Source organism: Hyperolius riggenbachi, chromosome 6 (assembly GCF_040937935.1).
Source record: "Hyperolius riggenbachi isolate aHypRig1 chromosome 6, aHypRig1.pri, whole genome shotgun sequence".
NCBI lineage: Eukaryota > Metazoa > Chordata > Amphibia > Anura > Hyperoliidae > Hyperolius > Hyperolius riggenbachi.
In genome coordinates this window covers 280,944,163-281,016,251 of record NC_090651.1, presented here as the reverse complement: position 1 = coordinate 281,016,251, position 72,089 = coordinate 280,944,163, and positions in this window count along the sequence as shown.

The following is a 72,089-nucleotide window of genomic DNA, read 5'->3' as shown; positions in this document are numbered from 1 at the left end:
ATTGCAGCATGTGTTTAGGGATGCACAGCCTTTCCCCCACCTTTCCTTAACTTTGTAACTATGTAACTGTCAGGTTAGCTGCTCCCAGCCCCTCCTCCTGAGTTTCCTGTTTGCATGATAAGTAGTAGCAGATTTGCATATGATTTGCATCTGAATTGAATGCAAAGTGTGTAGAAAGTCTATATAGGTGCTACACACTGAGCTGGTGGTCATTTCAGATGCAGCCTTAGTGGTATGCGCTGGCGTTCTCCTCGCTGTTCTACCAAATGTAAGTTACACATTTTTTTCTGCTTAGCTGCTCCCGAGGTTTTAAATTTAGGTTAGGTCACTTGCCCGGAGGTCTGCCTCACCGTGGCGCAAGTGTCTAGTATAATATACTTTGCATGCAAACCATATTGGAAGCTAAAGTACCTCCTAGTTTAATAAATGTTAGCACTTGTCTTGGATGCAGGGCATGCATTTTTCAGTCTGGCAGAGGCGGTGTATGCCTATGCGATTAACCATTCAATTGCAGCATGTGTTTAGGGATGCGCAGCCTTTCCCCCCACCTTTCCTTAACTTTGTAACTATGTAACTGTCAGGTTAGCTGCTCCCAGCCCCTCCTCCTGAGTTTCCTGTTTGCATGATAAGTAGTAGCAGATTTGCATATGATTTGCATCTGAATTGAATGCGAAGTGTGTAGAAAGTCTATATAGGTGCTACACACTGAGCTGGTGGTCATTTCAGATGCAGCCTTAGCGGTATGCGCTGGCGTTCTCCTCGCTGTTCTACCAAATGTAAGTTACACATTTTTTTCTGCTTAGCTGCTCCCGAGGTTTTAAATTTAGGTTAGGTCACTTGCCCGGAGGTCTGCCTCACCGTGGCGCAAGTGTCTAGTATAATATACTTTGCATGCAAACCATATTGGAAGCTAAAGTACCTCCTAGTTTAATAAATGTTAGCACTTGTCTTGGATGCAGGGCATGCATTTTTCAGTCTGGCAGAGGCGGTGTATGCCTATGCGATTAACCATTCAATTGCAGCATGTGTTTAGGGATGCGCAGCCTTTCCCCCCACCTTTCCTTAACTTTGTAACTATGTAACTGTCAGGTTAGCTGCTCCCAGCCCCTCCTCCTGAGTTTCCTGTTTGCATGATAAGTAGTAGCAGATTTGCATATGATTTGCATCTGAATTGAATGCGAAGTGTGTAGAAAGTCTATATAGGTGCTACACACTGAGCTGGTGGTCATTTCAGATGCAGCCTTAGTGGTATGCGCTGGCGTTCTCCTCGCTGTTCTACCAAATGTAAGTTACACATTTTTTTCTGCTTAGCTGCTCCCGAGGTTTTAAATTTAGGTTAGGTCACTTGCCCGGAGGTCTGCCTCACCGTGGCGCAAGTGTCTAGTATAATATACTTTGCATGCAAACCATATTGGTAGCTAAAGTACCTCCTAGTTTAATAAATGTTAGCACTTGTCTTGGATGCAGGGCATGCATTTTTCAGTCTGGCAGAGGCGGTGTATGCCTATGCGATTAACCATTCAATTGCAGCATGTGTTGAGGGATGCGCAGCCTTTCCCCCCACCTTTCCTTAACTTTGTAACTATGTAACTGTCAGGTTAGCTGCTCCCAGCCCCTCCTCCTGAGTTTCCTGTTTGCATGATAAGTAGTAGCAGATTTGCATATGATTTGCATCTGAATTGAATGCGAAGTGTGTAGAACGTCTATATAGGTGCTACACACTGAGCTGGTGGTCATTTCAGATGCAGCCTTAGTGGTATGCGCTGGCGTTCTCCTCGCTCCTCCCAGCACATTTAGTGACTACCTGTGTGTGTGACAGCTGCACATTTGTAATACCAATCACTGCATACCCACCTGTTCAGTGCACCTACCTACCTATGTGAGCACACGCAGTGTCACTGCACCTGTTGATGGCACCTGTGTGTGTGATAGCTGCACATTTGTAATACCAATCACTGCATACCCACCTGTTCAGTGCACCTACCTACCTACGTGAGCGCACGCAGTGTCACTGCACCTGTTGACAGTATCTGTGTGTGTAACAGCTGCACATTTGTAATACCAATCACTGCATGCCCATCTGTTCAGTGCACCTACCTACCTATGTGAGCGCACGCAGTGTCACTGCACCTGTTGACGGTACCTGCGTGTGTGACAGCTGCACATTTGTAATACCAATCACTGCATACCCACCTGTTCAGTGCACCTACCTACCTACGTGAGCGCACGCAGTGTCACTGCACCTGTTGATGGTACCTGTGTGTGTGACAGCTGTACATTTGTAATACCAATCACTACATACCCACCTGTCCAGTGCACCTACCTACCTACGTGACCACAAGCAGTGTTATATACGCAGTGTCACTGCACCTGTTGATGGTACCTGTGTGTGTGACAGCTGCACATTTGTAATACCAATCACTGCATACCCACCTGTTCAGTGCACCTACCTAACTATGTGAGCACACGCAGTGTTACATATCAGTCAGTCGCTGCACCTGTTCACGGTACCTGTGTGTGTGTGTGACAGCTGCACATTTGTAATACCAATCACTGCATCCCCACCTATTCAGTGCACCTACCTACCTATGTGACTGCAAACAGTGTTATATACGCAGTGTAATTCCACCTGTTGATGGTACCTGTGTGTGTGACAGCTGCACATTTGTAATACCAATCACTGCATACCTGTTCAGTGCACCTACCTACATGACCGCACGCAGTGTTATACACCAGTCACTGCACCTGTTCATGGTACCTGTGTGTGTGTGACAGCTGCAAATTTGTAATACTAGTCATTGCAAAAATGTTCACAGTGCCTGTGTGACCGCACGCTGTGTAATATCCCAGACCACACATACCTGTTAACTGCACCTGTGTGACAGCTGCACATTGTATTGTAATACCAGTCACTGCACACCTTTCACTGCACCTATGTGACTGCACATTGTATTAGTCAAATCAGTGCATACCTTTCACCTCACCCCCCCCCCATATGGACAAAACAGGCGGAGGCAGAGGCCGGCCACCTGGCAGGTCTGTTCGAGGTCATGCTGACGTGATTTTGTGCGGCCCTGGCCCAAAGTATAGTGCTCAGAAGGCACGTCCCAATAACTCCCAAGATTGTCAGGACGTGGTTGACTATTTAACACAGAACACCTCATCTTCCGCAGCCACCAGTGATACTACAAGCACCACATCCACTGCATTTGACACTTCGCAGGAGTTATTTGGTGGGGAATTAACTGATTCACAGACATTATTGTTACAACAAGATGAAGGCGCTAAGCAAGTTACACCACCTCGTATGTCTGAGTTTAGCGACACTATGGATGCAACATGTGAGAATTAAGATGATGAAGAACCTGCTGCTGGTGCAGTTTATGAGGTGTCTGAGGCAAGCAAAGCTGGGGAGGATGATTATGATGATTGTGATGATGATACGGATGCCACGTGGGATCCTAAGAGACAAGATGACCAAAGGGACAGTTCAGAGGGGGAGTCAGAGAGGAGTAGGAGGAGATGAGTTGCTGAAAGAAGCAGGGGGAGCTCGTCTTCAGAAACAGCTGGTGGCAGTGTCCAGCGCCATGTATCGCCACCTATGGACAGCCAGCCAACCTGCCCTTCAATGTCAGCTGCTGATGCCACTAAAGTGCCATCACCCCCGGGGCGCTTAGCAGTTTGGACATGTTTTTGTGTGTCTGCCTTGGATCAGAGCAATGCCATCTGTTCTCTCTGCCACCAAAAATTGAGCCGTAGAAAGGCCAACAGCTACTTAGGGACAACTGCCTTATGATGGCACATGGAGAAAAGGCACAAACTGCAATGGGAAGAGCACCTGAGGAAAAGCAGCACACAAAAGCAAAGCCACCCTCCTTCTCCTCTTCCTCCTTCAGGTGCATCATCTTCAGCCGCTTTCTCCCTTGCACCTTCACAATAACAGCCACCCTCCTCCACTCCGCCTCTCACCTTGAGTGGTTCCTGCTCCTCTGCACACAGCAGCAGCCAGGTGTGCATGAGATCTTTAAGCGGAAGAAGCCAATGTCTGCCAGTCACCCCCTTGCCTGACGTCAGACAGCTGGCTTGGTGGAACGGTTAGCTCGCCAGCTGTTACCATGCCAGCTGGTGGACTCTGAGGCCTTCCGAAAATTTGTGGCCATTGGGATACCGCAGTGGAAGATACCAGGCCACAATTATTTATTTAAAAAGGCGATATCAAAACTGTACCATGAAGTTGAAAGGCAAGTGGTGTCATCTCTGGCACACAGCGTTGGGTCAAGGGTCCATCTGACCACGGATGCCTGGTCTGCCAAGCGCGGTCATGGCGGATACATTACGTACACAGCCCATTGGGTCAACCTGGCAAGCAGGGAGTACGTGGCTGTGCAGCGGGCCTACTTGTGACACCTCCACGGCTTGCAGGCAGGCCTGCTGCCACCTCCTCTTCGCTGTTGTCCTCCTCCTCCTCCTTGGCTGAGTAGCAGTTCAACTCTACTGGTGCTGCAATCTCCTCTCCAGCTACACAGCCCCTGCTCCCCAGGGCCTATGCTGCATGCCAGGTACGATGGTGTCACGCCATCTTAGACATGTCTTACCTCAAAGCGGAGAGTCACACTGGAGCAGCTCTCCTGGCTGCTCTTAACAAACAGGTGGATCAGTGGCTGACCGATACCAACTGGAGATCGGCAACGTGATGTGCGACAACGGCAGCAATCTCATTTCGGCTTTGAATTTGGGAAAGTTGATACATGTACCCTGCATGGCACATGTGCTGATTCTAATAATTCAGAGATTTGTGTCCAAGTACCCAGGCTTACAGGACATCCTGAAGCAGTCCAGGAAGGTGTGTGGGCATTTCAGGCGGTCTTACACGGCCATGGCACACTTTGCCGATATTCAGTGGAGAAACAAATTGCTGGTGAGATGCTTGATTTGCGATAGCCCGACTCACTGGAATTCAATGCTTCTGATGTTCAACCGCTACAACAGGAGAAAGTTGTCAAACAGTATCTCTACAACTACAGTCAAAGGACATGCTCTGGGGAGATGGAGATGTTCTGGCCGAAGTACTGTACACTCATGTGAAATGCCTGCAGGCTCATGCGGCTGTTTGATGAGGTGACAAACATGGTGAGTCGCAGTGAAGGCGCCATCACCAACTTGATCCCATACGCTTTCTTCCTGGAGCGTGCCGTGCGTAGAGTGGTGGATCAAGCTGTGGAGGAACAGGAACAGGAACAGGAACAGGAGGATGATTGTGGGATCAATTCTCAGCAGAAACAGATGATTCCTCAACACCTGAGGCAGCACAGAGGGGGGAGGAGGAAGAATCATGTGAGGAAGAGGAGTCAGATGATGAGGAAAGTGGGGTTTTTTGGAGGAGGAGGAGGTGGAAGAACAACCGCAGAAGGTGTCGCAAGGGGCTTGTGCTGCTCAACTTTCCTGTGGTATTGTTCGTGGCTGGGGAGGAGAAGAACTTAGCTGACATCACTGAGGAAGAGCAAGAGGAGATAAATAGTACGTCTGCATCCATTTTTGTGCAGGTGGCGTCTTTCATGCTGTCCAGCCTGTTGAGGGACACCCGTATAAAAAAAAACTCAAGGGGAATGAGCTGTACTGGGTGGCCATGCTACTAGACCCTCGGAATAGGCACAAAGTGGCGGAGATGTTTTCAAATCACCAGAAGGCAGAAAGGATGCAGCACTTGCAGAACAAGCTGGCAACTATGCTTTACAGTGCGTTTAAGGGTGATGTCACAGCACAACGCAATAAAGGTGCCACTGCCAGTAATCCTCCTCCTCCCTTGTCCACGCAGGCAAGGACAGGACGCTCTAGTGATCTCATGGTGATATCGGACATGCAGACATTCTTTAGTCCACCGTCTCACCCTCCACCAATGCCTGGACCGGCAGGTAGCTGACTACCTGGCCTTAAGTGTGGATGTAGACACTGTGAGCAGCGATGAACCCCTGGACTACTGGGTGCGCAGGCTTGACCTGTGGCCAGAGCTGTCACAATTTGCTACCCAACTTCTGTCTTTCCCTGCCTCAAGTGTCTTGTCAGAAAGGACCTTCAGCGCAGCTGGAGGCATTGTCACTGAGAAGAGATGTCACCTAGGTCACAAAAGTGTTCATTACCTCACCTTTATCAAAAAGAATGAGACATGGATCCCGGAGAGCTACTGCCTGCCCAAAGACTAAGTCAGTTCCCACACACAGCATCACTGCCTGCAGGCCGCTTAACTGCCTTCTCCGCCACCACCAACAGGGTCCAGGACTCCAGGCGGATTCCTGAATTTTTAAGGCCGCTGCTAGCAGCGCCCGCTATAATAATTTTTCTAGTGCCTGTACATGCCTGCCAAATTTTTCTGGCTGCACTGCAGCTGCAACAACAAAACAAATGTACATGTGTCAATTCCCCTTCATGATCGTTGCCTTGCCTCGGTGAAGGGGCTTGCGTATCACAATGAAGCAATGACCGCCAGCTATATGAGTGTCTCAGAGGGGGGAGGCACACCCAAGATAACAAGGTCGTTGCTTCATTGTGGACAGACCAAATTCGAGCTGGACAGTCACTGTTCTGTCATTGAGCTACCTCAGCCCGGCGACCATATGAGCTGCAAAGCCGCCATCACCTGCACTCTCGTCATGGTGTGCACCAGTCCAGCATGGCCATCTCTATACAAACAGCTGTGTGCGGTGCATTACACAGTGAGTTCGGTCTGTTAGTGTGAAGCAGTTCACTAATTACAATACCTGATTGGTGTATACACATGCAAGATGTTTAAAGCACTTTAGGCCTCAAATTTAGCATGCAATGTGATTTCTGCCCTTAAAATGCTGCTGTGTGTCAAATCCAGATTTTTCCCGGGGACTTTTGGTGTGTTTTCCACTCCCCCATGCAAAAACTCAGATGTTAGACCTTTTGAAACATCATTTCCATCACTTTTGTGGCCAGCATAAATGTTTCTAATTTTCGAAGTTCGCCTCCCCATTGAAGTCTGTTGCGGTTTGCAGGAGTTCGCGCGAACCAAACTTTTGCTGAGGTTTGCGTTTGAGGTTTGCGAACCAAAAATCGGAGGTTCCAACCATCTCTACATGTCTATGATAGAATAGAACAGATGAACATCGCATTAACTGCAGTAACCTTGGTCGTACCCTCAACACATCCATAATAAAATCAGAGATGCACACTGATGGTTTCAAAGCATCAGAGCCCATCATGTAGGTCAAGACGCCAGACTAGATGCAAATATCAGGAGGCAATATGCCCACATAAGAAGGGGGAAAACCAGCCCCCCACCCAAAAAAAAGCAAAAGGGGACAAAAAGGGGGGGGGGGTCACACTCCAAGGTCTCATGTAATTCAGGAGAGAAGAGACCAAAAGGGGCAAAAAGTATAACAATTAGGGAGAAATAGCAGTTCATCCAAAACCGGGTTGCATCTGAATGACTTAAGAGCAAGAAGGTGTGCAGAACCTCTTAAATGGCACCTGCAACAGGTGCTAAAACTTACACTAGTGGAGGATGTTAGCTTCCAAAATAGTTTTGATGCAAAAAATGTTGTCCCATGCTGCACGTCTTCTTCTACTTAATGGGTAGCTGGAGCCAGGTCATACAAATGTTTAGAAGTCATTTTGTAGTAGTTTAAAATGGAGGTTAGGGTCCCTTCCAATAGGATGACCTCACTGCAGTGGGAGGGTCTATCATGACATTTTTTGAATGCAAACTCTTTTGGAAGCTTACATCCTCCATTAGTGTAAACTGTAGCACCTGTTTAAAAAGTAACTGTTAAGCATGAAAACCAAATAAAATTCTGTATTTCTATCTGTTGAACATATAAAATGAATGTTGAAAAAGCAATGCCTAATTTCAAAATCAAACTTACTTTTTTGTTGCAGCTATTAATCCCCATGTCCCCAGCTCTTCTAGTATGCAGAATTCAGCCACAAAACACAAGTAGCAGTGCAGGCTGGGGCAGGGGTGGGGAGTTCTCCTATATTTTCCTCTCCTTCTCCACAGACACAGCTAGTTCAGCCTGATTGGCTGCAGCCTGTGTCACTCTCCCGCCTACTCCTCTCATTGGCTGTCTCTCAGTCTGCCACCGTCTGCCCCCCTCCCCGAACTCCAGCTGACAGGCATGATCTCCGCCGCATTATGTGGGCACCTCCTTATACAAGGGGACCCCCCGGCCCTGCTACCATTTTCACAGGGATTCCCTGCATTGAAACTCAACCCTATAGCATCCCCGCTTGGCGCTGTCTGGCAGCATTGTAGAGCTTAGCGGGGAAGAATATATGCAGCGCGCACACAGACTCTCCTCAACCTGGTTCCAGGCAATGGAGCTGAATTTATTCTTCCCCACTAAGCGCTGTAATGCTGCGGGACGAGCGGGGATGTGCAGGGTTGAGAGTCAATGCAGGGGGAATACCTATGGATATTTTAGCAGGGCTGGGGGGTTCCAATGCATGCAAATGCTATTGCTGTGTGGGAGGAGGGGGGAGTAAGGGAGGAAGTGACCTCAGCATTGGCATCAGCTGGAGGGACTAAAGATGGCCCCTGCCAGCAAACAGCATTCTCTCAATTTACCTTTTTCTATTTTATAAAATACACTGAAATCAACATGTGGACAGTGCAATACATCTATTATGCAAGTAGAGCCTGTATTTATCTACTTGTATATGTAGTTTTTTTTTTTATCTGGCATAGTATGGCTGACAGCTGCTCTTTAAGTTGCCATTGTGTGCATGTATGCCTTTAAGAGGCTCTGCACGCCTTCCTGCTGTTAAGTTATTTAAATGCAACCTGTTTTGGATGCACTGCCATTTCTCCCTACTTGTTATACTTTTTGCCCCTTTTGATCTCTTCTTTCCTGAACTACATGAGACCTTGGAGTGTCCCTCCCTCCTGCCTCTTCAGATTAACTCTCTCTATGCCCCACAAAAAGTAAAAACACTGTTCAGCAATATTTAAATTCTTTTGCTTTTACGCAAATGGTTAATGTTTGAGTCAAATATATACATTACCTAAAGCTGAACACTGAGCCTAAAGCACAACCTTTGTCTGAAAAGTTAATTATGGCAGAGGACTGTAATACATAAATTGCAAAATACACATGTAGAGGGAGGAAGGATAGACATCTACAGAATATTACACCTTTAGAAGTGACAAGACAATATATATATATTACTGTACAGCGCTGTGTAATGTATGTCAGGGCTAAATAAATACTAAATAATAATAATAATTAGAATGATGCAAACACAAACCCCAGAAGAACCAATATGGCTGATGGTATCATATTTTCTTTATCCATCTGCAGACCTCATCACTTGTTTGTTATTTAGTATTTTACAAAGAGCCATGTGTTATTTTACATGGATTGTTTTAACAAGTTTACAATACATTTGTTTAATATTCTAATGATCTAATTAACTGATGCACAAAAATACTAGCCTTATGGCCAACAAGACTACTGCTCATAACACTGTACTGTATAGTACTTTTTAAATGCATACTGTTATTATCATTAATTTATAAAACCAACATATTCTGTGGCCCTGTACAGAGTAAGAAACAAACATGGGGTATATAATAATGCAGACGATGGTACACACCAATATACAAAATACAGAATTGGCACAAAATACAACATTGGTAATGATGATATAATATTAATGACTAAAGTTCATTGTAGGTTAAGTTAAATAATATCCCCAGTGTTTTCTGGGAATCAATAAAGTAAACACTACATATTTCTGACACCTATTCCTTTGGCGATGTTTCAAGGGCTAATCTCACAACACCATGGGTCTTCAACTACTGTTCACCTTCCACTCATACTTACACAGAAGTCAGCCCCTCACAGAAGACAAAGAGAGAAAGGGCATATGGTAAGTGTCCTCTGTATTTTGAAAAATGTAGAACATAAGTAGAATTGAGAGTCAAGTCCCAGTGGAGCAAAATCACAAGCAGAGAAAGATTTTAAGGACAAGGAAGGCCAAGGCACCTATTAACCCAGCTCAAAACGAAGCAGTGGTCTCTGGTATTTGCTGTTGCTGAATGTTATTTACTCAGTAAAGGATGACACCTTGCACTGAAACATATTGTTTTGTCATATATTCGTAGGTGAACAGAGGCGCCAGAAGGATAAAAGTACATAAAATTTTAAAAAAATTGCTGGGAGGAAGTGGTGGACTCGCCTCCGTTAAAGCAGACACCAAGGACTGGAAATGTATAGATATACACATTTATTGAAAATACCCCAAAGATGCAACGCGTTTCGCGGGCACAGCCCACTTCTTCACGCAATAAGCAGGGGATAAACAACTGTAAACAAAAGACAGAGGCATAGCTATAAATGTTGCCATAAAAAGATACAAATGGATTATTATTTAGTGTAATAAGAATAGTATTTCAAACATAGTGTTTAGTGATATGTTATAGTAGGGGGGTGATTGCAAGGAATGGGTCAGTGTAAACTACATAATGTGCTTTTGCTTTTATCTTGGTCACTCTCTTTTATCCCCCCCCCCCCCCCCCAAAGGAAAAAAAATAAATCTTTTTTATGTATATGTGTGTGTATATGTGTATGTATGTGTATATATATATATATATATATATATATATATATGTATGTGTATATATATATGTATATATATGTATATATATATATCTTATCTTCTATTACTGATGTTTATTATTATCTTCATTATGACTATTATTATCATCCTTCTAAAACAATGATAATTATTACAGCTGCAAATATTCGTCTACGATATCAAAACCGTAGACGGGATTATACACTATATATTACCAGGCCTGGACAATTTTTGCCAATGGCCTCCTCATATTTTGGATATATTACAATTGTTTTTATGTTTTTTATGTGACCTTCGATTTTATGCTTATATCTTCATGTCATATTCACATTATTTTTTATTATAATTTTTTTTTTTATAATCTTTATTATATTTTTATATTTTATTATTATTATTATTATTATTATTATTATTATTATTATTATTATTATTATTATTGTTATTATTATTATTATTATTTCAGAAGTATACACTATTTTATTTACCAATTGTAAAAAGTCGGACATTGTTCATGCTTTTATCTTCATTATCTTTCAGCATGTATAATGACATTTGAAGTCTCTTCACTGTACTTGTTCTTTTGAACCACTAGATGGCAGCAAACACACCACTGTGCTCCATGTTCCCTTTCTAAACACTGCCCTGTGCATGCAGAGAAAGCATGCATGTTATGTACAGCTGGCAGCAGCTGATTGGAGGACTCTCTGTCCCCATGGCCACTGACTCCACCCACTGACAACACCGCCCTGTGCATGCAGAGAAAGCATGCATGTTATGTAAGACCACATGCACACCAATCTACTCCTTAAAGCTGGCAGCAGCTGATTGGAGGATTCTCTGTCACCATGGCCACTTACTCCACCCACTGACAACACCGCCCTGTGCATGCAGAGAAAGCATGCATATTATGTAAGACCACATGCACACCAATCTACTCCTTACAGCTGGCAGCAGCTGATTGGAGGACTCTCTGTCACCATGGCCACTGACTCCACCCACCCACACTGGAGCAGCTTCTGGATAGGCCAGAGCTGCCAGCATTAACACATTTAAAGCAGAAAGCGACCTCACAACAGTACAGAGGTGCTCTGCTTGCTATAACTGAATTGCTGGTAAGTCTTTATCTTTATTTTTAACCACTACACATGCCTTTTTTTCTCTCTTGCCAGCTACAACTTATTCCATTCCCTACCTTCTACTGAAATATACCTAAAGCGGTCAATTTGATACCAACTTAATCTGATTTACTAACTACCTTTTACCACTGTTATCTAGTCCATTCCTCTATACACATTATGTAGTTTACACTGACCCATTCCTTGCAATCACCCCCCTACTATAACATATCACTAAACACTATGGGCTTGATTCACAAAAGAGTGCTAACTGTTAGCACGGCCGTTTTCGCGCGAATTTTCGTATTGCGCGCGATCACGAATTTTCGTGCGAAACGATAACGTTATCGTGCGCAAACGCGAATTTTACAGCGAAATCGATAACGTTTTCGCGCGAAAATTCGCGTTTGCGCGCGAAAACGTTATAGTATATATGATGCAGTGTTTTTTGTAGTGTTTTTTATCCACGAAATTGATTGGTGGTCTATGCACAGTTGTCACTTTAATTCCAATAGGGAGCGGCCTAATCCATACCAAGCTCTCTTTAAGCACTAGCACCTTATTCTTCAGCAGGATGGATGTGATAGTAGTAGTCATTTTATTTATTTGTGTGTTCCTTCTGGGATAGCTATCTGTGAAACAGAAGTCCTTATTACCAATATTATTTAAATCAATAGGACTCTGTTACAATTATCACAGGAGCAACCAGAAGAAACCACATTATTGATACTTCTCATCAGACTCATGTGATTATTGATAATTTAGGACTTATGTACCAGGTCTGGCTGTTTGTTTTTAATTGGTTTTAAATTTATTAGCTGGTATCAATAAAGACTTTCTCATTATTCTTGGTGTTTTGAGTTATACCTGTTTGAATGCCTATTATTATTAGATTATAAAGGAGGGGGCTATTTTTCTCTTTTTTGTTTCAAATATCAGTTTTTGAGGTCGATGACCTCTCCCCCCCCCTATTACTGATACCTACATAGGTTATTGAGATTGTACAATGATAATTTTTGCTTGCTCGTCCCTTTTTGAGTTTAAATTATGGTTAATTTGAGGCTGTCTTTTGTCTCTTTTCAGAGCAGCATTCTTTTAATTATGGCATACAGTTTTATTGATGCTTTTGAGCAAGATTGGAGTAGCAGACTTGATGAAGTATTCCAGAATGATCAATTAGTGGTAGATAGATCTCTGCCTGAAGACTTTAAGCTTTTATGCAAAACAATCAAGGACAATCATGTCCATTACGTCAAGGTGTGGTGGAACATCAGAAGTTTGCAACATTATGATGAGGAGGGCTTTTATCCCAGGGGTCTGAGGGTCCAGATCTTTCCCTCATGGCAATTGGAAGACAGAAATAAAAAAACTTGGGAGAATGGCCTCAATAAGTGTGCAAGCATAATTGTCCAGATGTTGATTAACTTGGACAAAGAACTTTTGCTTAGTTTGAAGATTAAAAATACGGATTTACTGAAACAACTGACTAAATTTGACCAAAGAACCTTAGTAGAACCATTTTTAGAACAGCTTAAAAATGATATTAAAAAACTAGAGAGTGAAGTGATAGAGAATAAGAAGAAGAAACTTCAGAGAGACAGACAGGACTATGCAAACTCCAGGGCATATCTTTGGAGGCATAAGAATAACATGCGAGGAAAAAACTTTCCAAGGAAACCCAACAAACCCCGCAAACCGAGACGACCTATACCCACACCTCAGGCACCCCAAGGGAGACGGGGAGAACCAGCACCTAGTGACTATGTGTCGGATTCTAGTGAGTGGACAGAGTCTGATATTGAGAGTAGTGCACTCCAACACCTGGGAAGACTTGAAGAGATAAGACTGGATCCCCGCCAGGTGGGAAAGAAACATAAAGGAGACGGAGTAACAGGTGATTTGAGAACAGATGCTGAAGTATTAAATGTGATTAATTTATCCGCCATATCACTAACCGATATTGAACTTGGACTCTTGAAAAAGGGTTTGACGTTCTCGCCAATGAATAGATATGACCCATTTGACATACTCAAAGATCTCTATTTTTTCTGTAGGAAACTAGTCCTCAAAAAACTATATCACAACCAAGAATCTCAAGTGCCCTCTATGGAAGAAATGACCCTTGATGAACAAGACAAAACTATATTTTCAGACCTAATGTCGTTACTGGAAGAACAAATTGAATCCACTAGGGTAAGTCAACATACCCATTTTAGGCCTGCTTCTAGGTTTCTACCTGCTTTCAATTCTTGCCCCCAGGTCCAGGTCTTCTTTGATTTGGTATCAAGGGACTTGCAACAGATTACCTGTAACCATAGAGTGAGGGACAATCTAACTAGGGAGGAGAGAGAAGCACTTAGAGAACTAGGCAATAGACCTGACATCATTATTAGGGAAGCTGACAAAGGGGGAAATATTGTAGTGTGGCCGAGAGTTCTTTATGAGAAAGAAGCTTACAGGCAATTGAGAGATACCAGATTTTATAGAAAACTCTCTGGCAACCCAACTAAAGCTTTTCAAGGAGAACTTAAAGCGCTACTTCAACTGGGCTTTGAAGAAAAGATCATAACTAAAAAGGAGTTTGACTACTTGTGGGTTGAGAAACCGGTAACCCCTACTTTTTATATCTTGCCCAAAGTACACAAAGATCAACAGAACCCACCAGGGAGACCCATAATTGCAGGCATAGGGGGCCTTAATGAAAAATGTTGCTCATATATAGACTTTTTTCTGCAGCCCCATGTCACGTCTCTCGGATCTTATATCCGTGATTCTGCGGATATTATCACAAAACTGAGTGACATACAACTAGATGGTAGAGATTATTTAGTGACATGTGATGTAGAAAGTCTTTATACCAACATCTCACACCAACATGGTTTACAAGCAGTTAAATATTTTTTGAGTATGGAATCAAATGAGAACCAGCAGAGAAATCGGTGGCTACTTGAATTGTTGGAGTTTGTATTGACACATAACTTCTTTCTCTTTGATGGTGTCTACTACCTACAGATAAGGGGTGTGGCCATGGGGGCCAAATGTGCGCCCTCTGTGGCCAACCTCTTTCTGGGTTGGTGGGAGAGAGAATTTTTGTGGACGTCGTCGTTGGAACGATTCCACCCCGCCATCGCGGGGTGGCATCGTTTCATTGATGACGTCTTCATCTTGTGGCAGGACAGCATTGATCTATTACAGGAATTTATTGCCACTCTCAATGATAATGATTTGAACATCTTCCTTACTTTCAATGTTTCCCAGAGTGAAGTTTCCTTTTTGGACATAAAGATCTACAAAGGGTCTGAGGGGCAACTGAATACGACGTTATATCGGAAAGCCACGGCTGTCAACAGCCTCTTACACTATTCCTCATTTCACACCATGGCAACTAAACGCGGAATACCTACAGGACAGTTTTTGAGGATTAAACGCAACTGTACTAATAATGAAGATTTTGAACGAGAAGCTGAGAAATTGGCAGAAAGATTTAGGCATAGAGGATACCCCAACAAGTATATCAGAAAGGCGTGGCGAAGGGCGAGATTTACCCCGAGGGAACAATTACTTCAATCCAAAAGAAAGAACATAGCAACCAACGAAACGTTATAGTGTCGCGTGAAAATTCGCGATCGCGCGCAATGTGAAAATTCGCGCGAAAACGGCCGTGCTAACAGTTAGCACTCTTTTGTGAATCAAGCCCCATGTTTGAAATACTATTCTTATTACACTAAATAATAATCCATTTGTATCTTTTTATGGCAACATTTATAGCTATGCCTCTGTCTTTTGTTTACAGTTGTTTATCCCCTGCTTATTGCCTGAAGAAGTGGGCTGTGCCCGCGAAACGCGTTGCATCTTTGGGGTATTTTCAATAAATGTGTATATCTATACGTTTACAGTCCTTGGTGTCTGCTTTAACGGAGGCGAGTCCACCACTTCCTCCCAGCAATTTTTAAAAAATGTTATGTACTTTTATCCTTCTGGCGCCTCTGTTCACCTACGAATATATTTGAGTCCACCCCAGGTGGAGGGGTGATCTACCCCCTTTCTTCCTATCTACAGAGAGCGACTTCTTAATCCTGAGTGAGGACAGGTCTAATCTCCTCACCTGCCTAATGAGTGGTTACCTAGGTGGTAACCCGTGTTTGTGAGTATTACCATCTCACTGTTTCATTTATCCAATCAATTTTGACATACTACACCATATTGGGCTCTCGATTTCTCTTCAACGTTATATTGTTTTGTCACTATCTGGGCATCACATGCCATACATTTGCATTTGATTCATCTTGTGGTATTTGTGCAGCAAATTTGCACTGTGATTTATACTGTTGAATTCTTAGCAGACCTTTTTTAAGAATGTTTCTTTCTGGCTTCATTATTCTGAGGGACAACATTAGGTCAACAACTGTGGTGCATACTTGCAGATACAGTAAAAAAATAATAATCCAGGTTATTGAAGACTACTTAAAGTGAACCTCCAGACAAAAAAAAAATCTGCTCAGCAGCACTGAAAAGGCTTGGTGTTTCTTTAACAGTTTCACAGCATCAGAACTTTGTTTTTATTACCTAAGCCTAATTATTAGCTGCACAGAAGCTTAGCTCCGCCCCATCAAAGCAAACTGCCCGGGCATTTTTCCCTTGATACTGTGCAAAGCATGATGGGATTTCCTATGTTGTTGTTGTTTTTGTTGCCTGGCAACTGAGAGAGGTGATCAGGACATAGGACAGTTGGAACTGTGTCTCATGCTCCCTGTCACCTCCTTTCAACCAAAAAGATGGCTGCCCTCATGAAATCAAACATTTGCCTGTTATTTTAAAACAGGGTGAGTAAGAGATTATATTACCTATCTATTTTTTTTTTATATTTAAATTTTTATTGAGTTTTCTTTTCTTAACAGCAAGTACATATGACATCTGACCATTAGGTCATCATGCATATTATTATAAAGGGTAGGAGTGTTATGTCATAAGTACAGCACATGAAACAAACAGCATATAATATATCATAAGCCTAAACAGTACACAGTAAACAGTAAGCTGTAGGCATTAGATAGAAAACAATACAACAGTAAAACAATAGAACAATAAAACAATAAGCTGTAGCTATAAATGATATTCTAAAGCCTGAGGGCCTAGAGGGTTATATAGAAGACCGGGTAGGTGAATTGTATATAGACAGATAGTGGTGTACCAAGGGGTATCATAAGGTAAAACCATGGTGTAGTTGGATAAGATATATTGTGGGGGGAGGGAGGTTTAGGCAGGTATGTTAGGATTTATGACCAATTATTGGGCTCATATCACTGGGGGTGGCTTTCTTATTTTTGGGATGGCCGTTGGGGACAAGAGTTAGGCCATTCAATGTTTAGTAGGAATGGTGGGTCCTTGTTGTTGTTATTAAGTCTGGTGGAGCGTTCCATTCTGAGATTAAAATCTACTTGATTTCGTAGCTGATAGATAGTGGGAATTTCTTCTGAGTTCCAATTTATAGTGATGAGACTTCTGGCTACACATAGTATTTGAGAGACTAATAGTCTATATTTTAGGGGAAAGGACCTTATGCCAATATGTAAGAGTGCTAATTGAGGCGTAATCACAATCGGGGATTGCACAATGTCACAAAGCTCCTTGGTGATTGAATCCCAGAAGGGTCGGATTTTAGGACATTCCCATAGTGTGTGTAGCAGTGTACCGGTGCTATGACAGTGCCTCCAACATTCTGGAGATATATTAGAGGAGAAATTTGCCATTCTCTTGGGGGTAAGATACCATTTTTGTAGGATTTTATGGAAAGATTCCCTATGATTAATACAGGAAGAGAATTGTGATATAGCTTTGGTAGAGGCAATTATATCTGAATGTTTTATGGGAGTTTGGAGATCATTTGACCAGGAGTTTATGTATTTGTGTAATTGTTTGTGACTGTTCCTCAGAAGTTCTTTATACCACATTGAAATACCTCCTTTAATTTCTATAGGTGAGGTTAGGTAGGAAGTGATGTGCTTAGATACTATAGGTAGAGTGCCTTTAGATTCTGTTAGGAAGTGTTTGATACGTAAGAAGGTAAAGACTTCTCTAGGTGGAAGTTGGGACCTGTTTCTTAATGTTGGAAAGTCAAGTAGGGTGAAGTCATCTTGTGAGAATAGATCCGCTATTAGGGAAATACCAGCCTCCATCCATCTTCTTATTCCTAAATTTGGTGTGAAGAGGGAGAGAGCTTCAATGGGTAGTTTAAGTATGGACCTTTCTGGTTGAGGTGTAGAGAGTTTGATATAGTGGGCCCACGCGTTAAAGGTAGCTTGGATAGGTGGATATGGTGATTTATTAATTTGGGCTTTTAGCAATTGGAGTGTTAGGAGATGTAGGGGGTTACTAGGCGAGATGGCTCTTTCAATATTAACCCATTTTTTGGGGGATTCTTCTTTCCACCAGTCTTTAGAAGTTTCCAGGAGACAAGCGTAGTAGTAGAACTTTAGACAAGGAACCCCTATTCCTCCTGCTGCTTTCGGAATTGTTAGGTTAGTGAGCGCTATTCTGTGCTTCTTTTTCCCCCAGAGGAAATTGGCAATTATTTTATTAAGTCTAGTGAAATAGTTATTAGGCAGAGAGATATGTATTGTTCTGAATAAGTATAGGATCCTTGAGAGGACTTTCATTTGGAAGGCTGCTATTTTGCCACACCAAGATAGCTCAAATTTAGCAATGGTTTCTAGTTCTTTGGGTAAGGAGAGTAGAAGAGGGAGGAAGTTGTCCTCATATAATTTATTTACTGAATTGGATATCTTTATGCCTAGGTAGGGGACTGGTTTATTTGCCCAGTGGAAGGAGCAGATAGAGGAGATTTGTTGTTTTAAAGAATGTGGTATATTGATTCCTAGCATTAAAGATTTGGTTTCATTTACTTTGTAATATGAAATTGCAGAATATGCATCTAGGGTGCTAATAATATGAGGTAGGGATTTAAGAGGATCAGTTATATAGACAATGATATCGTCGGCAAAGAGTCCAATCTTGTGGGATTGGTCTTGCAGTTCTATTCCTAAGATATTGCTATTGGTCCTTATTGCCTCTGCTAGAGTTTCTATTGTGAGTACAAATATTAATGGTGACAAGAGGCATCCTTGGCGGGTGCCGTTGGATATGCTAAACTTTTTAGAATAAAAGCCTGCTACATTAACCATGGCTGAGGGTGAGGAGTACAATGCCATAATGGCTGAGAGGAAGGAGCCACTGATACCAAATTTAGCCAATGTCGCCTCTATAAATCCCCAATGTACCCGGTCAAAGGCCTTCTCTGCATCTAGAGTAAGAAACAGAGAAGGCCTTCGACTCAACTCCGAGAACTTGATCAGGTTGATAGTCCTCCTAGTAGCATCCGTCGATTGGTGCCCCTTAGTGATTACCTATCTATTTTAATTAACATAACTAATGTAACTTAATGACAGTATGTTTGTTTAGGCTGAAGTTCCTTTTTAAGGACATTGTCTTTGTGTCACTTTCTATGTAGCCTTCTCCTTCAAACCAAAAATCTATAACATCTCTTTGCCCTGCCATCTCCACAACCCTTCTTAGCTTAAATAACCACCAAACTTCTACTTCATGCCTTTATAATTTCTTTCATTGACTATTTCATTATCCTTGCATCCTTGTGTTCCACTAACCAGATGTTACATCTGAAGATTTCCCCAGTGGGAAATCCCCAGTGGGAAATAAGGAGTAAGGAGAGTAGAAGAGGGAGGAAGTTGTCCTCATATAATTTATTTACTGAATTGGATATCTTTATGCCTAGGTAGGGGACTGGTTTATTTGCCCAGTGGAAGGAGCAGATAGAGGAGATTTGTTGTTTTAAAGAATGTGGTATATTGATTCCTAGCATTAAAGATTTGGTTTCATTTACTTTGTAATATGAAATTGCAGAATATGCATCTAGGGTGCTAATAATATGAGGTAGGGATTTAAGAGGATCAGTTATATAGACAATGATATCGTCGGCAAAGAGTCCAATCTTGTGGGATTGGTCTTGCAGTTCTATTCCTAAGATATTGCTATTGGTCCTTATTGCCTCTGCTGGAGTTTCTATTGTGAGTACAAATATTAATGGTGACAAGAGGCATCCTTGGCGGGTGCCGTTGGATATGCTAAACTTTTTAGAATAAAAGCCTGCTACATTAACCATGGCTGAGGGTGAGGAGTACAATGCCATAATGGCTGAGAGGAAGGAGCCACTGATACCAAATTTAGCCAATGTCGCCTCTATAAATCCCCAATGTACCCGGTCAAAGGCCTTCTCTGCATCTAGAGTAAGAAACAGAGAAGGCCTTCGACTCAACTCCGAGAACTTGATCAGGTTGATAGTCCTCCTAGTAGCATCCGTCGATTGGTGCCCCTTAGTGATTACCTATCTATTTTAATTAACATAACTAATGTAACTTAATGACAGTATGTTTGTTTAGGCTGAAGTTCCTTTTTAAGGACATTGTCTTTGTGTCACTTTCTATGTAGCCTTCTCCTTCAAACCAAAAATCTATAACATCTCTTTGCCCTGCCATCTCCACAACCCTTCTTAGCTTAAATAACCACCAAACTTCTACTTCATGCCTTTATAATTTCTTTCATTGACTATTTCATTATCCTTGCATCCTTGTGTTCCACTAACCAGATGTTACATCTGAAGATTTCCCCAGTGGCTGACCATAATCCAAAGCAGGGGCATAACTAGGGGGGTGCAGCCCCTGCAGAGGAGCCCTGAGGTGTGAGGGGGGCCCCAACTACTAACCTTCCCTTTCTCGGGCACTCCAGACCAGGTGTTTTTGTGGATACACATGTTATGGGTGTATCCTGATGGCCACACTTTTATGAGCCTTGTAAGATGGGCCCCCAGGCTGTGAGGCAAAGAAAAGGCAAAGGATAGGCTGCAAACATTAACCTCCCTGGAGTTATGATTATTTCCAGACTTAGGGTGTAATAGCTATGCAATTTTTCACAAGCTTTTAGACCCTGAAAACAAGGGGAAAAAACATACCACAGAGAGATCTGAAGCACCTCTTGCATATAACTCACTCACGACGGGATTGCTGATCAGAGCTGCGGATTTGCATTACGAGCCTGACTCTGGATTACCGCAAAGGAAGTTAGGAGGCACCATCAAAGTTTTTCCAGGGGCCCCATGATTATAGCTACACCCCTGATCCAAAGCATAGAACATACGTACTGTAATAACAGAATAGACTGTGATGGATTACATTTGATCCATCAGTTTTTGCCATATGTTGTTCTGTAGTCCAAGTTGGAATAGGGCAGTTGTGCAGTTTTGGTAGGACTGGTATCTAAGAAGATTGCTCTTGGCTTTCTTTGCTTTTGCATTCTGACTTAATTTACACTTTCAATTTTGTAAACCTCTATTTCTTCCATTTTCTGCATTTATTCCGGCTTCTTACAATCAGCAAGCTATATTTTTTTTTTGAATTTCAATAAAAGGTTTAACTTTATGTGAGCAAAGAAAATAAAGAATGTTTAAAAAAAGAAACAAAGGTAGGAAGTTTACATGTAACAGCTTGTTCTCCAGGCAACAGAGCATGCAGTGTATGTTATTTAAAGAGTAACTGTCAGGCTGCAGAAGCTAATTTAAACCTCTATTCTCCTGTGTTAAACAGTTTAGAAGGAAGCCCAAAAGCCATTAGTGAAGATAAAAATCTCAGTTACCTTTGATGTGTGCTTATCTTAAAGGCTGTTATAGACCCATAAGGACGCAAGCTGCATACTAAACTGCAAAGCATTCTGGGGCCCTCCCCTCGGCTGCTAATGAGACGTTACAGCAGCTTCTAATCAGTCCAGCGCGTAGCACTGATAAATCTCCGGGCAGAGTACACTGCAGGAGTCAGCTATTGTTCCTAGCCACATGGCTCATTAATATTCACTGCACACTGTGTTGTTCAAGTACCAGCTTTTCTGTGATCAGGAAGCAGGCAGGACATGACGACACATTTGACAGAAAAACATGGAGCCTGCCATGAGCTGTCAGGAGCATCTATCTCTGCATATACTATATACAAATTCTGTGAAATCCAAACGTGGACAGTGAAATGCATATGTAATGTAAGTACAGCCAATCTTTAGCTACTGATATATGTGTTTATTTTCTCTGAGACCTTATACCTAACAGCTCCTCTTTATTTAAGCAGATATCAATGAGCTTAGTTTAATTGCAAAACATTTCCAAATTATACATTGCTTATGCATTATGTGTGAGACCTAATGATTGCAATGCCCTGATAAAGGTGCAATATGAATGTGATCCATGAACATTTTATGAGATCTTATGTGTATAACTGTTGTTATGTTTATTTGTCCTTTTTCTTTTGTTTAATTTTTTTTCAATGCATCCATAAAAAGCAAATAATACAACTATTTTACTGCTTTAGTAAAGTTTTATTTTAACCACTTTAGCCCGCAGGTGTTTTCACCTTCAGGACGGAAGCAATTTTCCCCTGTCAGCGCCCCTCCCCAATTCACCAATAACTTTATCACTACTGATCACACGTAAATGATCTATATCTTGTTTTTTTTTGCCACAAATTAAGCTTTTTGAGAGCAATACTTGTTTTCAGTAATTACTTTATTTTCAATGCATTTTGAAGGTAAATACACACACAAAAAAAGAAAATCTATATATATATATATAATAGAGTAAGCGCCTCAACCTTCAAGCAAGAAGAAGAAGTAGCGCCCTGCCCCCAGGGCCGGTCCAAGCAAGAAGAAGGGGCTGGTCCAAGCAAGAAGAAGAAGTAGTGTCATATTAAACCAAGGTCAAAGAGGGATAATTTGCATATTCAGTAGCAGTGCATTGTGGGTAACCACAAATGTTCACTTATAGCTGAATTATTGCAGATTTCCTTCTGGTTTAAGAAGGAAAATTACACCAAGCTCATTTATCCTCCTATACATTCTTAGTAGTTTGAGTCACTCTGAGCTGCTTGGTTACGCTGTTGTACTGGTCTAAGCCCTATCTCATACAGCCTTATCAATCCCTGCCATGTACTGATGAAGACCAAATGTCTGAAATAGGCTGTCACATGTGGGTTTGATATAGCTGTGTAAAACTTAAAGCTATAGGCTTGCTTGAGTTACCAAGGGTGAAAAAGAGTAATTTGCATATTCAGTAGCGGTGCTTTGTGGGTAATCACAAATATTCACTTATAGCTGATTTATTGCAGATTTTCTTCTGTTTTAGGAAGGCAAATTACACCAAGCTTTGATTTTTTTTTAGTAGAAGGTCTTTTTGGTCCATTTATCCACCTATACATTCCGAGTGGTTTGGGTCACCCTGAGCTGCTTGGTTATGCTTCATACACACTTGAAATAAAAGTCTTTGGAAAAGGCAAGATCACAGACCAATCTTACCACCCTTCATGTAGTATGAGAGCCATACTCTACACAGTCTATTCTATTGAGCTGAATTCCCCATCAGATAAAATCTTTGCAAGATGCTGCACACAAAGATGCCCGCACACACTCAAAAGATCATTATCTGCAAAAGATCTGTTCCTGCAAAATATCCATTCCTGCAAAATGCATTCATAGTCTATGAGATCTGCAGATCATCATACACACTTGGTTTAACAGACTTCATCTGCATATCTGGCAATCATCTGCAGATCTGAAAATCCATCCTGGTGGATCTGATCTGCAGATGATCTGCAGATGATTGCCTGTTAAACCAGTGGCGGACATATGGCCGTGCAGGCCGTGCCGCCGCACGAGGGCCCCTGAAGTTCCGCTGCTTCAGGGGCCCATTAAGTATTGCAGGTTTTTTTATTTTTTTTTTTTTTTTAACCTGGGGGGCCCCGACTCCTGTCCTCCCCCCTCACCTCGGGCCCCCCATCCCCCCTCACCTCGGGCCCCCCCCCCCTCATGCGGAGGGAGAACGGAAAATACAGGAAGTCTCCGGCCGGGGCTGCAGCAGACGCTAGAGGGCGGCAGCTGCCGCTTGGTCTCTAACTTGGAGACATATCGGAAACTAAGCAGCAGCTGCCTCTAGCGTCTGCTGCAGCCCTGGCCGGAGACTTCCTGTATTTTCTGCTCTCCCGCCGGCCGCCGCGCATACCGGGAGGGGGGCCCCGAGGTGAGTGAGTGAGGATAGAAGTCGGGCCCCCCACCCGGATAGCTACCCACACGGCTACCTACCCCGCTACCTAACCACCCACCTGGCTACCTACCCGGCTACCTAACCACCCTGCCGGCTACCTACCCACCCACCCGGCTACCTAACCACCCTGCCGGCTACCTACCCGGCTACCTACCCACCCACCCGGCTACCTACCCACCCGGCTACCTAGCTACCCACCCGGCTACCTAACCACCCACCCGGCTACCTACCCCACTACCTAACCACCCACCCGGCTACCTAACCACCCTGCCGGCTACCTACCCACCCACCCACCCGGCTACCTAACCACCCTGCCGGCTACCTACCCGGCTACCTACCCACCCACCCGGCTACCTACCCACCCGGCTACCTAGCTACCCACCCGGCTACCTAACCACCCACCCGGCTACCTACCTCACTACCTAACCACCCACCCGGCTACCTAACCACCCTGCCGGCTACCTACCCACCCACCCGGCTACCTACCCACCCGGCTACCTAGCTACCCACCCGGCTACCTAACCACCCTGCCGGCTACCTACCCGGCTACCTACCCACCCACCCGGCTACCTACCCACCTGGCTACCTAGCTACCCACCCAGCTACCTAACCACCCTGCCGGCTACCTACCTACCCACCCGGCTACCTACCCACCCGGCTACCTAGCTACCCAACCGGCTACCTAACCACCCTGCCGGCTACCTACCCGGCTACCTACCCACCCATCCGGCTACCTACCCACCCGGCTACCTAGCTACCCACCCGGCTACCTAACCACCCTGCCGGCTACCTACCCACCCACCCGGCTACCTACCCACCCACCCGGCTACCTACCCACCCAACCGGCTACCTACCCACCCACCCGGCTACCTACCCACCCACCCGGCTACCTACCCACCCACCCGGCTACCTAACCACCCTGCCGGCTACCTAACCACCCTGCCGGCTACCTACCCACCAACCCGGCTACCTACCCACCCGGCTACCTACCCACCCGGCTACCTAACCACCCACCCGGCTACCTAACCACCCACCCGGCTACCTAACCACCCACCCGGCTACCTAGCTACCCACCCGGCTACCTAGCTACCCACCCGGGTACCTAGCTACCCACCCGGCTACCTAACCACCCTGCCGGTTACCTACCTACCCGGCTACCTACCCACCCGGATACCTACACACCCACCCGGCTACCTACCTGGCTACCTACCCACCCACCCGGCTACCTACCCACCCGGATACCTAACCACCCACCCGGCTACCTACCCGGCTACCTAACCATCCACCCGGCTACCTACCCGGCTACCTACCCACCAGGCTACCTACCTACCTACTCACCCGGCTACCTAGCAGGTGTATGTTCTGGGCAGGTCTGCCACATGATTGCGTGTATGTTCTGGGCAGGTCTGCCACATGATTGCATGTATGTTCTGGGCAAATTTGCTACATGATTGCATGTGTTTTCTGGGCAAATCTGCCGACATGATTGCACGTATTTTCTGGGCATATCTGCCGACATGATTGCAGGTATTTTCTGGGCATATCTGCCGACATGATTGCAGGTATTTTCTGGGCATATCTGCCGACATGATTGCAGGTATTTTCTGGGCATATCTGCCGACATCATTGCACGTATTTTCTGGGCATATCTGCCGACATCATTGCACGTATTTTCTGGGCATATCTGCCGACATCATTGCACGTATTTTCTGGGCATATCTGCCGACATCATTGCACGTATTTTCTGGGCATATCTGCCGACATCATTGCACGTATTTTCTGGGCAAATCTGCCGACATGATTGCACGTATTTTCTGGGCAAATCTGCCGACATGATTGAATGTATTTTCTGGGAAAATCTGCTCACATTATGTGTATTTTCTTGAGAAAACCTGCACAATTTTGTGAATTTTCTGGGGAAAGGGTCACCAAAACTTGGGCCCACTGTCTTTGCGTTGCACTTTTCAAGGGAACCTGAGGTGAGAATAATATTGAGGCTGCCATATTTCTCTCCTTTTAAGCAATACCAGTTGCCTGGTTGCCGTTCTGGTCCTCTGCCTCTTATTCTTTCAACCATAGACCCTGAACAAGCATGCAGCAGGTCAGGGGTTTCTGACAATATTGTCAGAACTGAGAAGATTAAGCTGCATGCTTGTTGCTGGTGTAATTCAGTTTATTACTGCAGCCAAATAGATCAGCAGGGCCGCCAGGCAACTAGTATTGTTTAAAAGGAAATAAATATGGCAGCCTCCATATCACTCTCACCCCGGGATCACTTTAAATTACAGTTAGCTCCGCCCTTATCCGGTCATTGCCACACCCATTTTTTGCCGCGACGCTACGCGCCGCAGGTTCTAACCACGCCCATTTTTTGCCGCGGCGCGCGAAGGTCAGGGGGGCCCACAATTGATATTTTGCACAGGGGCCCACTGCTGCCTGTGTCCGCCACTGTTAAACCAAGTGTGTATGATGATCTGCAGATCTCATAGACTATGAATGCATTTTGCAGGAATGGATATTTTGCAGGAACAGATCTTTTGCAGATAATGATCTTTTGAGTGTGTACGGGCATCTTTGTGTGCAGCATCTTGCAAAGATTTTATCTGATGGGGAGTGCAGCTCCATAGAATAGACTGTGTAGAGTATGGCTCTCATACTACATGAAGGGTGGTAAGATTGGTCTGTGATCTTGCCTTTTCCAAAGACTTTTATCTCAAGTGTGTATGAAGCATAACTCTGTTGTACTGGTCCAAGCCCTATCTCATACAGCTGGATCAATCCCTGCCATGTACTGATGAGGACCAAAAGTCTGAAACAGGCAGTCTACATGTGGGTTTGATATGACTGTGTAAAATTTAAAGCTATATGCTTACTATACCCCAGCGGCTCTGGATGCTTGCTTGGCTTACCAAAGGGGGAAAAGGGGTATTTTGCATATTTAATAGCAGTGCATTGTGGGTAACCACAAATGTTCACTTATAGCTGAATTATTGCAGCTTTCCTTCTGTTTTAAAAAGGCAAATTACACCAATACATGGTGAGGCATTGCAGGGAGTGACGACAGTGGAACGCACGATGGAACATGGAAGAGGTGAGTCATCCCCGCCTGCTGCCTCTTACTAATAGTGGCGGCTGCTACTGTGCTTAAGCAGAAGGGGGAGCGCACATGGGGGACCCAGGTGAGGGGGGGGTTCCTGCTGTGCTTAAGCTGGAGGTAGAGCGCACATGGGGGACCCAGGTGAGGGGGGGTTCCTGCTGAGCTTAAGCTGGAGGTAGCGCGCACATGGGGGACACAGTTGAGGGGGGGTCCAACCCCCCTCCCCGCCGCTGTGCCCAATACCCCCATCCTGCCCTCTACCCTCTTATGCGGCGTATGCTACGCCGCAGGGCGGCTAGTATACACTATTTCTCCAATTCGACCTAGTGTTGGGCGAACAGTGTTCGCCACTGTTCGGGTTCTGCAAAACATCACCCTGTTCGGGTGATGTTCGAGTTCGGCCGAACACCTGATGGTGTTCGGCCAAACCGTTTGGCCACATGGCCCGAACTAAGAGCACATGGCCGAACATTCCCCGAACGTTCGGCTAGCGCTGTGATTGGCCGAACGGGTCACGTGGTTCGGACCCGAACGCGCTCTGATTGGCCGAACTGTCACGTGGTTCGGGTAAATAAATACCCGAACCACGTCATATCTCCGCCATTTATCTGTGGGTTTAGCTTTGGGTAGGCAGGCAGGGTAGTTCGCGCTCCAGCCACGCTAGCCAGGGTCCCCCCAGTCATTGTGTCGCTGCTGGGAATAGTAGTACACCGCTCGCTCAGCCACACTATATAGCATTCTGTTTACTGCCACTCTGTGTACCTCGCTCAGCCACACTATATAGCATTCTGTTTACTGCCACTCTGTGTCTGCTGGGAATAGTAGTACACTGTTCGCTCAGCCACACTATATAGCATTCTGTTTACTGCCACTCTGTGTACCTCGCTCAGCCACACTATATAGCATTCTGTTTACTGCCACTCTGTGTCTGCTGGGAATAGTAGTACACCGCTCACCCGCCATTGTATAGCATTGTGCTCTGTGTCGCTGCTGGGAATAGTGGTACACCGCTCACCCGCCACTGTATAGCATTGTGCTCTGTGTCGCTGCTGGGAATAGTGGTACACCGCTCACCCACCACTGTATAGCATTGTGCTCTGTGTCGCTGCTGGGAATAGTGATACACCGCTCAGCCACACTATATAGCATTCTGTTAACTGTTCTGTGTCTGCTGGGAATAGTAGTACACCGCTCGCTCAGCCACACTATATAGCATTCTGTTTACTGCCACTCTGTGTACCTCGCTCAGCCACACTATATAGCATTCTGTTTACTGCCACTCTGTGTCTGCTGGGAATAGTAGTACACCGCTCACCCACCACTGTATAGCATTGTGCTCTGTGTCGCTGCTGGGAATAGTGGTACACCGATCACCCGCCACTGTATAGCATTGTGCTCTGTGTCGCTGCTGGGAATCGTGGTACACCGCTCACCCGCCACTGTATAGCATTGTGCTCTGTGCCGCTGCTGGGAATAGTGGTACACCGCTCAGCCACACTATATAGCATTCTGTTTACTGTTCTGTGTCTGCTGGGAATAGTAGTACACCGCTCGCTCAGCCACACTATATAGCATTCTGTTTACTGCCACTCTGTGTACCTCGCTCAACCACACTATATAGTATTCTGTTTACTGCCACTCTGTGTCTGCTGGGAATAGTAGTACACCGCTCACCCGCCACTGTATAGCATTGTGCTCTGTGTCGCTGCTGGGAATAGTGGTACACCGCTCACCCGCCACTGTATAGCATTGTGCTCTGTGTCGCTGCTGGGAATAGTGATACACCGCTCACCCACCACTGTATAGCATTTCTGTACTGCCACTGTACTGCTGCCAGTCAGCGTGTACTTTAAGGATAAGTGAAATGAGGAAGAAATCCGGTGAAAGAGGGAGGGGCAAGGGAAGAGGTGTTTCCCCTGACGGTTCACGTACAGGCCACAGGGGAGCACCCAAGAAAACCCACTCAATACCGCCCATGTTGTCCAGGACAACAACCCTCACAAATCCAAAAGAACAGGACCAGATAATTACTTGGATGACCTTTTTAAGCGTCCAGCAGTGGGTTAAGCAGCACCAGCACATCACGCACGAGGTCCGAGTCCTCAGCCAGTTACAAGGAGCCAGTGGGCACAAAGCTGACACAACCGGCAGCAACACCACGCACACAACTGCCAGATAACCAGTCCGATGAATTACCTCAGGACACAATGGGGTATTCGCAGGAGCTATTCCCAGCCCAACAAACTTCCACCTTTCAAAGGTCAATGCAGGAACAGCCAGAAATGTTGTGCCCGGATTCACAACCATTAACTGTGGGAAATGCACTGAAATACAAGGCGAGTCCAAGGAGGACTCGGAAACCCAAATCCCAGAGCAAGTTGGGCAGGAGGGGTTGCAATTGCAGGAGGTCGGCCGACAAGATCTGGAAGACGACTTTGGAGTGAGCTGCGCAGAGGTTGTTCTGGGGAGCTCTACTCCACGGCGGCGGCCCCCCACAATGACATATGACGAGTTTCAGGAGATGGAAGAGGAGGGTATGGACAATGTGGACAGAGACCCAGATTTTGTTTGTGAACGAGAACATCGCCGTCGTAGTAGCAGCACAGATGAGTCTGTTGAAGAACCCACTGCTGCACGAGTTCGCCTTGTGCCACAAGGTAGGCGGCGCGCAATTTCAGGCACCACAAGCGTGGAAGTTCAAGTGAGAGGCAAAAGAGGCGCAAACAGAAATCACCAGCAAGGCAGGTGCTCCAAAGTCTGGGCTTTCTTTGAAGACTGCACTGAGGATGGTACTATGGCGATTTGCAAGGTGTGCAAGACCCGCCTGAGCAGGGGGAAAAGTATTAACAACCTCTCCACCACCAGCATGAGCCGCCACATGCTATCCAAACATCCCACTCTGTGGGCAAACGCGGCAGGACAGGGTACCAGCAACACCGCCTCCCTTGGGGTCACCAGACTCACCACCAGACCCGCCTCAGCAGCAGCAGTAGCCCAGCCATTGCGTGGTTCACAACATTCACAAACATCAGACGCTGACACTGTCACTTTCCGGAGTAGTGCTCTTAAAGTCTCCCAGTGTTCATCAAACACAACAACCAACAGCTCTTCAGTGTGCAGCCCTACGATTCAGTTGTCTGTCTCGGAGATGTTTGATCGCAAGAGGAAATTGCCAGCAAATGACCCCCGGGCTGTGGCAGTAACAGCCAGCATAGCCAAGCTTCTGGCCTGCGAAATGCTGCCATATCGAGTGGTGGAGACAAACAGCTTCAAGGGCATGATGTCAGTGGCCATCCCACGTTACGTGGTTCCCAGCCGCTACCACTTTGCGCGCTCTGCAGTGCCTGAGTTGCATGAGCACGTGGTCAGCAAAATAACCCGAAGCTTGAAGAATGCCGTTGCCTGCAAGGTTCACCTCACCACTGACACCTGGACGAGTGCGTTCGGCCAGGGTCGATACATCTCCCTTACCGCGCACTGGGTGAACCTTGTGGAGCCTGGCAGCGATTCCTCACCTGCTACGGCGCGGGTGTTGCCCATGCCCGCAAACAGCTGCACCGCCGTCCCTACCACTGGATAACAACAGCAGCACCTACCTCTCTGACTCCTTCTCCTCCAACGCATCTCAAAGCTGTACCTCATCCGGAAACGCTAACCCAGCAGCAGTAGGATCGTGGAAGTAGTGCAGCACAGCTGTTGGCATGCGTCAGCAAGCGTTGCTGAAGCTGATCTGCCTTGGGGATAAGCAGCACACAGGGGAGGAAATTTGGAGGGGAATAAAGGAACAGACGGATTTGTGGCTGGCACCGCTGGACCTGAAACCGGGCATGGTTGTGTGTGATAATGGGAGTAATCTCATTCGTGCTTTAAGGTTGGCTAAGCTGACACACATCCCTTGCCTGGCGCACGTGATGAACCTAGTAGTTCAGCGGTTCCTGAGGACATACCCAGGCGTGGCCGATCTTCTGTTGAAGGTGCGACGAGTGGCCAAACATTGCAGAAATTCCAGTACTGCTTTGGGGGCACTCGCCAAGATGCAGGAGCGCTTCAATCTCCCCCACCATCGCTTGCTGTGTGATGTCCCTATGCGCTGGAATTCTACGCTGCACATGCTAGCCCGCTTTTGCGAGCAGAAGAGTGCAGTGGTCCAGTACATGACGGCGCAGTACCGAGGCGCATCCGGACAGCTGCCAAGCTTCTGTGGATCCGATTGGGCCAACATGTTGGACCTCTGCCAAGACCTCCAAAATTTTGAGCAATCCACGTTGCTTGTGAGCAGTGACAACTCTTCAGTCAGCATTACCATACCACTGCTGTGTTTACTGAAGAGGTCAATGTTGAAAATCAAGGAAACAGCTGTCATGATGCAACTGGGGGAATCTGAAGGAGAAAACGATCAGCGTGATGGTACCAACATCAGGCCATCCGCATCAGGAAACGCTGGCCCCAGCAGCTATGACGAAGAAGAGGAGGAGGAACAGCTGGAGTTGGAGCAGGAATTTCATGGCACCACTGACGAGGGCCAGAGCGGTGCACGTTGGACTTCCACAATTCAGCGCGAATGGTCAGCAGAAGCAGACCAGGAAGAAGGTGACGACTATGATGCATCACAACAATTATCACAACGCTCACAAGAGGATGATGAGGATTCTGGCAGGACTCTGGCACACATGGCTCAATTCATGCTAGACTGCATTGAACGCGACCCACGCATTGTGCGCATTCTGGACAACACCAATTACTGGGTTTATACCCTTCTGGATCCACGGTACAAACACAATGTTCCAGAACTGCTTGAAGAAAGAGTCAGACAGGTCAAAATGGAAGAATACCAGCAGGCCCTTGTGGAGACTTTAGAGAGGAGATTGACATCCTCCCCCTCCTCTAGCCAGTTGTACGCCGACAGACTGACTTCCGCAAACCCAGGACGACCAGGAGGGCAGCAAACAACACAAGCCGCAGCTAGTGCCCAAAAGGGAATGGTATCGGCAGTGTCCTTGGAGTGGGAAAATTTTGTGACACCCATGCAGCAGCAGCCCACAGAACAGCAAGCGTGCAGATCCACCTCCAACACCGATCGCCTGGAGAAGATGGTCAAGGACTACATGTCAGATGGCGTAGCTGTGTTGAACAATCCATCTGCACCCTTCAACTATTGGGTATCGAAGCTAGACACCTGGCACGAACTGGCAATGTACGCAATAGAGGTGGTGGCTTGCCCGGCAGCCAGCATTATGTCGGAACGCTGTTTCAGTGCTGCCGGAGGCATCGTCACAGATCGGCGTATCCGCCTCTCCACAGAAAATGCAGACCGTCTGTCTCAAATTAAAATGAATCAATCCTGGATTGGAAACGACTACGCAACACTCCTGGACCCCAACCAAGTAACATGAACAATGACCATCTGTGATGGGTTAGCGTTTCCGGTTCCTGTTTATTGAACCTCTCATCTTTATTACATTTATGACTGCATGGCGGCAAAAAGCATTGCTATATCCGCACGCTATTTGTCCTCATGCAAGGCCTGGGATGTTGTGTCTCAAAAAGCGTGGCCTTCTCCTCCTGTGGCTCCTCCTGTTCCCTCACGTGTGCTGCTGCTGCTGGGTTAGCATTTCCGGTCCCTGTTTATTGAACCTCTCATCTTTATTACATTTATAACTGCATGGCGGCAAAAAGCATTGCTATATCCGCACGCTATTTGTCCTCATGCAAGGCCTGGGATGTTGTGTCTCAAAAAGCGTGGCCTTCTCCTCCTGCACCTCCTCCTGTTCCATCACGTGTTCTGTTGCTTGTGCTGGGTTAGCGTTACCGGTCCCTTTTCCTGGAACCTCTTCTCTGTATTACATTTATGACTGCATGGCGACAAAAAGCATGTTACCTGTGCAAAGAAACATGACATTTTCCACATTTAAAAGACAGTTTTTCCTTTGAAACTTTACAATCAATTTTCTCAAAAACTATAAGCTCTTTTTCAAATATTTTTTTTCCTCTTGTACCCACTCGCAAGGTGCACATACCCTGCAAATTTGGGGTATGTAGCATGTAAGGAAGCTTTACAAAGCACGAAAGTTCGGGTCCCCATTGACTTCCATTATGTTCGGAGTTCGGCGCGAACACCCGAACATCGCGGCGATGTTCGGCGAACGTTCGCGAACCCGAACATCTAGGTGTTCGCCCAACACTAATTTGACCCCCTATAGATTTAAAATAAGCAATGCTACTAAAAATAAAAACACAATTGTATTTGCCCATTACTCTTGGCTATCACAACAATTACATTATGTTCTTAGTACAATGTATGGCGACAATATACCGTATTATTTGGAAATAAATGTGTATTTTTTCTGTGTGTGTTTTATTTTTGCGTGTCCCATCAATTGTAAGCCCTTATCTACTAGAACAAATATAATTAAATCACTTCCAAAGCCCCCTTGCCTCTCCTCCAGTTACCAAGCAAACAATTAAAAAAAATAAAAATCCATTAATAGCTGCACAGGGACTTATCTTTTTTTAATATATATCATGAGAATATTTACTGTTCTTTTTTTTTTTTTAATACAAAATCTGTGCAGGGCAATTTCACTTCACACTCCTTGGATTACAAGGAAGTGATTTAACGTTTTATGAAGTAAATAAAAAATGTTACATTGGTATGAATGGGCACGGCCTCTGATCAGGGTCATGTCATTTCATCACAGGCATTGCGATTGGTTCAGAGAAGCTTTCTTTCTCTTCCGTGCCGGTTTTCCGGCACGGAAAACCGCCGGTTCTGCTGTTTTCAAACTGGACGAGAATTCTCTTCCAGTTTGCCTTTAGCTGCACCTATCTGGACAAAAATACTCATCCAGATAGGCTTAAGTGGTTAAGTTAAGTTAAAGTAGACCTCCAGTCACACATTATGATTTTATTTTAACTAAAGCCAGGTACAGGCCTTAGATTACACTTCAAGGTCATCTTGAACAAGAATCTAGCATGTGTGCAAGTGACTAGTGTTGGGCGAACAGTGTTCGCCACTGTTCGGGTTCTGCAGAACATCACCCTGTTCGGGTGATGTTCGAGTTCGGCCGAACACCTGACGGTGCTCGGCCAAACCGTTCGGCCATATGGCCGAACTAAGAGCGCATGGCCGAACGTTCCCCGAACGTTCGGCTAGCGCTGTGATTGGCCGAACGGGTCACGTGGTTCGGACCCGAACGCGCTCTGATTGGCCGAACTGTCACGTGGTTCGGGTAAATAAATACCCGAACCACGTCATATCTCCGCCATTTGTCTGTGGGTTTAGCTTTGGGTAGGCAGGCAGGGTAGTTCGCGCTCCAGCCACGCTAGCCAGGGTCCCCCCCAGTCATTGTGTGTCGCTGCTGGGAACAGTAGTACACCGCTCGTTCAGCCACACTATATAGCATTCTGTGTACTGTTCTGTGTCTGCTGGGAACAGTAGTACACCGCTCGTTCAGCCACACTATATAGCATTCTGTGTACTGTTCTGTGTCTGCTGGGAACAGTAGTACACCGCTCGTTCAGCCACACTATATAGCATTCTGTGTACTGTTCTGTGTCTGCTGGGAACAGTAGTACACCGCTCGTTCAGCCACACTATATAGCATTCTGTGTACTGTTCTGTGTCTGCTGGGAACAGTAGTACACCGCTCGTTCAGCCACACTATATAGCATTCTGTGTACTGTTCTGTGTCTGATGGGAACAGTAGTACACCGCTCGTTCAGCCACACTATATAGCATTCTGTGTACTGTTCTGTGTCTGCTGGGAATAGTGGTACACCGCTCGTTCAGCCACACTATATAGCATTCTGTGTACTGTTCTGTGTCTGCTGGGAATAGTGGTACACCACTCGTTCAGCCACACTATATAGCATTCTGTGTACTGTTCTGTGTCTGCTGGGAACAGTAGTACACCGCTCGTTCAGCCACACTATATAGCATTCTGTGTACTGTTCTGTGTCTGCTGGGAATAGTGGTACACCGCTCGTTCAGCCACACTATATAGCATTCTGTGTACTGTTCTGTGTCTGCTGGGAACAGTAGTACACCGCTCGTTCAGCCACACTATATAGCATTCTGTGTACTGTTCTGTGTCTGCTGGGAACAGTGGTACACCGCTCGTTCAGCCACACTATATAGCATTCTGTGTACTGTTCTGTGTCTGCTGGGAACAGTAGTACACCGCTCGTTCAGCCACACTATATAGCATTCTGTGTACTGTTCTGTGTCTGCTGGGAACAGTGGTACACCGCTCGTTCAGCCACACTATATAGCATTCTGTGTACTGTTCTGTGTCTGCTGGGAACAGTAGTACACCGCTCGTTCAGCCACACTATATAGCATTCTGTGTACTGTTCTGTGTCTGCTGGGAATAGTGGTACACCGCTCGTTCAGCCACACTATATAGCATTCTGTGTACTGTTCTGTGTCTGATGGGAACAGTAGTACACCGCTCGTTCAGCCACACTATATAGCATTCTGTGTACTGTTCTGTGTCTGCTGGGAATAGTGGTACACCGCTCGTTCAGCCACACTATATAGCATTCTGTGTACTGTTCTGTGTCTGCTGGGAATAGTGGTACACCGCTCACCCGTCACTGTATAGCATTGTGCTCTGTGTCGCTGCTGGGAATAGTGGTACTGTATAGCATTTCTGTACTGCCACTGTACTGCTGCCAGTCAGCGTGTACTGTAAGGATAAGTGAAATGAGGAAGAAATCCGGTGAAAGAGGGAGGGGCAAGGGAAGAGGTGTTTCCCCTGACGGTTCACGTACAGGCCACAGGGGAGCACCCAAGAAAACCCACTCAATACCGCCCATGTTGTCCAGGACAACAACCCTCACAAATCCAAAAGAACAGGACCAGATAATTACTTGGATGACCTCTCAAGCGTCCAGCAGTGGGTTAAGCAGCACCAGCACATCACGCACGAGGTCCGAGTCCTCAGCCAGTTACAAGGAGCCAGTGGGCACAAAGCTGACACAACCGGCAGCGACACCACGCACACAACTGCCAGATAACCAGTCCGATGAATTACCTCAGGACACAATGGGGTATTCGCAGGAGCTATTCCCAGCCCAACAAACTTCCACCTTTCAAAGGTCAATGGAGGAACAGCCAGAAATGTTGTGCCTGGATTCACAACCGTTAACTGTGGGAAATGCACCGCGCACTGAAATACAAGGCGAGTCCGAAGAGGACTCGGAAACCCAAATCCCAGAGCAATTTGGGCAGGAGGGGTTGCAATTGCAGGAGGTCGGCCGACAAGATCTGGAAGACGACGTCGGAGTGTGCTGCGCAGAGGTTGTTGTGGGGAGCTCTACTCCACGGCGGTGGCCCACAATGACATATGACGAGTTTGAGGAGATGGAAGAGGAGGGTATGGACAATGTGGACAGAGACCCAGATTTTGTTTGTGAACGAGAACATCGCCGTCGTAGCAGCAGCACAGATGAGTCTGTTGAAGAACACACTGCTGCACGAGTTCGCCTTGTGCCACAAGGTAGGCGGCGCGCAATTTCAGGCACCACAAGCGTGGAAGTTCAAGTGAGAGGCAAAAGAGGAGCAAACAGAAATCGCCAGCAAGGAGGCAGGTGCTCCAAAGTCTGGGCTTTCTTTGAAGACTGCACTGAGGATGTTACCATGGCGATTTGCAAGGTGTGCAAGACCCGCCTGAGCAGGGGGAAAAATATTAACAACCTCTCCACCACCAGCATGAGCCGTCACATGCTATCCAAACATCCCACTCTTTGGGCAAACGCGTCAGGACAGGGTACCAGAAACAACACTGCCTCCCTTGGGTTCACCAGACCCGCCTCAGCAGCAGCAGTAGCCCAGCCATTGCGTGGTTCACAACATTCACAAACATCAGACGACGCTGACACTGTCACTTTCCGGAGTAGTGCTCTTGAGGTCTCCCAGTGTTCATCAAACACAACAACCAACAGCCCTTCCGTGTGCAGCGCTACGGTTCAGTTGTCTGTGTCGGAGATGTTTGAGCGCAAGAGGAAATTGCCAGCAAATGACCCCCGGGCCGTGGCAGTAACAGCCAGCATAGCCAAGCTTCTGGCCTGCGAAATGCTGCCATATCGATTGGTGGAGACAAACAGCTTCAAGGGCATGATGTCAGTGGCCATCCCACGTTACGTGGTTCCCAGCCGCTACCACTTTGCACGCTCTGCAGTGCCTGAGTTGCATGAGCACGTGGTCAGCAAAATAACCCGAAGCTTGAAGAATGCCGTTGCCTGCAAGGTTCACCTCACCACTGACACCTGGACGAGTGCGTTCGGCCAGGGTCGATACATCTCCCTTACCGCGCACTGGGTGAACCTTGTGGAGCCTGGCAGCGATTCCTCACCTGCTACGGCACGGGTGTTGCCCACGCCACAAACAGCTGCACCGCCGTCCCTCCCACTGGATAACAGCAGCACCTACCTCTCTGACTCCTTCTCCTCCAACGCATCTCAAAGCTGTACCTCATCCGGAAACGCTAACCCAGCAGCAGTAGGATCGTGGAAGCAGTACAGCACAGCTGTTGGCATGCGTCAGCAAGCGTTGCTGAAGCTAATCTGCCTTGGGGATAAGCAGCACACAGGGGAGGAAATTTGGAGGGGAATAAAGGAACAGACGGATTTGTGGCTGGCACCGCTGGACCTGAAACCGGGCATGGTTGTGTGTGATAATGGGAGTAATCTCATTCGCGCTTTAAGGTTGGCTAAGCTGACACACATCCCTTGCCTGGCGCACGTGATGAACCTAGTAGTTCAGCGGTTCCTGAGGACATACCCAGGCGTGCCCGATCTGCTGTTGAAGGTGCGTCGAGTGTCCAAACATTGTAGAAATTCCAGTACTGCTTCGGGGGCACTCGCCAAGATGCAGGAGCGCTTCAATCTCCCCCACCATCGCTTGCTGAGTGATGTCCCTACGCGCTGGAATTCTACGCTGCACATGCTAGCCCGCTTTTGCGAGCAGAAGAGTGCAGTGGTCCAGTACATGACGGCGCAGTACCGAGGCGCATCCGGCCAGCTGCCAAGCTTCTGTGGATCCGATTGGGCCAACATGTTGGACCTCTGCCAAGTCCTCCAAAATTTTGAGCAATCCACGTTGCTTGTGAGCAGTGACAACTCTTCAGTCAGCATTACCATACCACTGCTGTGTTTACTGAAGAGGTCGATGTTAAAAATCAAGGAAACAGCTGTCATGATGCAACTGGGGGAATCTGAAGGAGAAAACGATCAGCGTGATGGTACCAACATCAGGCCATCCGCCTCAGGGAACGCTGGCCCCAGCAGCTATGACGAAGAAGAGGAGGAGGAACAGCTGGAGTTGGAGCAGGAATTTCATGCCACCACTGACGAGGGCCAGAGCGGTGCACGTTGGACTTCCACAATTCAACGCGAATGGTCAGCAGAAGCAGACCAGGAGGAAGGTGACAACTATGATGCATCACAACAACTATCACAACGCTCACAAGAGGATGATGAGGATTCTGGTAGGACTCTGGCACACATGGCTCAATTCATGCTAGACTGCATTGAACGTGACCCACGCATTGTGCGCATTCTGGACAACACCAATTACTGGGTTTATACCCTTCTGGATCCACGGTACAAACACAATGTTCCAAAACTGCTTGAAGAAAGAGTCAGACAGGTCAAAATGGAAGAATACCGGCAGGCCCTTGTGGAGACTTTAGAGAGGAGATTGACATCCTCCCCCTCCTCTAGCCAGTTGTACGCAGACAGACTGACTTCCGCAAACCCAGGACGACCAGGAGGGCAGCAAACAACGCAAGCCGCAGCTAGTACCCAAAAGGGAATGGTATCGGCAGTGTCCTTGGAGTGGGAAAATTTTCTGACACCCATGCAGCCGCAGCCCACTGAACAGCAAGCGTGCAGATCCACCTCCAACACCGATCGCCTGGAGAAGATGGTCAAGGACTACATGTCAGATGGCGTAGCTGTGTCGAACCATCCATCTGCACCCTTCAACTATTGGGTATCGAAGCTAGACACCTGGCACGAACTGGCAATGTACGCAATAGAGGTGCTGGCTTGCCCGGCAGCCAGCGTTATGTCGGAACGCTGTTTCAGTGCTGCCGGAGGCATCGTCACAGATCGGCGTATCCGCCTCTCTACAGAAAATGCAGACCGTCTGACTCAAATTAAAATGAATCAATCCTGGATTGGAAATGACTACGCAACACTCCAGGACCCCAACCAAGTAACATGACCAATGAACATCTGGGATGGTGTTGCGTTTCCGGGCCCTGTTTATTGAACCTCTCATCTGTATTACATTTATGACTGCATGGCGGCAAAAAGCATTGCTGCTATATCCGCACGCTTTTTGTCCACATGCAAGGCCTGGGTTGTTGTGTCTCACAAAGCGTGGCCTTCTCCTCCTGCGCCTGCTCCTGTTCCATCACGTCTGCTGCTGCTGGTTTAGCGTTGCCGCGTGGTCCCTGTTTATTGAACCACTTATCTTTATTACATTTATGACTGCATGGCGGTACAAAGCATGCTATCCGCACGCTTCTTGCCCTCATGCAAGGCCTGGGTTGTTGTGTCTCACAAAGCGTGGCCTTCTCCTCCTGCGCCTCCTCCTGTTCCATCACGTCTGCTGCTGCTGGGTTAGCGTTGCCGCGTGGTCCCTGTTTATTGAACCACTTATCTTTATTACATTTATGACTGCATGGCGGTACAAAGCCTGCTATCCGCACGCTTCTTGCCCTCATGCAAGGCCTGGGTTGTTGTGTCTCACAAAGCGTGGCCTTCTCCTCCTGCGCCTGCTCCTGTTCCATCACGTCTGCTGCTGCTGGGTTAGCGTTGCCGCGTGGTCCCTGTTTATTGAACCACTTATCTTTATTACATTTATGACTGCATGGCGGTACAAAGCATGCTATCCGCACGCTTCTTGCCCTCATGCAAGGCCTGGGTTGTTGTGTCTCACAAAGCGTGGCCTTCTCCTCCTGCGCCTCCTCCTGTTCCATCACGTCTGCTGCTGCTGGGTTAGCGTTGCCGCGTGGTCCCTGTTTATTGAACCACTTATCTTTATTACATTTATGACTGCATGGCGGTACAAAGCCTGCTATCCGCACGCTTCTTGCCCTCATGCAAGGCCTGGGTTGTTGTGTCTCACAAAGCGTGGCCTTCTCCTCCTGCGCCTGCTCCTGTTCCATCACGTCTGCTGCTGCTGGGTTAGCGTTGCCGCGTGGTCCCTGTTTATTGAACCACTTATCTTTATTACATTTATGACTGCATGGCGGTACAAAGCCTGCTATCCGCACGCTTCTTGCCCTCATGCAAGGCCGGGGTTGTTGTGTCTCACAAAGCGTGGCCTTCTTCTCCTCCTGCGCCACCCTCCTCCTGTTCCATCACGTGTGCTGCTGCTGGGTTAGCGTTACCGGTCCCTTTTCCTGGAACCTCTTATATGTATTACATTTATGACTGCATGCCGACAAAAAACATGTTACCTGTGCAAAGAAAACAGACATTTCCCGCATTTAAAAGACAGTTTTCCCTTTGAAACTTTAAAATCGATTTTCTCAAAAACTATAAGCTCTTTTTGCTAATTTTTTTTTCCTCTTGTACCCACTCCCAAGGTGCACATACCCTGCAAATTTGGGGTATGTAGCATGTAAGGAGGCTTTACAAACCACAAAAGTTCGGGTCCCCATTGACTTCCATTATGTTCGGAGTTCGGGTCGAACACCCGAACATCGCGGCCATGTTCGGCCTGTTCGGCCCGAACCCGAACATCTAGATGTTCGCCCAACACTACAAGTGACCAATATTGCATAAAGATCTGGCATGCTGGATCTTTGGAGACACCAATGCCCAACCAAAGCCAGTGACCATTTTCCCTCCCCACCCTTCCCACTAAATGCTGCACTCATGTGAACCATGTCTCCATAGCAACAAAACACATTATGAGACTGTAGCCTGGACACATCTGAATGACACTCAGCCTTGAACTGTTGCCTGAGGAATCAAATCATCTCTGCAGCTGACAATCTTTCTGAGAGAGTAAGCACCTTTAGTTCTGATATTATTGTGAACTAGTTAATAATGTTTTTCAGAATATCTTCAGCCTAATCTGTATCCATTTGTTTACTATAGTCATTTTCCTTTCCAAATAAAGGCTGCTCTGTTCCTTAAGTTTTTAAGTACATGTCTTGTTAAAATAGCCAATTATCACAGCCATTACCTTGCCAGCATTCCTGCAGTGACTTCAACACTGCCCTCTAATGTTCGGCAGGGCATCACCAGAGGCTGTAGATATGTGCACAGTCGTGCACAGCCATTCAACTCTCTTGATGGGTGGTCTGCACCATTCAGTGTCTCATTGCACATTATTGCAGGTTGTTTACTGGTGCTATAGGTCTGGGACTGATTATTTGTTACAATCCCATATAGAACCCCTGGATCTTTCCTGACCTCGAGTTTGACTGACCCCTGGACCTCTGGTATTCACCTCCAGCCTAGTCCCTGGACCAATATACATATCACCAGTAGGAAAACCCCTAAAAGTGCCCCAACAAGCTTTTTTTCATTGTATATGGGATTGATTTATCAAGACAGGTCACTTGGGGCAGCCAATAAAGTTTCAGCTAGGTAATGAAAAAAAATGATTTTTAATATTTGTTGTAAACAAATGTACAATTTTGTTCCACTTTTTTAACTCCTGCCTTGATAAGCAAGACCCGATGAGCCTGGTCCAATTATGTTTCTTCTAAGTTTTCTCCTAGGTGATGTTTTCCCACTTGATCAAAAATGCTTTTTGTGGGCTGGATCACACAGCAAGAGCTCTTTCCAAGTGCTTTGTGATTTTAAAAGCTCTTGCTAATGTAATGATATGTGTGTGTTCTCACCTGAGCGATGTGATTTTATAAAAATCTCCCATAGCATTGCATTAGCAAGCACTTTAAAAGCTCTTGCAGTGTGAACTAGCTCTAAGCTACCAGCAACCATGAGGACAATACTTTTAAAATGCTTTTTCAATTGCAGAGTACTGAAAAGTTATTTTAACCTCCCTGGTGGTATGATAAGTGTGGCTGCGCGGCCGCGGGAGTGTTTTTTCACTTTTTTTTTTAGCATGTAGCTAGCCTAGCGCTAGCTACATGCTTCCCCCCTCCCTGCGGCATCCCCCCATACTAACCGATCGCCGCCGGCGCCGCTTTCCCATAAGGAAATCCCGTTCTGAACAGGATTTCCTTGAGGGCTTCCCCCATCGCCATGGTGACGAACGGAGTGACGTCATTGACGTCGCCGATGTCGTGACGTCACAGGGAATCCCGATCCACCCCATAGCGCAGCCTGGTAGCGATTGGCCAGGCTGCACAAGGGGTATACGGGGGGGCCCTGTATCGCGGCGGGTAGCGGCGCATCGTCGGCGGGCGGCGGCGATCGCAACAAACACACAGCTAGCAAAGTGCTAGCTGCGTGTTTAAAAAAAAATTATGCAAATCGGCCCAGCAGGGCCTGAGGAATCTTCCCCGGCGGCTTACCCCGTGTCCAGCACGGGGTTACCGCTAAGGAGGTTAAGCAGAGATGAAAAATGATCTCCTAGGATAAAACTTTCCTAGGAGAAAAAGTGAATTGGATTGGGCCCACTGTGTGTGTGTGTGTGTTTTTTTAGAGTATAGGAATGCGACTAGTAAACAGTTCCAATGTTATACAATGCAATCATGTAAATCTGCAGGTATCCTGGGGTTATGCATACTTTTAAGATGGAAGCCACATTTGAAAGACAATGTAATACTATTGTAGTTAAGGTGTAATAATATTATCAGAAATCCAGTGCTTTCTGGTTATTATTGGTAAAGTAAATGCTTTTTACTTTTGTCAGATATTTCTGTGTTGCTCTGTTCAGGCCTGTTCTGATGACACTAGGTCATCTGTTACTATTCTGCTTCCATTCATATTAACACAGGAGTCAGTACCCCATGGAAAATTAATCAAGAAAGCAGGGCATAAGGTAAGTGACTTCTCCATTTTGAAAAAAGCAGAATATGAGCAAAGTGGATGGTGAAGTCCCAGTGGAGGAAAAACTACAAGCACGGGGAAATTGCAAAACAGAAAAGGCCAAGGCACTTATTAACCCAGAATAAACGTGGTGACCACAGTATCATGTTCTTTGCAACATGTTGGGCAATGGAATGCATTGCATGAAGGACTGCATTTTGCAGTTAAACGTGTATTTTTGTTAGTATGTGGTTTTACGTGGATCAAGGTTTATTTTTGTCCCTTAAATTGTTGTAAGCTTGTTTAGGCAGGACCCACTTTCCTATTGCTTTCTTGTGTTGACGTATATCTATGCTACATTTTAATCTTTGTGTACAGTTTCCCAAAGTGAGATGTTAACTCCTTCAGTCGCATGTCAGCATGGCTGCACAGACATGAGTATCACATCCTTGTACATCTCTCCAAGGTGCTCAGGATCGCGCAAGTTCAACCATGGGTACTGGTGCATGTGCACGCACTCCAGTGTGCATGCATGAGCATCTGTGCACGTGCCCACAGCTCTAAAGGCAGCATGATTGGTGCAAGGGAACATATGTTTCCTGAGCCAATCAATGCCTTTTTTTACTGAAAATATGTAAAGATAAAAACATAAATTTGTGTTCCTTATCCCCTCCCCTGTGAAAATGAAATGCAGCCAGTTCAGCTTCCTTGACGTTATACTCAAGCCCTCAGCAGCTGTCAGTACAGCTACATGGACATGAGAAACGCACCCTTGAGTATTTCCAAATGCTGCATGCAATTGCAATGTGCACAAAGGATTACAAGCCTGCATGAACTCCAGTGGGTCTTTGTGCATTTGCACAAGCTGATGTGTGGGCACATGCTCTCATTCGTGCACGCGCATACACATATGCTCTCAATGACTCAGAAATGATTGGCACACAAAGAACATGTTCCTAAGGCAAATCTGTGCCTTCTGTCTGTGAATGATCGCTCTTACAGTCAGTGATCTTCCAATTCCAGTTGCCTGTTTTTCTTTCTGGTATCAGTAGTGTCTAAATCAAACACATAAAACAAGTCAATCAAGGAAGAGAGAAGGGCACTGCTGCATAAAAATACCCTTTATTGTGACCGGGTCGACACACAGGTTACAGCAGTGGGGGGAGGAAAGTTGTCTGACAGCTGTTTCGCAAGGATTAACCTTGCTTCATCAGAGACAATGCGAAAATGAGACAAACAGTTTAAATACAGTAGCCATCACGCTTACCACCATGTCGTAACCACCTTGAAACGCACGCTGTAGAGAACGGTGGATCCGCCCACCTCCTACTCCAGACACGTGGATGGCTCTAGCCCAATCAGCGAGCCGCAGGTCTCCCCGCTCTGTCATCCAATCGTGGTAATAGACGTCATTGGAGGGCGGCGTCCACCGGCCTATTGCAGCTGAATGTACGTAACGCAGGCGTACTTACGCCTGATCGTCACGTTGCCATGGTGACTTGCCGCTGTTTCCCAGTACCTGCGCACATACTCCCCTCTTATCTCTGTTACGTCACAGCAGGTCTCCCAGCTTCAGTGACAACACAGGATTGGTGTCATTGGGTTTCTGTCGCTAGTGTTCCAGGGCAGCAGTATAAACCAGCGGATCATTTGGCCACCTGCAAACAATTATAAACATAATATTAATTGCAGATAATAAAAAAAGGAAGAATCATTAAAAACATATCAGTGACTGAAAGAAATGGTCTAAACTCACTCTGACAGCTGTTAGCATCAATACACGTGGATTCTTAATCATACTTATTCAGAAGGCAATGGAGCTCATTTCTATCATTTAGACCTAGAGGGCCACAGGCATTCGTGATTGAAATTATTCTTGCTTCTTGTTGAAGCAGTTTTTGTTCCCGATTGCCCCCTCTATGTGGGACCTCTACAGTCAAAATACCAGTAGATTTTAGACAATTGGTATTCCCATTGTGCTGCTCTCTAACATGACTAATTAATCTGCCTGCTCCCACCCCAGTTTTAACTGAGTTGCAGTGTTCTTGAAAACGGGTACACAGCATCCGGGTGGTCTGGCCAACATAAAAACTGACGCACTTGCAGATGATAATGTATACAATGAATTTGGTGCGACAGTGGATGAATTCCTTAATTTGAAAATTTTGACCACCCACTCGGACACTGCATCCCGACATGAACTGATGGCAATGTGTGCAGTTACCACACCTAAAGGCTCCTACGGGCATTGCCCTCTGTAGCCAGTTTGACTCTCTCTGTTGCCCTCTGAACTCACTATTGGTGATGACATCACCTATGGTTCGAGCCCTCCGAAAGGAAATGAGTGGTCTAGTAGTTGCCAATTCCGATAAGTGAGGATCATTGCTTAACACATGCCAGTGTTTATACACAATACTCTTGATACGCTCTGCCATGGGGGAGTAGTCAAAAACACAGGTGAATCTTTGTTCATCTTTTGATTTCTGTTGGGTTTTCATATTTGTCCGTTTCCTACTCTTTTCAAGGATCAGGTTACTCCTTTCTAGGGACTCAGCTTTCCTGTAAGCTACATTGACATTGTTAAGGTCATATCCCCTACTAGTCAGCCTCACCGCCAATTCCTGACTCTGTTTCAGGAAATCACAACGTTTAGAATTATTTCTCTTGAGGCGTACAAACTGGCTGTAGGGGATAGATTTGATAGTATGGGCCGGGTGGTAACTGGTGCTCAATAGTACAGCATTAGTGGCAGTCGATTTTCTGTGGCCCCTGGTGAGCAGACGTCCCTCCTCTGTGTACATCTCTAGGTCCAAAAACTCTAAACGGTTGCCACCCAATATGCCCGTGAATTGCATATTGAACCTATTGGAATTCAAGGATTCCAGAAACGTTGTAAATTGATCGCTTGTGCCCTTCCATGTGAGAAAGACATCGTCCACATAGCGATACCAATGGCCTATTAAAGCCTTGAAAGGATTGTTTTCACAGAGGATTACCTCACTCTCCCAGCGCCACAGGAAAAGATTAGAAAAAGTAGGGGCTACCGGGGTACCCATGGCAACACCTGACTGTTGTAAGTACCATTTATCACTGAAAAGGAAGGCATTATGTGAGATGACAAAATACAAACAATCACATTTGAATTGGACCCATCTCTCATCCTTTCCCTGGGACATTAAGATCTCTCCTATCACCTGGGTCCCCAGTTTCTGTGGAATGCGGGTGTATAAATTAACCACATCAATGGAGGCCAACTGCACTCCCTCCCCAAGGTCAATCCCCTCTAGCTTCGCCAGGACGTCCAAGGTGTCAGCCAGGTGAGTCGTGACCTTCTTCAAGAAGGGTCTTAGAGTGTAATCCCGATACCTCGACAAGGGTTCAGTAAGTGATCCCCTGGCTGACACAATCGGGCGCCCCGGGGGGGCAGACGGGGTCCTTGTGGACCTTAGGGAGGAAGTACCAGACCGGCTTGATGGGAAAGTCTGGTAGCAAGTCCCCACCCATCCGTTCAGAGATGTAGCCAGCCTCTACCCCCCGTCTCAGCAATGACTGGAGGGCTGACTTAAACTGGCTTGTGGGGTCACTGGTTAGCCTCACATAGAACTGATCTGCACCCTGTAGTTGTCTTAAGGCTTCCTTTACATAATATTCAGTTGACATAATGACAAGGTTGCCACCCTTGTCAGCTTTTTTGAGGACAACATTTTTATTCTCCTTTAGCCAGTCCAGAGCCTGTCTCTCTACTGGACTGATATTAGGTGGATCTTTGGGAAAAATCAAAGCTTGCATGTCTGCTAATACTCGTTGGTTGAAAAGATCTACAACCGATCCCGATGCCGTGGAGAACTCTCTAACCAATTTGCATGCCCTGAACTCATCTCTGACAGTCATGTCCACATTATCGGCCTCAAGAATAGCACTCTCTGCCAAAAGTTCCTGTAAATTACTTAGGGCTTCAAGATCGGTTGCGCTCTCCAGGTTGGGAACAAAACACCCCAGGTTACTGATGGTGGTGTGACTATTGAGTCTTAATTCCATGGTTTCCCCATCTGATTTTTTTCTTTTGCCACAACAAAATGTTAAGTTTCCGTATGCTTTTGTACCAGTCAATTTCAAACTTGAATTTGTCAAATGTAGCTGTAAGGGAAAAGGTTAAACCTTTCTTGAGCACCGACAAACACCCATCTGGTAGGGGGACTCCTGATAGATTAAGTACTTGAAGGTCGTCTGCATTTTCAGTTAGCAAGAGGTGATCTACTTCCTCTTGCGAGAGCCCTTCCCATATGTTCCCCTGCCCCAGGTAACTTTCCGCAGGTATGCTTTCTTGTGGGCGGGTTCGGCCGCCTCGTCCTCGTCGGACTCTTCTAAAGGGACCTCGACACATCTCAGGGTTTTAATGATAGGTTTAGGTGAAGGGCCCCCTTTCGGTTTCGGACCCCCTGTACCCTCTTCCTGACTAGAATTCGATCCCGAGTCTGTTGTCCTGTACCCCTTAGGCTCTTTATTGGTTTTCCTTCTCCTGCTTCTTTGTCGTTTAGCTGGTTGTCCCCAATCAAAGATTTTTCCCTCCTTGAAATCTTGTTGGTCCCGTTTGAATTTACGCAGTTTTCTTTCCTTAATATCGTCCTGTATTGGAACCAAGCGATTTTCAATTTTGGATTCCAATTTCTGTAGACGTGCGGAATCGGACAATTTCAAAAACTCCTCTTTCTTTTTTGATATTTCAGCCACAGTAGTGTGGTACTCAACTTCTGTGCGTTTCAGGACGATTGCTTGCAGCCGTAGGGAATGATCTAGATGTTCTTGATCCCAATCATCCACAAATTTGGTATCGTTCTTGTATTCGCTCACTTCCCTGTAATTTCTGAATCCACGAGATGCAATTTGCTTGTCATTATACCTCTGCAAAGAGGCAACAGTCCAAAAGAGTTTGACCTCCTTTTCTGACAATCGACTGATATCCTGTTCCAAAATCTTCACCCCCACTGCTTTGCTGGCATCAGAGCAGCTTGCTGTGTCAGTGAAAAAAGTGACCCAATCCGATCTACCTGCCAACAAGCGGGTGTTGCAAACGTTGGCTGTTGCTTCCTGAGTGCCTGAAGTTCCTGGGCCCTCTGCTTCAGCTTGTTGCATTTGTGCACAGTGTAACAACACAGACAATTCAAATGAAAGGAGAACAAAAACTGGCACTAAATGCGGCAGGGATGGATGACATCCATCCCTGCCGCATTTAGTGCCAGTTTTTGTTCTCCTTTCATTTAAACACATAAAACAAGCATGTTGCTAATCCAGGCAGACTTCCGTCAGATTATCTGATCTGCCTACTTGTTTAGGATCTATGGCTAAAAGTGTTAAAGACAGATGATAAACGGGACAGCCAGGCAATGTGCATTGTTTAATGGAAATAAATATGTAAATCCTCTGTATCCCTCTCACCTTCCTACAAAGGTATTTATTATAAAAACGGGCAGAGAAAATGTATATAAAGAAAAATATATGACGACATTAGTAAATACATTTAGTATTAGTATTTACTTTTTACAGTAATAGGTGGGACAACACAGTGTTTTAGATAATTGTATATGATATAGCAACATCATTATGTCTGCCTCTAATTGAAAGGAATGGCAGTTTTTAAGTTGAATTATTATTTTTTAGATATTTATATCAAAAGCAATGGTGTTTGAGGCTTTTGCAATGCCTAAAGATAAAGAATAAATAGCATGTCTGTGTTTTTTTTTGTTTGTTTGTTTGTTTGTTTGTTTGTTTTTTAATATGTATGTATGCTCTAGTTTTTTTTTTTTTTACATCCCATCTTTTACACTTGCTTCTTTTGCTTTGATTGGACCTAAATGATTAACTGAACTGCTTGACCATAAAATAAAGTTTGGGACACACACACACACACACACACACACACACACACACACACACACACACACACACACACACACACACACACACACACACACACACACACACACACGTTATACCTATATACATACACACACGTTAAAGCTATATACATACACACACACACACACACACACACACACACACACACACACACACACACACGTTATACCTATATACATACACACACGTTAAAGCTATATACATACACACACACACACACACACACACACACACACACACACACACACACACACGTTATACCTATATACATACACACACGTTAAAGCTATATACATACACACACACACACACACACACACACACACACACACACACACACACACACATTATACCTATACACACACAGACACATTATACCTATACACACACAGACACACAGACACCCACACACACACACACACACACACACACACACACGTTATACCTATATATATATATACACACACACACACACACACGTTATACCTATATACATACACACACACACACACACACACACACACACACACACACACACACACACACACACACACACACATTATACCTATACACACACAGACACACAGACACATTATACCTATACACACACACACACACACACACACACGTTATACCTATATACATACACACACACACACACGTTATACCTATATACATACACACACACACACACACACACACACACACACACACACACACACACACACACACACACATTATACCTATACACACACAGTATACCTATACACACACACATGTTATACCTATATATACACACACACACACACACACACACACACGCATATGCATATGCATACACACACACACACACATTATACCTATACACACACACACATTATACCTATACACACACACACACACACACACACACACGTTATACCTATATACACACACACACACACACACACACACATTATACCTATACACACACACACACACACGTTATACCTATACACACATACACACACACACACACACACACCCACATTCGATTTTGGAACAATAAGCTCCATTTTCATTTTAAGAGAGAAATCGAGAAGAGACATACTACTGTGAATACATTTTTTAGCACACACGATTTACAGACACATGGCTGCTTTTATTATAAATAGTGTCTGGACACTTTATTATGCATATTGTTTATAACACATCAGTCGATCATTGCCCTCAGGGTATTGTATCACAGATACGTGTAAGAAAATGTATTCCTAACCACATCACACTCATGAGGTTGTTTTTAATAATGTTTTAACTTGTGCTTAGTAAAAAATGCCTTTTATACTTTTGTCAAGTGGCCCAGTAAATATCATAACTTATCAGTTAATATAATAACTTAGTTTCCTTGCAATATCCCAGCTCTGGCTCCCTTTGCAATGAATACATAGCTGTACGGGGTTAATAGTTTTTTGTAATACATAACACTGTATAACACTATTTAGAAATGAAGATTTTTTTCTAAATATCTTTGTATATAATATTGTATGTATTATCTAAGTGTGCAGACAGAGAGCAGTGGGAGTTAATAGCACTCTTTAAATAATAATAATCCCAAATTAGTAGAGATTTGTAGTCAATTAAAGAGAAATTCTAAGAGGGAACATCCCATGCCCAATGAGACTAACACATAAATAAAATAAAACTAAATGGAATATGAAATAGGTTTGTAAGCTTCTCGGCATTGTCTGCTATTGTAAAAATGTTTAGCAAAGACCAGTAATAAACATACATATTGTAGTCTAAAGGGCTCAGAAATCCCAGTGACATACTATAAAAATACTGTTATCAGCAAAGTTATCAGTGACGCTACCACTAACCCTGCCTGAGGATCAGAGGTGAACACAGAACGTAAGAGCACTCAGGTTCTTAAAATTGGACTGATTTTTACATATATATGTCAAAGGTGTAAAGCTCACCCATAACACGAGCACCCCCCCCCCCCCCATTATTGATGGCTAATAGGGTGTTTTTTCACTTGAAAATGTCCCTAAAATTGTCTTTACGGTGTAACATTTCAATCTCAGAGCCTTCACACCATAGGGCATTCCTCCAGAAACCCATTGTCCCTATGTGCCCTTATAAACTACAGTCTGGGTTTTTTTGATGGTGGCTTCGAAACAGAGGCTTCTTTCTTGCCAATGCCAAACTGTCTTTTGGATTATGTGGATATAGGACTTGTTTTACTGTAGCCTTCCTCTACCTTTGCTGCTGTTCTAAGATTGATTTAAACTTTGTGTGCCAAAGTACATCTTTCTCTAGGACACAAAAAGTGTCTCCTTCCTGAGTAGTATGTCATCTTTGTGTTCCCATGTTGTCTATTCTTGTGTATTATTATCTGTACAGATGAACGTCTAACCTTTGGGTTTTTGAAAACTGCCCTGAAAGATAAACCAGATTTGTGTTTTTCCACAGTTTTGTGCTGAGGTCTTTTTGATGTCTTTTGAGTTTCAGGGTCATTCCTTTATTTATTTATTTATTTATTTATTTATTTTTAGTTTGATTCAGGTCTAGTCCATTTTGGGGAATCATGTCTTCTACACTAAAATGACTTAGTTATAACAATAGATAGATTAAACAAAATTGGGGGTTATTAATTATAGCTGTTAGAGTAAAAGATGGAGCGAGGTTTACTATAAAAAATGTGCTATATAAATACTTTTATTAAACACTATGCTTAAGTGTGGCTGGTACACTCATCACTTTTTCCTCTGTATGTTTTTTGATTCATTTTGTGAGAACAGGAAGTGAAAAGTTGACTTTAACTGTCATGTTATGATGGGGGTTTCTTAAAGTGGATCTGAGATGAACTTTTACTCATTGCATAATTGTGTTCCTTTCCTATTGTTTATAGAGCATTCCTCAAGCCAAATACTTTTTTTTAATACTCTATGGCCTAGTGCACACCAGAGCGGTTCGGCTGCAGTTTGCGATCCGCTTGCGGGTGCGGATCTGCTAGGGTAATGTATTTCAATGGGCTGGTGCACACCAGAGCGGGAGGCGTTTTGCAGAAACGCATACTCCCGGGCTGCTGCAGATTTTGGATTGCGGATGCGTTTCTGCCTCAATGTTAAGTATAGGAAAAATGCAAACCGCTCTGAAAAACGGCACTTCAGAGCGGTTTGCCAGGCGTTTTTTGTTACAGTAGCTGTTCAGTAACAGCTTTACTGTAACAATACATGAAATCTACTACACCAAAACCGCTACACAAAACCGCAAAACGCTAGCTGAAACGCTGCATAAAAATAAGAAAAAGCGTTTCAAAATCTGCTAGCATTTTGCGGATCTGCTAGCGGTTTTTGGTGTGCACTAAGCCTAATTCCCTATAAACTAAACAAGCCATGCCCACAGGTTTTCAGAGAGCCATGGCACTTCCTGACAGTAGCAAGGGCTCATGGGAGCTCAGTCTGGGCAGGAGGAGGGGGAGGTACTACTAGCCAGTGATTTCAGAGGCAGAGGGGAGGAGGGAGGAGGAGGGGGGATTCGTTTTTTTTGCTCAAGATGCAGATAAGCCTGCCTCTGTGTAATGTTTACAAACAACATGGCTGCTGTCATTGTATCACATGAAGAAATAATCATATTCTATTAAAGCTGTTTGCAGCTAGATTTGCTGTGTAAACTATCTAAACTTTAGATAAGATATATAGACAAGTTACTTGTTATAGTTAGTTTTTCATCTCGGATCCGCTTTAGGGCCTGTTTCCACCACACACAATTTTTCTGATGCAGATTTCCCATAGGCATTCATTGGAGTCAGTTTTCTACATCCAGAATCCGCATGTAGTGGAAATAGGCCTTACACAGCATTCGATGTAAAACAAGACTGTCTCTGCCTCTGTCTGTACATACCCCTAAGATGATTCAAAGCAAAACTATAGCAACATATAGTAGAATGCAGCAAAGTATTTAGGATATCCACTTTTATGGCAATTTCCCTAGTTTCTGCATCAGACACACTTCCTTTGGCTATATATTGCTGTACAATGGTGTGAAGAACCACCCTTCTACTGAGGCTTATCCATTGCTGTTTGTTTTATTATTATTATTATTATTATTATTAATTTAAAATTCAACATATTCCGTAGCACTGAACAAAGTACAGACACACGGACATGGGGTACATAATAATACAGACAAATGGAATATACCAATATACAAAATACATAATCAGTGACAATATACAGAATTGATACACAATACAAAATTGGTAATGACAGTGAGAAAAGTAACATGATGAATAAAATGTATAATGAATTCCAAGACACAAAAGGAGGAGAGAGCTCTGCCCTTGTGAGCTTACAATCTAAATCTGTTATGCAGAATCCCCCACACCCCCACCTCCCAGAGCATTCTATAAAACCAGAGATCTTTTCTACTGGATTTAGAGCTCTCAATAAATGAACATTCTGACTGTATGAGATCACCCATCAGTGATAAAGATGTTGTCGCCTGTAATACATTTTAGAATGCAAGTCAGGATGAGAAAAGATTTTACAATTGGCAAACGCTGTCTAAATCATTTATAAATGAAAATTGTAAGTAAAAAAAAAATAAAAAAACATTTTTTTGTATTCATTATGTTATTTTGACTACCTATCCTCTTTAAGTGTATACATTTGTAGATCACACTTTCTGCATGTAAATACAAAGAAGACCTCCCAGCCCCAGACTCAGAGATTGCTAACTAATTGAAAAAAAAAAAATCTAAATTAGGCTCAGGTTTTTTTTTTTTTTGTTTGTTTGTTTTTTTACCATTCTACTTTAAGCTATTCCAAATTCTAGCTTCAACTGCTCAACATCTCCTGTGCAAGAGATATACAATGAAGTTGCCACAAGGTCAACTTACTGTTAAATGTAAAACACTACATTTATCAGAATAGCTCAAAGCTACAAAAGCTGTTATTTTGATTGTTCATTCTACCTGCCACATATCAAGGGCCTGCATTTTCATTGTTTATTATCAGTTACTATAGTATTCCAGCAGCCTATTAACCTCTGTAGAATTTTCCTAGCATGGCAGGCACAAGGGTGTTGGACACTTTAGAAGAACGGGACACCCTCATGCATAGATGGACAGAACTGTATTATATTTTCCCAGGCAGAATCACTGCACAGCAATAATCATTTAATGTGAAGTGCAGCCAATTTCACAATACAAGAGATATAGGTAGTTGGCAAGAAAAAAAATACTATCAAAGTGTTCTCATAAAATGCAAAATGCATTTCTCTTTTTTTATCAAGGTCTGGCAATATATGTTTCGTAGTTCTTCTTTTTCTATTGCGTATAGTAAATACCATTCAGACTTTTGAAAAACACATTTAGACTTGTCCAAAGCGCTCTGAATCTTTGTGTCATTAAATTATGATTCTGCTTGGGTAAATCCTATTGATATATTTTTTCTTCACCCAAGTGGACTAAATAATGGCAAAATGATGTGTCTTTTCACCATTTCAGCCATATAGCCAGGCTGACTCACTTAAGATCATTCAACCTTTTTTTTCCTGAATCCTACCCTACTAGTTGGAGTAGAAATAGTGCTGTGCAAATATGACTATACAATTTGCAGACAGTTGAACAGATCAATATGTTCAAGATTCACAAGCTATTGAATCCAAACACCATTGAAGTCAACAAGGGGAAAATAATTGGTGTTTTTTTTTCAGGCCTCTGGACAGCAACTACAGCCAAATGGAACACAACTGCATCAGCAGACCTTCACATGTCTTAGGAATATGTTGCTTTACTTTCAGTGCAAAGATGGTAAATAGCACGCCTGTTAACTTGCACATTCCAATTCCCCTAATGCGAACTAGCAGCTATATGCTACCTTTAGCACCAGACATGTTACACAAACCTTTTCTGCTAAGTTATCTCACTCCATGTGCAATTTCCTTATTTCTCCTGAGCTGTCACCTGTGTGATATGTTCACACTTTGTCATAAAATGCCATTTAAACTACCAGCAAGCAAGAATATATGCAAAATAATTTTGAAAGTACTTTTTTACCAACTTTGGGGTACTTTTTTAATGTAAAATGCTGAAAATCTTTTTAAAGAGAAGATGAACATTATCTCCAAGGGGATTATGCAGGAGAAAAAGTTAATTGTGTATGGGCCCTTATACTAACACACAATTTAGCTTCCCTCAACTGAATTAACTCATGATTTATCTCTCTTTTTTAGTTTGTATTTTTTAAGAGCAAATTCAGTGTAAATTTCTAATTTTATGGATCCTCTTCTAATATCAAGTTGTAATTACATGCTGGGTCTTTTTCTTCTGAATCACTCCTGGAGCTCAATGTCCACACAGTCTTCTGGGGCATAGCCCATACCCCATACGAGTTTGCATTGTAACTATTATTGTACTTTGACAAGTTGTGTCCTTTTGTTTGTTTGTTTTTCAAACAGAAACAGTAGTCTGTTTTCAGTTTCTGGCAATTGCCCATAACAGTGCACATATCAACACATAGTAAATACGTCTCCATTTTTTGGGAACACTATTGTTAGATGCCAGCAGTAGAGCATGTTGCGGCTCTAGGTCTACCGTGCATGAACATAAACTATTTATACTGTTTTTAATTTTAACCCAATGTACCTGAACTGTTGGGCATTCCCAAAAGATATGTCTTAGTGAGAGAATAATTGTGTGCACACAAAGTCTTTTTTGCTATACTATTCTTTTACTTTTTTTTTTTAAGGCAACACACATTTGTGAGCAAAATTAACTAAAATAATCTCCACTGATCCCCCCCCCCTCCAAAAAAAATAATAATAATAATGATGATGGAGAGGTAAAAGTTATACGGCTATAAGATGTTCACTCTAGGTAACATGCTGCTTAGTTCTTAAAGAGTAACAGTCTGGCGTAAAATCAATTCTTTACTTTTATGTGATAAACACATAATAAGGATGCTAACCAGGCATTTTTCTTCTCCTCAAAACATTCTCCAGTTCCCCTGGCTCTTATTTGGTACTGTAAAGCTTGGGGGTGTACTTTCTGAGTCAGCGTGTGTGTTCAAGACTATGTAGCTGGGTAATGGAAGAGGCTACACAGATGGCCACAGGAGTAATGAACAAGGGAGCAAGATTGCCCAGAGCTACTGCAGCTCTGGGCCGCCTATCACGCTAGATGCTATGTTATACAATACACAACAGACGTAGTCGGTAACAGGCTAGGGTCATACACGATAGATCAGATGGCAGTGGTACAGTGGACTAGACAGAATCAGAGTCGGTAACAGGCTAAGGTCATACACGTTAGATCAGATGGCTGCGGTACAAGGATTAGGCGAGAGAATGGTCAGTAAAGCTAAGGTCGTATGTAAATCAGTCTGGCAGTCGCATTTCAATACATGAATTGAGTAATGAAAGTCGCACTAATACACAATGGCTGCTTAGTGCGATGCCGCACTAATCCTCAGGCTGAGTAACAAGACAAACAATAGACAGAGAGACAGAATGCTTTGCCAATCTAGTTGCTGCCCCAGTGATGGCAAACATTCACACTGACATAGACAAGACTAACAGGTAGGAGCGTAACTAATAGCAACTGCTGCTTTAGTTACGTCCTTAGGCACAAGGCAAGAAGGAATACTACCAGTCACCAACGTGGTGATGGCAGAATCCAAGCTATCATGATCAGAAGGACTTCACTGTATCTCTGCGGATACCTCAAACGTCCAAGCAAGAAACAAGGTTAAACAATGCAATATACAATTCACATGAATGACCCAGCAACATCTCAGGGAGCTGTACGCTATGTCGGGTGGAGTCTGAAATGGGAGGCAGACTTTTATGTCGACATTAGCCAATGGATGCAGGCATGCAAATTCCCACTCAGCTGAATGGTAATTACTCAATCCTGAGCCAGCTTGATTACAAGCTGCTAGGTAAAGGACTCTCATAACAAATACATGCAATATTATGCAACAACATGCATGCAGTTCAACTGCAGCAAGCAATAGGAGGAGTCATGATAGCATCCTGAGCTGCTCTGAACTGCAGAGTGATTGCAAATGACAATGGCCTCAATTCACTAAGCTTTTCTCCTGTCTTTAATAACTCTTCTAGAGTTGTTACCATGGTGATAAGGCATGTAGTATTCCGGAAACATTTTACCTCAGGCAGACCTAAAGTTAACTCTTCTGTCTTTAAGTTAACTCTTCAATCCTTAAAATAACTCCAGAGTTAAAGACAGGCTGTTTATTAACTGCATGTGAAAATAACTACAGAGGAGGTAAATTAACTACAGAGGAGGTAAAATAACGACAGAGGAGGTAACTTAACTACAGAGGAGGTAACTTAACTACAGAGGAGGTAACTTAAGGAATGAAGAGATAAGATAACTCTCTCTTATGTGGAGGTAAGTTTTCTCTTGCCTTATTATCTCCAGCATGATCTTAGTGAATTGAGGCCAATGAGACTTATTGTGAATGCCCAACCGAATGCAAGCAGATAAGTCAGAACTGCCCAGTTGCAGTTCCACTGTAACCGACAGAACATGCTACAGGAGAGATCCTGACAGGTACATCTGCCGCACAAAGGAAGTTGCAGGGCATGTTGGGTTTTCTTTTTTTTCTTCTTTACTTTCCACTCAGACATAACTAATGCAGCCTGATTGGCTGTCTCTTCCCTCATGTTTTCCCCTCCCACACCTCTGTTCCTCCCTGATTGGCCAATATTTCTCAAAGCGCTTTCTACTGCAGAGCTGGGTGGGAGTGTCTGAAGACTGGGAGGAGGGCGAGCAAAACATACACAGACAGCGTAAGGGAGGAAATGATGTCAGGATTGGCTTAAAGATAGACACAAACAAAATGGAAAATGTTAAGAAGGATTTTCTCTTTTTTTACTATAGAAAAATCACTAAAATCAAAATGTGGACAGTGCAATACATACGTTATGTAAGTAGAGCAAGTATTTCTCTTCTTATACAGTATATGTGTTATGTTTCTAAGATAGTATGATTGACAGCTCCACTTTAAAGAGGAACTTCAGCCTAAACAAACATACTGTCATTAAGTTATTAAAATAGATAGGTAATATAATCTCTTACCCATCCTGTTTTAAAAGAACAGGCAAATGTTTGATTTCATGAGGACCGTCATCTTTTTGGTTGAAAGGAGGTGACAGGGAGCATGAGACACAGTTCCAACTGTCCTGTGTGCTGATCACCCTTCCCAGTTGCTAGGCAACATGAATAACAACATAGGAAATCCCATAATGCGTTGCACAGCATCAGGGAAAAAAAGCCCGGGCAGTTTTCTTTGATGGGTCGGAGCTTAGCTAAAAACGCAGCTAAAAATGATGCTTTGGTAAGAAAAATAAAGTTCTGATGGTGTGAAACTGTTAAAAAAACACCAAGCCTTTTCAGTTCTGCTGAGCAGATTTTTAGTCCGGAGGTTCACGTTAAGGTAAACACTGTCCTTGCAAAATGTAATAATTAGGTTCCATTTCCACTAAGCGCACATTTGCAATGCAATTATCTGCATTAAAACTGTGGTGCGATGCAGAAAAAAATATGGATTGCATGCTACAGATTTCTGCAGCACACATCCATTTCCAATATAATGATTGATAGCGGAATACAGATTTCCACATTAACATTCATGGAAGAAAATACAGAAATCCACATACAGAAAAATGTATGTGGAATGCAATATGCTAGTGGAAATAGACCCTAAGAGCCATTTTACACTTAAAGGAATACTATCGATATCCAACTGTTCTAAAATGACAGTGTGCAAATAATGTCTAAGTAGCTGTGTAAACATTTTCCTACTTTTCATGTTAAATATCAGAGGCAAAAACTGTAATTTATTGAGGGTAGGATTTACTGTAGCTATTGTTAAGCTTGGGGGTGTAATCTCCACAGTCAGCATACAACACATAAGCTGACGTGAAGGAGGTACACACACCAGCACAAGGGATCAGGATATCCCCAGTTTAGTGGAGGAGAGGACTGACTCCAATAGGAGATTGTGGTGCACAGAGCCGGTGCAGATCTGAACAGCCACAAACACTTTCGTAATAACGTCTCAGCGCAAGGTAGCGCTGAGCGCATAAACCAGGACTGAGGAGATCAGGACAGGTAGATAGAATGAACGCTTGCTAGCTAGCGATTACTTAGCGACAGCAAGCGTCCAAAACCAGACAGACTGGAATGAGGCAGCCAATGCGTTGCGGCGATGGCGTGCCTCACAAAGACAGGACAGGAGAGACAGGAAATAGCAGGATCGAGATAGATGAACGTAACACAGATAAATATACAATAAGTATGTTTTCCTAGCGTATTACAATTACAGCTATCAATGAAACTATTTGTAACGTCTGACTAACATATGTATATATTGGCAATGAACCGATATATGACATAAGCAGGAACTCTGACTAAGACTGAAGTAATACATAGTTACATAGTTACATAGTTACATAGTTACTTTGGTTGAAAAAAGACATACGTCCATCGAGTTCAACCAGTACAAAGTACAACTCCAGCCTGCTCCCTCACATATCCCTGTTGATCATAAAATCCCTGGATTAACATCATTGGCATTACCTAGTAATTGTAGCCATGGATGTCATTCAACGCAAGGAAAGCATCTAAGCCCCCTTTAAATGCAGGTATAGAGTTTGCCATAACGACTTCCTGTGGCAATGCATTCCACATCTTAATCACTCTTACTGTAAAGAACCCTTTCCTAAATAAATGGCTAAAACGTTTTTCCTCCATGCGCAGATCATGTCCTCTAGTCCTTTGAGAAGGCCTAGGGACAAAAAGCTCATCCGCCAAGCTATTATATTGCCCTCTGAACAGGACTCAGAAGGATTCGCTATCTCTTCGCAGAGATGAACGCAATCCACAAACAGGACCAGGAACAGGATAACTAGCTCAGCACGGGTGTTCACGATACGCGCAAACTACCAAAACGTGCTGGAAAACTGACTAGCTGAACACAGGAAATAAACAGTTCGTGTACGTATATATCAGCGACACTGATATATTAACGTAACACGAATACAAGGAAAATAACAAAATGCGCAAGTATGCGTATATATTGGCGATGAACCAATATATGACACAAGACAAGCAAGTAGCAACTTCTAGAACAAGAGCAGAACTAGGAGGACTTGCTGACCCCTTCGCAGGAGTCAGCGCAGTCCACACGGACCAGGAACGAGGTGGGGCACGAGCAGAGTAACAGATAGAGTCTGAAACTATGATAGCCCATGAGGCATTGCAGGAAGCAGTTCTTTATACTGAGGTCATCCAATGGGAGCAGACCTGCAGATTCCCACACAAGTGAATGGTAATTAATCACAGGCTGATAGCAGGAAAAGGCAGACAATGATATGCAGCCTGCAGGAAAGGGACCGCCCCTCCACTGCAGCAGACAATGTTTGTTTACACAAAAGCATATTAAACTGTCATAAACTTCAGAGCGACTGCAGATGGAATCAGCAACTAGCTTAAGTGCAAACCAAACTATGCAAGCAAATGCATGTAATGACATTAGAACTGCTTGGTTTGCAATACCAGTGCAGTCAGCAGTAAACGCTACAGAAGCGATCATAACAGCTATATTGGGACAAATCAATTGCAGAAGGGGTGTCTGCTTCAATGCACAGCCAGAGTTGCATATCAGACTACGGAAAGCAAATATCAAACATATCAAACTCTGAAAGCAAAAACAATATGAAAAAGCTGTGACAATTAGTTACATTTCCTCTGCTCTCTTCAGACACTTCAGTCAGAAACAGAGCTCCCAACTGCTGCAGCTCCTGTGTCCTGTCTCTCTCTGTCACACACAGAGCTACACATAGAGTTAACTGATCAAGTGTGAGGGGAATTGCCCCTCTCCTCATGGCTCAGTCTGCCATCAGTTTTGGTGTCAGTAAACTTTGAATGTATTTTGCTAACAGTAAACAATGAAGTTGCTACTAAAATGTATACACCAGTACTTAGCAGCATTTCCCAAACAATTTCTGTGTCAATTAAAAAAAATATGTGAATCGATAGTATTCCTTTAATGTGTTGGTACACGTTTTTGTTTTCTCCATAATGCATGGTGAAAAAGCTTTCAGTTAAAAAGCATATAGTGGGAACTGAGCCATAGGAAAACATGGGCAGTACTTTGAAAAGCAATTGTCTTTCAGTTATAACTGAGAGCAAATGATTAAGTGTTAAAGACCCTTATTGCCATGAAGATTTTTCTTCCCTTTGGAGAGAGAAATGAAGAGCAATGAGCAGCAGTGGTGGAACAGGCAGGCCCGGATTTACATCACAGGAGCCTATAGGCACAGATGTCCTGGCTCCTTAGACTTCACGCTCCACAAACCTACAAATGAGTTTTCACTTCTCCCTTACTTCCCTTGCCCATCATAGGTAGCTACAGGTGGCCTTTAGTATAAGTTAGCCAGAAGTACCCTCATATTAAGTAGCTAGAGTTGCCCCTGACTGAAGGGAGATCTCTTGAGCAGGCAGCCCAGCCAGCTCAGAGGACGATTTATCCAGCTTGTAAAAGATAAGAGAGACGAGAGAAGCTGCTCTAATCTAAATAACACACAGGCGGTGTGCAGAGAGGGGCCTGGAAGGGGGAGTTCATAGCAGAACCACAACACTGAAGAACTTGGCAGCCTTCCAGACACAGGCTGACAAGTCTGACAAGAGAAAGATACATTGATTTATTACAGAGACAGTGATAGTATAAAGTGCTGCAGTAAGCCAGAACACATTAGAATAGCTTTTGGAACTTGTAGGATGATAAAAAACAGGATGCAATTTTTGTTACGGAGTCTCTTTAAGGAACTTTTTAAACAGAACTTTTTATCTTAAAGTGACTCTGTAACAAAAATTACAACGTTTTTTCTACCTTCCTACAAGTTCCTAAACCTATTCTAATGTGATCTGGCTTGCTGCAGCTCTTTCTACTATAACCATCTCTGTAATAAATCAATGTATCTTTCCCCTGTCAGACTTGTCGGCCTGTGTCTGGAAGGCTGCCAAGTTCTTCAGTGTTGAACTGTTCCTCTATGCACACTCCAGTGTGTGTTTTATTTACATAAGCCAGCAGCTTCTCTGCTATCTTATCAGTGATAGAAGAGAGCTGGATAAAAATCCTCCTCTGGAGGCTGTGAAAGGAGCTGGTCTGTCACATACTGAGGAATTAACGACATAGGCAGAGCTGTCTGCAGGAAGCCTGTAATGTTCAGTGCATGAGAGAAGCTGGGGACAGAAGGTAAACACACACAAGTGATCTCTTGAGATTCAGAAGTAAGGCTGTATACAGCCTGCTTGTGTATGGATGTATTTTCTATGTGTGGACATGCTGTACATCAACCTACTTCCTGTTTTGGTGGCCATTTTGTTTGTTTATAAACAAACTTTTTAAAACAGTTTTTGACTTCTTTTAATGCGGCGGGGAGCGGTGAAATTGTGACAGAGGGTAACAGGAGATGTCCCCTAACGCACTGGTATGTTTACTTTTGTGCGATTTTAACAATACAGATTCTCTTTAAGGAAAGAAGATTTCAAAGATTATGAATGGATATAGGAGTCAGATAAAATGAATGGATTCACTGGTAGTACTTAGGTGCTAGATAGGAAGCGCTTGCGTTGGATCTCTCAGCATACAGTGTGGGTGTGAGTGTTGCTGTGATCACATGCAAGTGTTGTCTCTGTCCTGTCTATCAGTGATTATTGGCAGTATTACTGTTCTTAATGTTCTTAATCTATTATTAAACGCTTCAGTATTTTACTGTGGTTTGGCGCAGGTATTAATTTTATTGATGCTTTATAATAATATGGCAAAATGTTAGACTATGATAGGGATTAGATTGTGAGTTCTGGTGAGGTCAATGCAAAAGAGAGAGAGGGGAAGGAAGATGTGCAAAAGTGGAGGAAAGGATAGGGATGAGAAGGAAAAGAGGGAGAGATAGCACAAGATGGCAGATTAAAAGAGAGAGGGAACAAGATGGGGAAGAGGGTATGGGAAAAAGAACAGAAATAGTGCACAAGATGAGAAAACAAGCAAAGGAGAATGTGATCGGAAAGAAAGAAAGTTGAGAAAGGGGATGTTACACATGTGGAGTGACAAAATGAGCAATAAATCAAGCAGTGCAGGCTAAAACAAAACATTCAGGGGCAGCTAGCAAGTCAGCTTATCAGGTATATTGCAGCTACCGGACTTTTTTACAGGTCAGTTAGGTATTTCATCTGTCACATACCCGTGTCTGTTCTTATTGCTGCCTGACTGCATTAGCGAGTGATGTTCAGCCCTGCCCGCCAAGTCGCCTCTCCTTCACTAACTTCCCTTAATTTGCTGCAGACCATCAGCAGCATGGTGGCTCACAGTGTGAGTGAGTGGTGCACGCAACCATATACAGGAAGTGGGTACCGATTGTGACCACATGTACAGTGGGTTGCAAAAGTATTCGGCCCCCTTGAAGTTTTCCACATTTTGTCATATTACTGCCACAGACATGAATCAATTTTATTGGAACTCCACGTGAAAGACCAACACAAAGTGGTGTACACATGAGAAGTGTAACAAAAATCATACATGATTCCAAACATTTTTTTACAAATAAATAACTGCAAAGTGGGGTGTGCATAATTATTTGGCCCCCTTTGATCTGAGTGCAGTCAGTTGCCTATAGACATTGCCTGATGAGTGCTAATGACTAAATAGAGTGCACCTGTGTGTAATCTAATGTCAGTACAAATACAGCTGCTCTGTGAGGGCCTCAGAGGTTGTCTAAGAGAATATTGGGAACAACAACACCGTGAAGTCCAAAGAACACACCAGACAGGTCAGGGATAAAGTTATTGAGAAATTTAAAGCAGGCTTAGGCTACAAAAATGACACCATGAGAACGGCGAAACATGTAAAGGACGTGCTTGCATGAGATGCCGTCCCCTCCCGCAGCACCCTCCGTTGCCTTCCTGCATGGGGCTTGCATGCCTTCTTTTCAGCCTGGCCACACATTGACGCCTGCTCCTACAGGCCACCTATACCTCCTTGAGCCAGTCTTTTTCCATATGGACTGAAGATGTCATTTTCCATACAGCCAGCAAATGGGTGATCTGGAGACTGTTGTTCCAGTTGGTCAGTTGTGACAGCGAATTACAGCGCAGCGGATCCAGGGTGACTCCTCACTACAAGTGGACTACTCAAGCTCCTTTCCTAAGACGGTGGAGTGGTGAGATAATCCTGTTGCAATTTCCAATTACGATGGGAACTATTGCTAACATTAGTTGCTGCATCTAACCTGAACCCTGCTTGTGCTGCTTTGCTTTCTAACCCATAACCATTGCGGCTGCTGGATTGAACTGCTTATTGTATTTAACACATAGAATTGGAGTAGGCTATAGCAAGATATTCTGTGCCGTTACAAACTTTATCCACACAATTTTATCCTGGCCAGGAGCATGCTTGTTGGTATGCGTGATATGTGTCAGCGTGAGGGGATGGCCATCTCATGGGGTTTTAACATATCTTTCCAGTATTTATGTTTTTCAATAAATGTTTCTATTTTATAAACTTCTTTGAGGTTTTTCAGATTATTTTTGTAGATTGGTGAGCAACTGTAGTCCAATGATCGCCCTATTCATGTGTACAGTATATTAGGCTACAAAAAGATTTCCAAAGCCTTGAACATCCCACGGAGCACTGTTCAAGCGATCATTCAGAAATGGAAGGAGTATAGCACAACTGTAAACCTACCAAGACAAGGCCTTCCACCTAAACTCACAGGCCAAACAAGGAGAGCGCTGATCAGAAATGCAGTCAAGAGGCCCATGGTGACTCTGGACGAGCTGCAGAGATCTACAGCTCAGGTGGGGGAATCTGTCCATAGGACAACTATATATAGGCCGAAACATGTCGGTGGGAGGAGCTACCTGAGGCCGGCCTCGTCCACCACCTCGTTCCATACCGCTGCGAGTGAGATCCCCGCTGTTGCGCTGTCACGTGGGCGCGCGCGGGTAGATCCACCACGCCAACCACACGGCAACTACTCACAGGACTATGCAGTGCTGAGCAACGTTAAAAGAGAGGTATCGTATACCCTTAGGGGATTGATACAATAGAGTCATAGTGACCCCCTAACAAGGCTGGTGAATGAAGCGGACTCTCTGACTCAAAAACTGCTGCAATTACTAACTACTGCTTATCCATGCTTACTAATCTGAAAGGCTGTGCTTGGACTGCATCTTTGTGCACAATAGTGCTGGCTGCTGGCTAAAGGATTGCAGATATAAACTATCAGTGACAATTTCCAACTTGGAGACAGCGTGTTTTTTACTGGACTCTGTAGGTCTGGAACCTTTTCAGCTAATAGTGGAATTTCTAGCACGTGCAATTTTTTCTTTGAGTCATGACAACTACCACAATGCATGCATAAACCCCTGTGGAATGAATGGTGTGTGTGTATGTATGGAGAAAATGAGGTGGGGACCTGCTGTGCACTCTCTGGGGCTCCTTGAGTGTTTTTAAATGGTTTTAGATGTAGTGGAACTGTTTCACAACTTTTGATTGCCTTGTTCACAATAAAGTAATTTTTTGATATTGGCAAGTGAGGCCTGTTCAAACTTCTTTTTTGTGGGTGTAGAGGTCGAATGCTTAAGTTTAAGGCCCACACATAGCTGAAAAAGCCACCTGAAAGGTGCAAATTGCACACAGTGAGGCCTCTATCTTTCAGCTACTGCCACTAGGAGACCCAGTTTTTTCTTGTACCATAGGACAACTATTAGTTATGCACTGTACAAAGTTGGCCTTTATGGAAGAGTGGCAAGAAGAAAGGCATTGTTAACAGAAAGCAAAAGAAGTCCCATTTGCAGTTTGCCACAAGCCATGTGAGGGACACAGCAACCATGTGGAAGAAGGTGCTCTGGTCAGATGAGACCCAAATGGAACTTTTTGGCCAAAATGCAAAACGCTATGTGTGGCAGAAAACTAACACTGCACATCACTCTGAACAAACCATCCTCACTGTCAAATATGGTGGTGGCAGCGTCATGCTCTGGGAGTCCTTCTCTTCAGCAGGGACAGGGAAGCTGGTCAAAGTTGATGGGAAGATGGATGGAGCAAAATACAGGGCAAACTTGGAAGAAAACCTCTTGGAGACTGCAAAAGACTTGAGACTGGGGCGGAGGTTCACCTTCCAGCAGGACAATGACCCTAAACATAAAGCCAGGGCAACAATGGAATGGTATAAAACAAAACATATCTATGTGTTAGAATGGCCCAGTCAAAGTCCAGATCTAAATCCAATCGAGAATCTGTGGCAAGATCTGAAAACTGCTGTTCACAAACGCTGTCCATCTAATCTGACTGAGCTGGAGCTGTTTTGAAAAGAAGAATGGGCAAGGATTTCAGTCTCTAGATGTGCAAAGCTGGTAGAGACATACCCTAAAAGACTGGCAGCTGTAATTGCAGCAAAAGGTGGTTCTACAGAGTATTGACTCAAGGGGCCGAATAATTACGCACACTCCACTTTGCAGTTATTTATTTGTAAAAAATGTTTGGAATGATTTATGAGTTTCGATCCACTTCTCACGTGTACATCACTTTGTATTAGTCTTTCACGTGGAATTCCAATAAAATTGATGCATGTTTGTGTCAGTAATGTGACAAAATGTGGAAAACTTCAAGGGGGCCGAATACTTTGCAACCCACTGTATACAGTGCAGTGATCAAGGCAAGGTGTGAAGAAGAGACAAGCAGGGCTACATATCACTGACATGCATCTGACATGAAGATGGGCGATTGTTCAGGCAGCGGTACAGGACACAAGTAATAGACGGCACACAGGGTAATTATAAAACAGCTGATTTGCTGTCAGCCACGCCCTAACTCAAGCCCTGCCCTAGGCCATGGCCTAATAGGCCTACCCACAAATCTGGCCCTGTCTATTGTTCATGGCTGTCATTTAGTGATCTGGCATGATTGCTAAAAGACATCAGGGACAACTATACCGATGCTATATTTTCACCTAAGACTAGTAGTTTAGGAACTAACTAACAATGATAGAGACTGTTTTGGGGTCTGAGCCCATCCAAGGTTTATCAAACCAAGTCAAGTATTTACCCCTCCATACTGTTCCCCCTCTGTGACCCCTTATCACCCTTTTACTGAAAGCACTTTATTGCACCTACTCTCGCCATCATTCATTGAAAGTAACAATGATTGTAATATTGATACCAATACTGCCTGGCATGCCCAGCATTGTACAGAATGAGATGAAGCAATAACCTGGTACTTGGATCCACACTACAACTCCATGCTGTACAGTGAAGCAGGTAAAATGGGTGCAAGGCACGTCTGGTACTTTGGGAGCTGCTATAGTATTTTAGTCACACTTGAGAATGAGAAGAAAAGTTTTGGAAAGTTTGCTTACTGTAAATTGGCTCCATGATACACAGTGCTTTCAGTAGCATAAAAACTGTTTTCATGAGACTTTTCAATGCACACTATAAGCAAAGGAAAATGCATCCAAAGATAAGTTGCATTACCTGATAAAACTAAGTGGAGAGTTGTATGCAGCACTTCCTTTAACCACTTCAGGACCACAGGATTTAACCCCCGTCCCCCCTCCCACCAGTGACCAGGCTATTTTTTTACAAATTGGGCCACTGCAGCTTAAAAGTCTTGCTGCAGGGACTTAGAACCTAGCACACAAGTGATCCCCCCCTTTAAAGAAACAAATTGGAGAGCTCTGTTGGTGGGCTCTGATGGTTGCCACGTTGTTTATTTATTTTTTTATTTGTTTTTTTTTTAATGTTCCCTTTTCTAATTATTTTTATATCCCTCCCTCCCCCCGCCAGCAACGATCATCTGTCATTGGCATCAGCCTAAGACAGCCGATCGCTTCTGTGCCTCCCAGGGGGACAGCCGTGTTACATGGCTGTCCCCAGTACAATGCTGCCATAGACCGCAGTGATGTACTGTACAGTGTAAATAGACGGCAGTTTCACCATTTAACAGTCTCCTAGTGGCGATCACCGCTGGGAGACTGATGACAGAGCGGAGCGTCATTCAAGCAGAGATGTGCACGCCTCGACACACGCAATTTCCTGCAAAACCCCACCCCAGGACTTCACGCTGATTGGCGTTGAGCGGTCCTGGGGCTGCCACCACGTTCACGCCAATTGGCGTACAGCGGTCGTTAACCAGTTAAAGAGGATCTATTGTGAAAATAACATAGTGAATAATATTGCTTATTTTTTACAATATTCATTTATAAATGATGTAGTCATTGTTTGCTCATTGTGTAATCTTTCCTCTCCCTGATTAACATTTTGAAATGTATTGCTGATGGTAACATATTTAGTCCTGCCAGGTAATCTGTGTGAAATGTTCATTTACTGAGAGCTCTATGCACAGAGGCAGATATTGCTTGCTTGGCAGTTGGAAAAGGCCGTTATTTCCCGCAATGCAGCAAGGTTCACAGACAGCAAACTGTCAGGACTATGGTCATGACATCACACTGTGGGAGGGGTTTCACCACAATACCAGCCATACAGACCACCTGATGATCTATTTGAGAAAAGTTAAAGATTTCTCATGGGAAAGGGGGTATCAGCTACTGATTGGAATTAAGTTCAATCCTGAGTTAAAGTTCCTCTTTAATTCCACCTTAACTTGATCTTAAAAAGAATATCCAGCCTTTGAGGCCTCTTTTCACAGTGCGATGTTAAAACACCGTTAAAACAACATTTAAAGCAGAATAACTCACTGCAATTAAAAATCAATGCCCCATACACAGTGCACACGTTGCGTTGGTGACTAACGCTGCACATTCAGTGAAAGTACTGCATGCAGTGCGTTATACACGTTATTAGCTGCGTTGGACTGTTTGCACATGCTCAGTAATAACTTGGAAGCATACTTTTCATTGCCTGTATGCTCTACTGTATGCGATGATAACGGGGCATCAAGTTGCATTGCAAATGTTATTGGGGCGTTGCGTTGTAATTTGCATTGCGACTTTAACGTCGCATGAAAACGCAACGTCCTTCTGTGAAAGAGACCTGAAAGTAAATTGCAGGCCTCCTCCTATAAGGAAAATTATAATCATATAAGTCATCTCAACCCCCACTGAATCAGCCTGTTTCCGGTGTGTAGTCCCGCCCCCAGAAAAAAAGAGATAAAAAAACAGGTGCATTTTTTTCAGGGGAGCGGGCTGTGCACTGAAAGCAGGCTGATTTGTGGGCTTTGGGAGGACTTTGGGGAACAAAACACCGGAGGTAATTATAACTTTGCCTTAGGAAGAGACCTGCAATTTAGTTTGTTATGCTGGATATCCACTTTAACCTTACATGCTTAACATATCCATGCATTGCTTGATTGTATAAAATAATACCAAAAAGGTAAAATGTGCCTGATAAAGCTGTAAAAAAAACAAAAAAAACACAGACACAAACTCTGAAGTTTTCCTTTCTTCTTTACTTTCGGCCCTGTAATGTGAGGCATCTGACTCCCCAGAATAACAGTGGAACAGATGCAACTAGATGGCTGTTCTGATTAACATATTTCTTTTCAAATTCTCTGCCATCCCTCGGGGTCTCTGTACTCAGCTTTCTATCTCATTTCTGATATAATTATGTTTAGGAGGATTCACACACACAGGGGCCATATCAGCAGATGTCACTTTTCTGATTTGAAACGCCCTTCTAGATGAGAAGCCTTATCTATTTAAAAAAAAAAAATCGACTGGAATGAGGCATAAAAATAAGGTTCTTCGTGTGTTACTGCGACGCCAATATCTGAGGCAGTACAGTCCCATCAGCAATGATTTAGCAGTTGTGTGTACTAGCACTCAGCTGTAATGCATGGCAGAAAAGTATAAAAGAAACAGATGTCTGTACATTGGGCCTTATTAGATTAATTTTTTTTCTTTTTTTGAGGTGACTAAGAAAAATCAGATGAGAGCATTTTTTTTCCGGTAGGGATGGAGAAACCAATATATCCAGCAGTACTAATGGCGTCATCTTTGTAGGAAGTATTTTAGTTAGAACTCCACCTACAAATAATTGTTCCCATTATGGTGGGTAAAGTGACAACCCATTTTGGTTTCCTAACATGAATAAATGCAGATGGAGCAGAACACTTACACTGAATTTTGTAGTTACTTTAAAGGACAACTGAAGTGAGAGGTACTGTATATGGAGGCTACCATGTGTTAAAGCCTGAGTTTTGGTTGCTATCTACTACCACACCATTCTTCGGCACCAGCAGCCCGAATGGCTGCACTTAGCAGCTTGACACTAGACAGCCTGGCAGATGTCTCTCAAAAGTGGACTTCAGTAGAGTGACCAGACGTCCCGGATTGCCCGGGACACGTCCCGGATTCGGGGTCCGCTGTCCCAGGCTTAATGAGGTCCCGGGAAACATCCCGCTTTCAGCAGCGGGACGTCCCGGCCTCGGGACTCTGGCCACTCTCTCCTCAATGAACTGGCAGCGGCGTCTATAGACGCCGTGCCAGTTCATTGCCCGCAGCCCCGCTCCAGCCTCCTCTTCCGGTGTCTGTTTCCGACACCAGCAGGCGAGCAGGGCTACGGCAAGATGGCTGCCGGAGCCCTGTACTGGAGACCTATTTGTGTCACTAGTACAGGGCTTCGGGCGCCATCTTGCCGTAGCCCTGTCAGCGCGGGAGACCAGAGCAGGAGGAACAAGACGGTCCCGGGACGGAGCAGCGCGCCAGAGGCCGGACACTTCTGCCAGGTGAGTAAATGCTTTCTTTTCCAGGTGAAATGTTTGCCCGCATTGTTTCTTTTCCAGGTGAAATGTTTGCCCGCATTGTTTCTTTTCCAGGTGAAATGTTTGCCCGCATTGTTTCTTTTCCAGGTGAAATGTTTGCCCGCATTGTTTCTTTTCCAGGTGAAATGTTTGCCCGCATTGTTTCTTTTCCAGGTGAAATGTTTGCCCGCATTGTTTCTTTTCTGGCGAAATGTTTGCCTGCAGTGCGTTTCTTTTCTGGCGAAATGTTTGCCCGCAGTGCGTTTCTTTTCTGGCGAAATGTTTGCCGCATTGCGTTTCTTTTCTGGTGAAATGTTTGGCCGCAGTGCGTTTCTTTTCTGGTGAAATGTTTGCCCGCAGTGCGTTTCTTTTCTGGCGAAATGTTTGCCCGCATTGCGTTTCTTTTCTGGCGAAATGTTTGCCCGCAGTGCGTTTCTTTTCTGACGAAATGTTTGCCCGCATTGCGTTTCTTTTCTGGTGAAATGTTTGGCCGCAGTGCGTTTCTTTTCTGGTGAAATGTTTGCCCGCAGTGCGTTTCTTTTCTGGTGAAATGTTTGGCCGCAGTGCGTTTCTTTTCTGGTGAAATGTTTGCCCGCAGTGCGTTTCTTTTCTGGTGAAATGTTTGCCCGCAGTGCGTTTATTTTGTACTGACATGTTGCCCGCATTGCGTTTATTTTGTACTGACATGTTTGCCCGCATTGCGTTTATTGTCTGGTGAAATGTTTGCCCGCATTGCGTTTATTTTGTACTAACATGTTGCCCGCATTGCGTTTATTTTATACTGACATGTTGCCTATTGCGTTTATTTTCTGGTGTCCGGGGTAACTGTTACTGCATTTATTATTTAATGGTCATAGATGGCTATGTTTGCTGCTTTGTGGTTACGGTATACTATTAGCATCACACAGTTTCTGCACACCCATGATACAAAGTCTCGTTTGTCCACATCATGGCGTAAACACTGCTTTCTTATGCCTCGCTGTTACATCATTACGTTAGCTCCGCCCATACAATGTCATGGCCACGCCCCCTTCCCCAGTCTTCGCCGCTGCGTGCTCCTCACTCCTTCCCACTTTTCGCCGCGGCGCGCTACGCGCGACGCCCCCCCCCCCCCCCGTCCCAGGTTGGACCCACAAAAATATGGTCACTCTAACTTCAGATGCCTCAAGCTTTAAGGAATTTATTTGGCAAGTACAGGGCAGGCGTACAGGTATATACATTAGAAATCTTCTTATCTCAGCAAAGCAAAGCACAAATATGAATATTATCTTAGCGTTGCATTGCTCTTGAGTCTGGTCCTATTAACTGACTCAGGTTCTGCCTTCAGAACAGGCTATTCTACATTACACTCAGAGAAACTAGAGCATAAATGAAGTGAAGCTAAGTAGTGAAGAAAGGAAGTAGCAGAGAGCTCTGTTGGAGCTATCAGCATCTTACAAACTGCCTCCCAAGGGTTAACGCTTTGACACCACCCGGTGGGT